Source organism: Corythoichthys intestinalis, chromosome 4 (genome assembly GCF_030265065.1).
Source record: "Corythoichthys intestinalis isolate RoL2023-P3 chromosome 4, ASM3026506v1, whole genome shotgun sequence".
NCBI classification, from domain to species: Eukaryota; Metazoa; Chordata; class Actinopteri; order Syngnathiformes; family Syngnathidae; genus Corythoichthys; species Corythoichthys intestinalis.
Genome location: NC_080398.1, coordinates 6,581,716 through 6,653,804, shown reverse-complemented (window position 1 = coordinate 6,653,804; position 72,089 = coordinate 6,581,716). Strand labels below are relative to the sequence as shown.

At 39.4% G+C, this 72,089-nt stretch overlaps 2 protein-coding genes across 3 annotated transcripts; one reads left to right on the top strand and one right to left on the bottom strand.

Annotated features, from left to right (window-relative positions):
* Window positions 1-18,606: 18,606 nt before the first annotated feature.
* On the bottom strand, window positions 18,607-20,018 carry glrx3 (glutaredoxin 3). The gene has a single exon (XM_057834494.1). The coding sequence runs from the start codon at window positions 19,971-19,973 to the stop codon at window positions 19,005-19,007; it is 969 nt and encodes a 322-aa protein (XP_057690477.1). The 5' UTR covers window positions 19,974-20,018; the 3' UTR covers window positions 18,607-19,004.
* Window positions 20,019-22,694: 2,676 nt separating this feature from the next.
* LOC130914756 (large proline-rich protein BAG6-like) lies at window positions 22,695-67,761 on the top strand. 2 transcript variants are annotated; one of them, XM_057834231.1, is made up of 25 exons: window positions 22,695-22,925; window positions 25,377-25,464; window positions 25,544-25,661; window positions 27,800-28,014; window positions 28,080-28,151; window positions 28,214-28,336; window positions 28,475-28,680; window positions 32,225-32,357; window positions 34,226-34,426; window positions 35,731-35,824; window positions 36,144-36,191; window positions 40,108-40,454; window positions 40,969-41,041; window positions 43,290-43,549; window positions 49,616-49,892; window positions 53,526-53,695; window positions 53,767-53,820; window positions 53,903-54,011; window positions 58,016-58,140; window positions 58,212-58,346; window positions 60,624-60,680; window positions 60,750-60,950; window positions 63,320-63,427; window positions 63,494-63,640; window positions 67,073-67,761. In XM_057834231.1, exons 2-25 carry the CDS (start codon window positions 25,384-25,386, stop codon window positions 67,166-67,168), a joined length of 3,450 nt encoding a protein of 1,149 aa, XP_057690214.1. In that variant the 5' UTR covers window positions 22,695-22,925; window positions 25,377-25,383; the 3' UTR covers window positions 67,169-67,761. The 2 variants fall into 2 exon arrangements, with proteins under 2 accessions (XP_057690214.1, XP_057690213.1); XM_057834230.1 differs by having other exon boundaries at window positions 22,697-22,925; window positions 35,731-35,956; window positions 67,073-67,756.
* Window positions 67,762-72,089: the final 4,328 nt, after the last annotated feature.

Genomic DNA, 72,089 nt, shown 5'->3' with positions numbered 1-72,089 from the left:
TATATAATTTTCTATACCATAAACCATAACATGAAATAAACCTTTCAGTTAGCATTAAGGACAATACTAATAGCACTTATAGGCCCATTGTCAATGAAACATTATTATTCAGTAAGGCGACAGCACCCTCTGGTGTACAAAAAATAAAAATAAAAAAATTACAAACGGTGACGGCGCTTGAGGTGTTTATTCACGGCCGACGTGCAGCCAAGCTTGGCATTGAACAGACAGGACAGAAGAGTGTACCCTCCGTTGTTTCTTTGAAATAAGTCAATGTTTTGGACACTCTGGTGCGCTTTTTTTGGCTTTGTGCCGCTTTCCCCGCTTGCATACAGAGCATCCGACATTCTGAACTTTCCACGCATGTATTTTTTTTTTAACCCTTCATTAACCGTCGACGGGATGTTGTGCTCGTCGACGGATTTACGTCATCGATGACGTCGACTATGTCGACTAGTCGGGACAGCTCTACTTTATACAAATCAACAATCCTTTATCGCAGTTTTTCAGACAGCTCTTTTGACCAAGCGAGCCATGATGCACATCAGACAATGCTTCTCCTCAAGGCAATTTCTTACCAGGTGTGTGTTTTATAGTGGGCAGGGCAGCTTTCAGGCATGAAAATCTCTCACCTTTCGGCGAAATTCGCCGTTTTGAAGTCAAAAAGTGCGACCTAGGTGAATTGCTTCGATCCGAGGAGAAATTATTTTGGGGAGGGGGGGTCGGGAGATTTTATTTAATTATTATTATTATCATCATGTGATTAACTTAGTGCGTAAACTGAGCACTTCAGAAATCGGTCCTTTAAAAAAGTGACACTTGGACAGTCAGCAAATCCTTCTAGATGCTTCGCTGACGAGAACCAATCATTGGCCCAAACTGCGTTCCATTATTCCAATCGCGCGCACTCTTTACGTGTACATGGAGTGCTTGGAGAGCCTTTGGTTGCATTGCAAAGCTGCGAAAACAAAAAGTAGGCCTTATCAACACCGGGGCAGACCAGAGCGCAGCACACACACTTGCCGGTATTTACCTGCTGATTGAATTTGGTGAGTAATGGTTTCAATCGTTTTCATATTTTGCGATATAATAAAGTTACTGCCATTCGTTGCAGCTTGCGTTGAACACTGCCACAGCTAGCCAAATCTCCCGTGAAAAATAGCTCCCGTTAAATTGGCATCAAACTTGTGTATCTAGCGGTAATATAAACGAAAAAACGCACTGTTGAGTCAAATTAAGCGGCATGCTTTCGGATGGAGGGGGGCGCCTCGCATCGCTCCCGTCATCCACCTGAGACGCGTTATTTTTGGCTGGGACTTGAGCTGACGGCCGGTGTCGGCAAAACACCGGCCCAACGAGTGGTGGGAATGATTCTTGCTTCTTAAAGCTTTTCAGAAATACAGTTATCCCTCGTTTTTTGCGGTTAATGGGGACCAGAACCCACCGCAATAAGTGAAAACCGCGAAATAGCGCCCCCCATTTTTTATTTATTTATTTATTTTTTTTTTGCGTGTTCAATGTATTTATTCAGATTTTACATTGGAAAAAATGATACATATGTATGACATGTTTTTTCACTTTTTTTCCCCCAAAGTATCATCTATAAATGGTATTTAAGCACTTCAAAATGTAAGAATTATGATAAGTTTTAAACGTGTTACTGCCCCAACGAATTATTTTTATTAAATGCTTCACAGTGAGTCTACTCAAACCCTCTCAGGCTACTCACTTTGTTAAGCGATGATTGACACATGTGCAAACTTTTTCTATGATTAAATTTTTTTTTTTTTTTTTTTTGATAAGAGGTTGTTTTTTTTTTTAATATACAGTGGGGAGAACAAGTATTTGATACACTATCAAATACTTGTTCTCCCCACTGTATATATATTGTTTGAAGCAACTTATTTTTTGATTGAATAATAAAGACACAAATGTCCTAGCCAAAATGTGGCCCAAACGCAAAACAGCATTACTTCAGTGGAAGAAAAAAGTTGTTTCAATCAAGAAAAATAGTTTTCAAATGCTTTTTTTTTTTTTTTTTTTTTTTTTTTTTTTTTTTTTTTTGTGTCAAATTTATTTTTGCAATCAAAAACTTTTTTTTTTTATTGAAGTGACTTTTTTGGGATTAAGAATATATATTTTGATTGAAGCAACTTTGTTTTCTGATTGAATAATAAAGTCACAAATCTACCTCCATCGTTATTGAGAGAGAAATTAAGAAAGCTTTAAAAATAAAAGCCACCGGGGAGTCTGATTTTTTTAATGTTTTTTTTTTTTTTAAGATTTATATTTCATTCTGAGGAAACGAGATTGAGGGATTAAAAAAAGGAGTTGGATGAGGCTGCTAAAGGCAGTGAATACCTCATCAGCTGGGTGAATAGCACACTTGGTAAGAATAAGTTTGCAAGGATAGTCGGGTATAAAATACAATTTAAACACAATTACAATGTTATTTTTCTATAAGAGTTTATGTCATTGCTTTATAATTATTAGATGCTAGCGTTGTTAAGTATGGATAATAATGAAATAATAGTTTTGAGAAAACTGCTGTTGGTGGCTCAGTGACCATCTGATGTGGTTTGTTCTCAGATGAACAACTTGAGGAAGGAGGTTTTGATGCAGAGGTTGAAGGAAGAAAAGAGGCAGACTGACTAACAGCCAGAAAGTGTTGATGACAGTGTTGATTTCTATTCACTGTTGCCACCTCCCAATTAAAGTATGTCACAGTCGCAGTAAATTATTATCTAAAGCTGGTTAAAGTTATGTTGTTTTAAAGTGTATTAAATACTTCTTCATGTGCCTCTTTTGATCTACGAGCACCCGCCCCTCCACCGGTCTCTGCACGGCCCTGCTGAAACACAGTGTGGGTCGACAGAGCTCAATATTTTGTTGTTTGTACAGTGTCCCGGAACATATTTCCTCACCACCCTTCTCACCTTTTTAACCCCTGACCCATTTTCATGGCTGAGCTTTAAACCACACATCAGTGATTGGACACACACCTGACTCAAAATTGCTTGGTAAACATTGGTTTCAATTAGGGCTGTCAAATTTATCGCGTTGACGGGCGGTAATTAATTTTTTTAATTAATCAAGTTAAAATATTTGACGTAATTTACGCACATGCCCCGCTCAAACAGATTAAAATGACAGCAGTGTAATGTCCGCGTGTTTTTTGGTGTTTGGCGCCCTCTGCTGGCGCTTGGGTACAAATTATATTATGGGTTTCAGCGCAATGCGTGAGTATGGTGTAATCATTGACATCAACAATGGCGAACTACTAGTTTATTTTTTGATTGAAAATTTTACAAATTTTAATAAAACGAAAACATTAAGAGGGGTTTTAATATAAAATTTCTATAACTTGTACTAACATTTATCTTTTAAGAACTACAAGTCTTTCTAGCCAAGAATCGCTTTAAGAGAATGTTAATAATGTTAATGCCATCTTGTTGATTTATTGTTATAATAAACAAATACAGTACTTATTTACCATATGTTGAATGTATATATCCGTCTTGTGTCTTATCTTTCCATTCCAACAATAATTTACAGAAAAATAAGGCATGTTTTATCGATGGTTTGAATTGTGATTAATTACGATTAATTAATTTTTAAGCTGTAATTAACTCGATTAAAAATTTTAATCGCTTGACAGCCCTAATATACTATATATTGTAGTGTGTGTATACAGTGGGGAGAACAAGTATTTGATACACTGCCAATGGGAAAACCCATTGGCAGTGTATCAAATACTTGTTCTGCCCACTGTATATATATATATATATATATACAGTGCCTTGCAAAAGTATTCGGCCCCCTTGAACCTTGCAACCTTTCGCCACATTTCAGGCTTCAAACATAAAGATATAAAATTTTAATTTTTTGTCAAGAATCAACAACAAGTGGGACACAATCGTGAAGTGGAACAAAATTCATTGGATAATTTAAACTTTTTTAAAAAATAAAAAACTTAAAAGTGGGGCGTGCAATATTATTCGGCCCCCTTGCGTTAATACTTTGTAGCGCCACCTTTTGCTCCAATTACAGCTGCAAGTCGCTTGGGGTATGTTTCTATCAGTTTTGCACATCGAGAGACTGACATTCTTGCCCATTCTTCCTTGCAAAACAGCTCGAGCTCAGTGAGGTTGGATGGAGAGTGTCTTCAGCTCTTTCCACAGATTCTCCATTGGATTCAGGTCTGGACTTTGACTTGGCCATTCTAACACCTGGATACGTTTATTTTTGAACCATTCCATTGTAGATTTGGCTTTATGTTTTGGATCATTGTCCTGTTGGAAGATAAATCTCCATCCCAGTCTCAGGTCTTGTGCAGATACCAACAGGTTTTCTTCCAGAATGTTCCTGTATTTGGCTGCATCCATCTTCCTGTCAATTTTAACCATCTTCCCTGTCCCTGCTGAAGAAAAGCAGGCCCAAACCATGATGCTGCCACCACCATGTTTGACAGTGGGGATGGTGTGTTCAGGGTGATGAGCTGTGTTGCTTTTACGCCAAACATATCATTTTGCATTGTGGCCAAAAAGTTCAATTTTGGTTTCATCTGACCAGAGCACCTTCTTCCACATGTTTGGTGTGTCTCCCAGGTGGCTTGTGGCAAACTTTAAACGAGACTTTTTATGGATATCTTTGAGAAATGGCTTTCTTCTTGCCACTCTTCCATAAAGGCCAGATTTGTGCAGTGTATGACTGATTGTTGTCCTATGGACAGACTCTCCCACCTCAGCTGTAGATCTCTGCAGTTCATCCAGAGTGATCATGGGCCTCTTGGCTGCATCTCTGATCAGTTTTCTCCTTGTTTGAGAAGAAAGTTTGGAAGGACGGCCGGGTCTTGGTAGATTTGCAGTGGTCTGATGCGCCTTCCATTTCAATATGATGGCTTGCACAGTGCTCCTTGAGATGTTTAAAGCTTGGGAAATCTTTTTGTATCCAAATCCGGTTTTAAACTTCTCCACAACAGTATCTCGGACCTGCCTGGTGTGTTCCTTGGTTTTCATAATGCTCTCTGCACTTTAAACAGATCCCTGAGACTATCACAGAGCAGGTGCATTTATACGGAGACTTGATTACACACAGGTGGATTCTATTCATCATCATCGGTCATTTAGGACAACATTGGATCATTCAGAGATCCTCACTGAACTTCTGGAGTGAGTTTGCTGCACTGAAAGTAAAGGGGCCGAATAATATTGCACGCCCCACTTTTCAGTTTTTTATTTGTTAAAAAAGTTTAAATTATCCAATAAATGTTGTTCCACTTCACAATTGTGTCCCACTTGTTGTTGATTCTTGACAAAAAAATTAAATTTCATATCTTTATGTTTGAAGCCTGAAATGTGGCGAAAGGTTGCAAGATTCAAGGGGGCCGAATACTTTTGCAAGGCACTGTATATATATATATATATATTAGGGCTGTCTAAATTATCGCGTTAACGGGCGGTAATTATTTTTTAAAATTAATCACGTTAAAATATTTGACGCAATTAACGCACATGCCCCGCTCAAGCAGATTAAAATGACAGCACAGTGCAATGCCAACTTGTTACCTGTGTTTTTTGGAGTTTTGTCGCCCTCTGCTGGCGCTTGGGTGCGACTGATTTTATGGGCTTCAGCACCCATGAGCATTGTGTAATCATTGACATCAACAATGGCGGGCTACTAGTTTATTTTTTTGATTGAAAATTTTACAAATTTTAATCAAACGAAAACATTAAGAGGGGTTTTAATATAAAATTTCTGTAACTTGTACTAACATTTATCTTTTAAGAACTACAAGTCTTTCTATCCAAGAATCGCTTTAAGAGAATGTTAATAATGTTAATGCCATCTTGTTGATTTATTGTTATAATAAACAAATACTGTACTTATGTACTGTATGTTGAATGTATATATCCGTGTCGTGTATCTTTCCATTCCAACAATAATTCAAAGAAAAATATGGCATATTTTAGAGACAGTTTGAATTGCGATTAATTACAATTAATTAATTTTTAAGCTGTAATTAACTTGTTTAAAATTTTTAATCGTTTGACAGCTCTAGTTTCAATTGCTCTCCTTAGGCAGAGGGTTCACTTACGTATTTTTCCCCCTTCTGTCATTGTTTGCATACTATCCTCATTAAGATATGAAAATATACAAATGTTTGGGTGATTTTAGTTCAAGCAGACACTGTTTTTTCATCTGTGTGGTTTTGACAAAGATCAGACCACATTTGATTGGTGATTTTATGCAGAAATGTGAGAAATTCCAAAAGGTTCAGATACTTTTTCATACCACTGTACCAAATTCATGTATGGTTGAAATCAAATGTATCCGCCGCCTCAGCGAGGTGGAGAAAATTCCTTGATCAACTTTTAAAATCAAGTTACATGAATTATTCGAGTAATTGTTTCAACTCTCGTCCTAATATTCCGTCGTAATTAACGGCGCTAGGCGTACAATCGATTTGGACTGGAAGCGATGATTCGTCAGCAGCAAAAGAGTTAATTGTGATGAAAATTTCAAAAGGAAGTGAGTCAAGTTTCACACCGCCGCTTTATGTAAATGTCAGCAACTTTCTCTTAACTCATCTGTGTCACGCAAAAAAAAAAGTTGACATCCTGTTACGCAGGTGCTTTCCCTGCTCGTGGGAAAAAAAAGATGCAACCTGTCGGTTCCTTTTTTTATTTTATTCTATTTTATTATTCATTCATTTTCCAAGCCGCTCATCCTAACTAGGGACAAGAGAAATTATTTTAAATATTTTTTACAGCTACAAATCAAGTCAGAAACCTTGGCGTAATTATTGACTCAGACCTAAAATTTGATAGCCATCTAAAGTCCGTCACTAAATCCGCTTATTAGGCTCGAGCGTTTACGTCGCAGCAGCACGGGATCGTGCGAGATTTGCGACAACGCAGCCATTGCGGAAGCACGTCTGCATCACGGGACATTTAAACTTAACGGCAAATACAATTCAACTACGAGTGCCAAAGATGGAAAGATGCAGGGAAAACTTGCCAGTTCGATACAGAGACAAACTTGTTACCACGGCGAAGGACAGATATGTGAGCAATTTTAAGGATGTGAACAATGTTGACCCTCACGAGCAAGCCGAACACAAATGGAATAAAGATGTCGACAAGCTTCCACCACTACGCGAAATGGACATCATGCTGTATATAGTGTTTGGTGTAAGTTACTATACTCATCAGCAATTCCGAAACTACAAATCGCTACAAAGCTACGAACAGTTTTGCTGCGGATGGGTGCAGGATCTACACATTATGACCATAGCAAACGGCAACACCATCTTTCTAGCCAGAGGCGTCGCATCCCATTAGGCAAACCAGGCAATTGCCTAGGGCCCCCAGCCAACAGGGCCCCCCAGAGGGCCTACAGATTTAGCACACGCAGCTTTACTGCACTGTCGCAGCGACAAGTGCGACAATGCCAGTGAAAGCCTTGTGTCTGAGTTCCCTGAAGGGGCCCCTTCACTCGCTCTACACCCCCCCCCCCCCCCCCCCCCCTTCACGTGACTCAGAGTGAGAGTGAGTGGCTATTTGGCTTTTTTTAAATTGGCGTATATCCAAAATGAAGGGAAGTTATCCTTCTGGAAGCGACAAAATGAATGAAAAAAAAGCAGAAGAGGAGAAAAGGAAGCAAGACAGCGGTGAGTGTACTATGTTAATGTAGTTTTATGCTCTAATGTAGTAGAAGCTGGGCACTTTGAGTGCCCTAAAAAGCACTCTATGAGACCGAGGCGTTATTAACTTATTATACATTTATTAAATATACTATTGCTCCAAGTCCAATTGTCCCCCTTACTTGCACACGCTCGAAGGGCCCCATGTTGCTTGTTGCCTGGGGCCCCTAGCTACGCCTCTGTTTCTAGCAAAGGTAGGCAATGTGTGTTTACATTAGTCTGTGACCACGGATGTACAAATTTTTTGTTGCAGAAAATGTAGCCTGTGTACAAATTCTTTGCCACTCTCTCACGTCAAAATATTACAGCTTTTTCATTTAGCAACGACAGGAATTATGTCTTATGAAGACAATGCATATGTATGCATGCTAGTTGTTTAGCTGTAGCTATAGCTAACAACAGACCGATTTTGGGCGTAAAGTTACCGAAATTTGCGTAAACAAACGAAATTAAATTACCGGAGTGGAAGTGCATAGAGCAAACTCTTTGTGTAACTGGAGAATCAAACGTTATGTCCTTCCTTCTGATCGAGGCCAACCATGCCATTCTTCGACGTTTGGTAAGTTCAGATATGACCTTTCCCTCGCCTTTTCTCCATGTAGGGATCCGGAAGAAACTCAATGGTGTTCCGTCGAGCTGTACATTCTCCTTTCTATTCGATCGGTTGTTGCAATTCTTTACCGCACAATAATTTCCAACCATTTTTAAAGAGCGACCTGTGTTGCAATGCCTCACTGTTTATGTTTCTCGCTTCCAAAACGGCAATAGCGGCGGAAACCTCGCAAGTGCCACGTCATACGCTCGAGCCTAATTACCACCTAAAAAATATAACCAGAATTAAGGGGCTTCTGACTCAACAAGACATGGAAAAACTTATGCATGCATTCATTTTCAGCAGATTGGACTATTGCAGTACTTCAAATAGTGGGGCGCGCCCCCCTGGGGGGGCGCAGAGCGATGCCGGGGGGGCGCATGTGACCTCGGGGAACATGCTTTTTTTTTTTTTTTTTTTTTTATGCCATACTGGAATAAAGTGTACTTGTACATCCACTCAGTGGGTGGCAGTGGCGCTCTCATTTTCAGAGTGCGCGCAGTATTTTTGAACTAAGGAAGAGCACTCAGCACACAGAAAACAGACATGAAGAGCAGTGCTCCGCCGCCGTTTTCGAAAGCCGTTTTCCGACCGGACTCACTCACGCAGCGACTTGTGACGACGCAGTGTCTTGTCCGGTTCTCACGTCGCCACCCGAGAAGTGCCATTTTCGGCTTGGGTTCGTCACGACGACCGCCCTCACCTACGGTTCTACCTCGGCCGCCGAGAATGCGCTTTTTTCGTGCCGTTTGCCTTTTAGCATTGACTTTTAATACAGTGGCTGATGAGGAAAGACCACTGTTTACTGTGTCTAAAAATTATTATAGCGGACAGCCGGAAGACAAATCAATTAAGACGCCACTTAAAGACATTAGACCCCAATCTCCTTGATAAGCCGCTTGATTGTTTTTCAGCGAAAACGTGCCGAATATTGCCAACAGTCGTCCTGCTTTGTCAGTGTTATATCAGTAAACCAGTGAGCATTGTTAGCATACTCATTGCAAAATAACTCCACACCATTGCAAAGGAGGTGTGAGCAGCAAAAATATAACCTGTCCTTCTGTCCAAGGACACTTTTTTTCTTTTATTCAGTTTTGTTTTTTCAATCAATTTTTTTGGGCATATTGTCCTCATGAGTGAATGTTTCTAATCAATTTGAATTTGTTATTATTTACTGATTTTATTACATTTTATTTTTCTGTATCAAATGGTCAAAAATGTACGTCGAGTGTATTTTTACATTTTGGATGTGATTTTTTTTTAAATTCAGGCAAATTGATGCGCGTCAAGTCTTCTCTGTTACAAACAAAACAATGTTAATAAAGTTATACTTTATTATAAGTTGATCTATGTTACTTTTTTTCTTTATTAGAAAAAAAGGACACAATGTTAGGCAGATGCGTATTTATAATAGTAATTTTATAGACAAATGATACTATTTACAGTGGCGGCAGAGAGTTTAGGGGGGCGCGAAACATTTATGTCTTCCTTGGGGGGGCGTAACAGAAAATAATTGAGAAGCACTGGACTATTGCAACGGTATATTTACGGGTCTTGATAAAAAAATCAGTCAGGAAGCTGCAGCTAGTACAGAATGCTGCAGGTAGAGTCCTCAGAAATACAAGGAAGCTGGACCACATTACACCGGTTTTGAAATCGCTACACTGGCTTCCAGTGAGTCAAAGGATAGACTATAAAATACTACAAAACACTTAATGGCCTTGGACCAAAATACATGCTTGACTTGTTAGATTCCTATGAGACATCTAGACCCCTAAGGTCGTCTGGAACCGGTCTTCTGCATGTTCCAAGAACAAGAACCAAGCAGGGTGAGGCAGCATTCAGTCACCTCTGGAACAAGTTACCTGAACGTCTGAAGTATGCTCAAACTGTTAGCTCTTTTAAATCAGGGCTAAAAACGCTTTTGTTTAGCACTGCATATCCATAACTGGCTATATATTTCAATCTACCTGCTTTCTATTCCTCTTGTGCTTATCTCCATTGCTGATTTCAATTGTTATTATTAGTAGTAGTTTTTGTTTTATTTCTATTTTTGTTTTATTTTGATTTATTTATTTTTATTCTATTTGTGATTAAATGCGATCTTTTGTCTTGGTTTTTACGTTGTATTGATTTAAATGTGATTTTTATGATCTTCATGTGATGTAAAGCACTTTGAATTGCCTTGTGTTGAATTGTGCTATATAAATACATTTGCCTTGCCTTGCCTAAAGCAGTAGACCTCTCAGGAAGGCTCTGTTGTAGAGATCCTTCCTAGCGAACCTAAGTAACTTTTTATCTAAAATGCTCCTAAATCGGCAAAATCTTGAATTCAATCTATCTTTAAATGATGAAACAGTTTTAAAACTTAATAATACATTTTATTTATAACACACTTTAAATTTGAAAAAGCAAATTTCAAAGTGCACGTTACCATGTAATAAAATAAAAAGACTAAGAATAAAAGAGTAAAAGCAAAAATAGACAGAAACATAGATAAAATAAGATGGATAAAATTAGCCAGGGTAAGCTTTTTTTAAAAGGTAAGTTTTTAGTCCTTTTTTAAAGGCATCCACTGTCTGCGGGGCTCTGAGGTGGTCTGGGAGGGGGTTCCATAGACGTGGAGCAGCAGCTGCAAAGGCTCTGTCGCCCATAGCTGAGTCCCAGTGGCGCCTCCAGAAATTTTTCATAGGGGTGGCCAGATGGGGCCACTTAAAATCTTGGGGTGGCCAAAACTAAAAGCCATAATTAATTTTAGGTTTTCATTATATTATTGCAGTTAAAAGGTCAGGGGAAAACTATCAGAAAGACTTAAGGACACGGCTACTGATATACTTTGGTGTATTGTGTAATATTTGATGTTACTAATGATTTAATGTGCATAGTTCGTAACTATCCAGTCAACATTTTGAGTTCCACAACAGTTCTGTTTTATTGTGTTATCTATATATTAGGCATAAGGTGTACATTTAACTCGGGCTGTCAAACGATTCAAATTTTTAATCGAGTAAACACAGCTTAAAAGGTAATTAATCGTAATTAATTGCAATTCAAACCATCTCTAAAATGTGCCGTATTTTTTGTAAATTATTGTTGGAATGGAAAGACAAGACGGATATATACATTCAACATACTGTGTTTGTTTATTATAACAATAAATCCACAAGATGGCATTAACATTATTAATATTTTTTCTGTGAAAGGGATCCACGGATAGAACGACTTGTAATTTTTAAAGGATAAATGTGAGTTTGTATATTGTGACTAAATATTGCCATCTAGTGTATTTGTTGAGCTTTCAGTAAATGATACTGTATGCGACTTAACTGTTCTGCCCAAATGCATGATGGGAAGTGGTGCATGACTGTGTGTGGTGGCTGCAAATGCTATATCTTCTCTGCCTTGGGTACACTACAGGGTGCTTTGAAAAAGATCAACTCCTGTCATTCTTCCCCATGTCGCATCCCACAATATTTATAGTTGATGTGGGACAGATGACAAAGCTTTTGCCAATTAAAAGCACGGCCACAATGAATGCTTTTATCTACTCCACTCACTTGACGCTGCCTCTTATCTCCATATAGAAGTAAAACGACGCCTTTGTAGGCTGTTTGCGGCAATACGTGAATGAGTCGTACTGCGAATGCGTTGATTGCGATAAATATTTTCACGTGATTAATTAAGAATAATTAATTACCGCCCGTTAATGCGATAAATTTGACAGCCCTACATTTAACAAAAAATAAATGCATTCATTTGGGATGAAATGCATCACTGATGCTACAACAATCTAACGATATACTGGCAAGCGGGGTGGCCAACAAATTTATAGGGGTGGCCGTGGCCACCCCCTGGGGGCGCCACTGCTGAGTCCTAAGCGGGAGTAGACGGTGCAGTAGGCCTGACCGGGTTCTGGCTGAAGTATTTGGTGTGAGGAGTTCACTGAGGTAGGTGGGGGCTACACCGTGTAGACAGTGATGGGTGTGAAGGAGGATTTTGAATTCAATACGGAGGTGAACAGGGAGCCAGTGTAGGGTGTGAAGGATGGGGGTGATGTGCTCGTGTTTACTCACCCTCATCAGGACCCTTGCAGCGCTGTTTTATACGTACTGGAGCCTTTGTAGGCTCTTGCCAGGGATCCCGATGAGGAGTGCGTTACAGTAGTCCAACCTGGAGGAGATAAAGGCATGGACAAGTCTCTGCAACAGGACGGGAGAGAGATGGCCGGAGTTTGGCAAAATTGCGGAGGTGAAAGAAGGAGGTTTTGCAAATGTAATTCATATGATTGTTAAGTCAAACCTGACTCCCAAATTAATAACAGAAGAGGAGAAGGACAATTTGGGGCCGAGAAAGGAAACTGAGGAAATGGGGGCGGAATGGAGCTGGTGAGGAGTACCAATGTGAATGGCTTCTGTTTTGGAACTGTTTAGCTGCAGGAAGTTTTTACTCATCCAAGCCTTTTTCTCCTCTAGGCAGGAGTCAAGTTGAGAAGCAGAGGAGGAGGAGGGCGTGGAGGACGGAGTGACCTTGAAATATAGTTGTGCGTCGTCAGCATAACAATGGAATTGTATTCCATGCCTGCTGACGACACGACCGAGGGGTAGCATGTAAATAGTGAAGAGGGTTGGACATGTTGAAAGTAGACAGAAGGGAACTAATGCAATAACGTGAGTAATTTTAACAACTTTAACGGTTGATTCACAACTTTAAATGACTTCCAGACATAGCAAAGGTTACTATCTAGTTATCGCAATACCCTTGTGTCTAGTTAAGTGGAGGGTAAAGAATTGGGCTATGACTTGTTTTTTTGGGGGGAGGAAAAAAAAAACATGAAAATTATCACTAGTTACTAGAGGTGTACAATATTTCCGATTCTTAGATTATTCGCGATTCGGCCGTGGAAGATTCGAGAACGATTCACAAATATCCAAATTCCGATTATTGAACTATACCAGGTAAAGCGGAAGTAAAACACAGTCAGCGCAGTCTTTGGGACGCAATGAGGAACGGACCGAGAGTAAATATCATGTTCAACTCATGCCGCTAGATAAAAAAAAACAATCATACCTGACTACGGCCGACAGCCGCTACAAACAACGCCCAGTTGCTAGTTGCTACAAACATACGGCTACAGTAGATGTCATATATACAGTGTTGTTAATCTTACTGAAAAAAAAGTAATTAATCATAGTTACAAATTACTTCTCCCAAAAAGTAATTGCGTTAGTAACTCAATTACCTGAATGTAAGAGTAATTAGTTACTCGGCAAAGTAATTGGTGATAATTACTTTTTTTTTTTTTTTCCCTCAAAAAAAACAACAACAAAAAAAACATTGGCCACACTATGTGAAGTTTTTTGTGAAGGTTTTTGGTACAACTGGCCCGAACCCAATTCTTTACCCTTTACCCTGAATCAACTGTTAAAAGTTGTTAAACTTGCTCCCATTATTGCATTAGTTCCCTTCTCTCTACTTTCGACATATGACAATTTTAAAACTGTTTCATCATTTAAAGATGGATTCAAGTCAAGATTTTGCCGATTTAGTATTTTAGATAAAAAGTTACTTAGGTTCGCTAGGAAGGTTCTCTTCAACAGAGCCGTCCTAAAAAGTCTACTGCTTTAAGATGGCGGCTGTCTACTAACTCATTTAGTGCCATGTCTGTCATTTTGCATCTAGTTATATCTATGTACAGTACATGTGATATCTACCATGTCTACCATATCTACCATAACATGCGGGCGTAGTTTGTACTAGCTATCGGCTACAACATGTATTATTGGAGCTACCTAGCTCGGCGTCATAACTTTCTTGCCTCCTCCCTGCTCCTGCTCTGTTCTGTCGTCTCGGTGAGTCCATCTCCCTCAGACTTTTCGACCAATATAGTAACGCATAGTACCGCATGCCTTTCCGTCCTCAGTAACGGTAATGGCGTTGCCAAGATGAGAAAAGTAATTAATTAGATTACCCACTACTGAAAAAAATAACGCCGTTAGTGACACCGTTATATTGTAACGCCGTTATTAACAACACTGCATATATATGTAGAAGTAGATGCAAAATGACAGACGATGGCGGTGTTAGAACATGTATTATTGAACAGAGATGCAAAATGACGGACTTGCCTGCGTTAGTAAACAGCCGCGATCTTAAGGCAGTAGACTTCTTGTCAAGTTAAAAAATAGATCCTTAGGTAGACATTGTAAAATTACCCAAAAATAAGGAGAGAAGACACTCAGTTTTCTTGGCCAAGGAGAGCAAAATGTGACTCGTGAGTCACCAAAATTGATCTAAAGGAAAATAAATCCTCCTTGGTATTTTATTTGGGGGTTTGTCCTAAACAAAAATGGATGCCGCCCTAAGGGAGGGAAGAGCAAGCTGGAGACACCCATGTGGTTTTCGACTGGATATGTGTGTGCATGTAGGTGGAACTAAGTGAATACACGTGTGGAAGCAAGAGCTTATGTAAACAATCATGTAAACAGTCAATACAATCATATAAACAGTCAAAATAATCCAGACACTTCAGTAATGCAACGCTGCGGCTATGGACGATGTCCTCGGATGGAAAATTGTCCTCGAAGGTCTAGACGGAAGTCCAGACGCCAGGTGCTGAAGATGCCTCGGAAGGTCTAGTTACGCAATGATGCGGCCATGAAGCAAAACAGTTGTCATCCCGACCCTCTTTTACTCTTTGTAACACTTAAGCATTATACTACAACCTGGTATAGCAAGCAATAATCATTTACTGGTTATATAAGTAAGAAAAATATGGCAATATTTATTAATTATGGTATATATGAGCACAAGCAAATATTCAATCAATCAACCAAGCAAATATTTAATCAATCAAACCTCGATATTTACCTCAACACTTCTCTAGAAGGCTCTGTTGTAGCGAATCTAATTAACTTTTTATCTAAAATACTCCTAAATCGGCAAAATCTTGTCTTGAATCTATCTTTAAATGATGAAACAGTTTTAAAACTTTGACATGTCAAAAGTAGACTGAAGGGAAATTATGGAATAACGGGAGCAACTTTAACAACTGTAACGGTTGATTCACAACAATAAATGAATTGAATGTAGTTTAAAGCTGCTGATACAGAATGGGGACTGGAGTATTTTATTTACTGTTATTTTTGTATATTTGTTTACTGTTTATGTTGATACTGAAATAGTTTGGTTTCGCCTGAGAGGATTTTTGAACAATTTTGGAACTAATGTACAAAACATTTAAAAAAAAAAATTTTTTTTTTTTTAAAGGAGGGGGGTGCATCAATAATCGCTTTATAATCGAAAAGGAGCCTCTGAATCGTAATCAAATCTTTAGGTGCCTGAAGATTCCCAGCTCTACTAGTTACTTTGCCAAGTAACTAATTACTCTTACATTCACGTAACTGAGTTAGTAACGCAATTACTTTTTGGGAGAAGTCATTTGTAACTGTAATGAATTACTTTTTTAAAGTAAAATTTACAACACTGGTCGAGAGGCATCCGAACCAGATGCCAGAGCCAGCTCAACTGGTTCCTCTCAACTTTGAGGAGACACCGAGTCCCTCCCGGATGACCGAGCTTCTCACCTTATCTCTAAGGGAGAGCCTGGAGGAAACTCGTTTCAGCCGCTTGTTGTTTCGGTCACGACCTACAGCTCGTGACCATACAGTGCTGGCCAAAAGTATTGGCACCCCTGCAATTCTGTCAGATAATGCTCAATTTATTTCCAGAAATTGATTGCATTTACAAATGCTTTGGTAGTCATACCTTCATTAATTTTGCTTGCAATGAAAAAACCCCAAATGGGAAAAAAAAATTTAAATCATGATCATTTTACACAAAACTCCAAAAAATGGGCCGGACTAAAGTATTGGCACCCGTTGAAAAACCATGTGATCCTTCTCTAATTTGTGTAATTAACAGCACCTGTTACTTACCTGTGGCACATTACCAGTGGCAGACTTGGCAATTTTGGGTTCTCGGGCGAACATATCCAGGGGCCCTCTTCATGGGTCAGGGGTTAAAAAGGTGAGAAGGGTGTGGAGGAAATACGTTCCGGTACAGCCTATACGCAGACTATGCAGCTGCTTAGGGCCCCTGACCACTAGGGGGGCCCCAATTTTGCAATTGTTTAATTTATATTCTATTTTGTTTACTACAGTTTGCTTTATTTGACTTTTGTGAGTTTTGATACTTGATTACAAGCTTTAAAAAATAAAAGTCCTTCCTTCTTTATTTCCTCTTTTAGAAAAAGATTTGGCGCTATCTACTGTAAGTTCTGACAATCATTTGGGGTGAGAAGTTTGAAGTATGCAGTGCAACACAATCTGATTAATATACAAAATATGGACGTATGGGTTAGATTGCATGTATGGGTTTCACAGTACACTGTGACGAAATGGTGGGCCAAAAATATAGGCCCCTTTGCATTATTTTGCTTAGGGCCCCCAAATGGCCTGGGCCGGCCCTGCCGGTACACTAGGGCTGTCTTAAACGACAAATTTTCTCCTGATTAGTCAGCCGACTAGTTTTACGATTAGTCGACTAATCTAATAATTTTCTTTTTTTTAACTAATTTAGCAATGAATTTTTTGTTGATGCTTATTAATTCACAAACATATTTTGGAACACTTAAATTCTTTAGTAAAGTACAAATAATCATGTAAATAACAATAATGAATCACAGATAAACAATGAGGTTAAATGCTGATAGCATTTACTAGTGCAAAAGAATGGAAAGTAAACAGATTCAGAACAATGACTTTGTCTTTCCAACATTATTCTAAACAATTCTTAAAAAAAATTCTAGCATTATTATTATAGTATACAGTATATATAGTATATATTCTTAGTGTAGAATCTGTATTCTGTAGTATTTACTCAACATATTAGAATATTCTTGAAGCATGTGTGATTAACTCCGGAAATCGTTATTTATATGACGAACATGACATGCTTTTATTTTGAAATGTTCACCGGCGATACGTTCGCTAAACCGCTAACCGAAAGCTTTACACGCCGTAAAAAAACATTCTTCGTCATTGCTTGTCGTGTCACTAATAGACTTCTTTTTTTTTTTTTAGGGAGCAGGTGTGTTCAAATTTGTAGTGCAGCTCTCACACTCTCTCATACTGGTCACTGAAAGTTCCAACAAGGCACCACATGGTAAAGAACTCCCTGAGGATCTTATAAGACGTATTTTTGCGCTACATGAAGATGGCCAAGGCTAAAAGAAGATTGCCAACACCCTGAAACTGAGCTGCAGTACAGTGGCTAAGATCATCCAGCGTTTTAAAACAGCAGGGTCCACTCAGAACAGGCCTCGGGTTGGTCGTCCAAAGAAGCTGAGCGTCACTTCCAAATGTTTTCTTTTTGAGATTTTAAGCCAAAATCTCTAAATTTTCTTCCCCCAGAAAATTGAGATTTTAAGCTAAAAGCTCAATTTTCTGGGGGAAGAAACATTTTGAACAGGGCATTTAAAAAAAAAATTTTTTTTTAAAGCAAAATCCTAACTGGAGTGCACGTGAGAGCAGAATTACAGACGCCATGACTTTAATGAGGTATTATCACATACTTACCTTGTTTCGACCCAAAAAACTCCATGTAGCGTAAAGTGGTCGAGGTTTTCATTTTCATATATTTACCCTTTTAAACTTTTTTCCCCTCATTTTTTCTTTGGATCGATTATTTAACATCTAAAATATTGAGGAAAATGCAAAAGTAATGAAAAAAATACAATTAAGCGATAGTTATGAGGTAGATATCCGTGACTTTTTTACAAACGCCAAATTATTTCATTGTGACGTAATTTAAAAGTTTTTAAAATATGCAAGTGAATCATTTTTTAAAGTAGTTTTTTTAAATGATATATTAGACATCGATTATTGATTCTAAGCTAAAAATGACATTTTGAATAATAAATATAACAACTTATTTTTATGGCTGGGTTGAAACAAAAGCGGTTGCGTGACGTTTGTAAACGGGGGATTCCAGGGTAACAGGACAAATTAAAAACAGTTTGGGGGCTTCATGCGCCATGAATCTGCTATGGTAGCATTTAGACATATTGTTCTTTCAAACCCAACAGTTCTATTGGCTTAAAATACAGCAGTTTATTTTAAATAGGGGTGCAAGAGCAGAAACTGCTTATTCAGTCTTGTGTTTTCCACCATATTTATGTCTTAATTTTTATACTCATTCATCCAGCAGTTTTATTTAAAATAACATTTTAAAACCCTTTTTTTGAATCATTTATCTAGAAGAAATCCTACTAACCATACACACACGCAATTTCACCTCAAATTAATCACCCAAACAGTCATGTGTGAAGTATAACGTAACACCTTTTATTATGTATTCTCGCCACACAGTAGTAGTAAAACTGCTCCACCCGAGACATGAAAATGACTAAATAAGAAACTGAAAGCATCCACATTATGAGTTCAATCATCCTTCTGCTGTGGAGTTCATTACTCATAATCGTCCAAACCATTTGAACTGGTATGGCGGTTTCGTTCAAATGGATTGGACGTCTAGCGGCGTCAATAGCAGATGCTTTGATCGTTCAGGAAACAAGCTAGTTATGACTTAATTTGAATGTCAAAACATTGACTTCAATGGCAACGTCGCCCCTACCAACATGGCTGCCGAGGCCATGTTGACAGGGGGCGAGAAAACAAATTGGACGTCTCTCCCCGTCGATGTGGGGTCCTAGGAACCCTGCTCGAGTTTCTCTTGAAGTTCTCCGGACTCCTCCAGCTCCTTGACAATGTCCAAGCCGCCTATGAGATCCCCCTTGACGTACAGCTGAGGATAGGTGGGCCAGTTGGAGTAGGTCTTGAGCCCCTGCCGAACCTCCTCGTCCCCCAGGATGTCAAAGGTGTCGTAGTCCACCCCGGTGGCGTTCATGATCTCCACGATCTGCCGGCTCATGCCGCAGCGAACCTCCTCCTTGCTGCCCTTCATGAAGAGCATTACCGGGCTGCGGTTGATGAGCTCCTTGAGTCGCTGCTCCAGGGTGGGCGCTTTGGGCAAGACGTCGTCCAGCTCGCCCGACTCGAACATCTCCTTGACGATGTCCAGACCTCCTACGAGCTCGCCCTTGGAGTACAACTGCGGGTAGGTGGGCCAGTTGGAGTAGGTTTTCAAGCCTTGACGGACTTCTTCGTCTGACAGGATATCGAAGGTGCTGAAGGAAACGTTCCTCTCCCGGAGGAGGGCCACTATCTGCCGGCTGAAACCGCAGCGAGGCTCCTGCGCGCTGCCCTTCATGAAGAGCATGCAAGGCGCCGCGTTGATTAACTTCTTCAGACGATCGTTCAAGTCCAACGGGGCCGCTTCGGGTTCGGAGCCGGAACCGACCAGGCGTTGGACCTTCTTGGTCAGCTCCGGAGCGTGCGCGCCGTCCAGACGGTCCACTTGGGCGCCGCTTTTGAAGAGGACGAAAGTGGGCACCGAAGCGATGGCGTACTTCTCTGATACTTCCGGTACGGCTTCAGCCTCGAGCTTGACGAACGTCGCGTTAGCGTGCTGTTTAGCTAGCTCCGCCACGACTTCGTTCATTTGGGCGCATTGCGGAGCCCACGACGCCTGAAAGTGGACCACGGTGAGCCGCGAGCCGCTTTTGTTGAGGAAATCCTCAAATTCCGCTCGAGTTTTCGCCTCCACGATGTTAGCCATGTTGCTTACGAACACCGCTTCCGGTATTATTCTTCTTCTACGGTTATGACGATGATGCAACCGTGACGCAGTTTTCATCATCTTGGCGAAATAAAAAAATACCTTTTTTTGTCTTTGATTTTTGTTTAGAAAGGGTTTTCTCGGGCTTTTAAATCATTTGTTAGAGGCCAATAGGAGGAATATTAGTCATGTTAACCTGTATTTATGGCTAAATATTCGTAAATGCGAATTCTCTCATTTTGTTGGCTTTATAAAAGAAATGGCGCGAATTTTTTCAAGGCTTTAAAAACACTGTGCTCCAGATTTAACAGTTTTTTTGTTTTGTTTTTTTTTAAACCCCTGTACTTATATATTTCAAATTAAAAATATAGAATATAAACTATTAATTCAACCAGTCTACACGAGAGAAAACAAGCGTCTATAAAGAAGATATTTTACAATAACATGGAAATTACAGTTAAAGGTTTAGCCCCATAAACTACGAATGTGACGAAATGCTTGCGTTTGAGCAAAAAAGTTAACTTGAACAATTTCTGTCACCAAAAAATCAAGCGCATGAGAAATATTTTAAAGATGTTTTTTTTTTTTTTTTGGTATCAATTTCTTATACTTTTAAAGTAAAAAGCGTTTCATAGGCTAGTGAGGACGCAACAGTGACTTTATTTTGCTGAGTGATTTTTAACACAATTACAAAGATTTAAAAAAATTTTTAAACAAAATTGTACCACCATCCATCTATCCATTCATTATATATCAATTATCATTAATCCAGGGTCGAAAAAAAGGAAAATATGAATGAAATTACGAGTAAATCAATTCTTAGCTAGTTTCCGGTTTGTGCTTTACGTCACTTTACACGCAAGAAAATCAGTGTTGCCAGATTGGAAGGGTTCCCGCCCAATTGGGCTTTGCTCAAAGACACGGGGCGGGAGAATTTTTAAAAAATAAAATTTGGGATACTTTTGACAAAATTCGCAGTTTTGGAAGTAACTGTTTTGTTTAGTTTCAACAGTTAAAATCGATTGTCTAACACCTTGAAGTTAGGCTACATTGTTTTCTTTTACAGCAGCATCTTCTAATTGCATCTGGCAATTTAGCGCCTCACAGCGCAGGGAGCTGTGAACTGCATGTCATTTCTGATTTGAAGGATAAATACGACAAAATTTTTAAAATGGTGTAACATTAATATAAAGCAGTTGTTCTTAACCTAGAACCATATTTTTGTACGCTGATTGCATTTAGGCAAAGTGGCGTTTTAGTCCTCGATCTGATGGGGGGAGGAACTGGTTTGCTCAGTGGAAGGTTGACTCGTACTTGGTACAAGGGAATACAACAGACTAGCGCTGCAACGATTAATCGATTAACTCGAGTATTCGATTAGAAAAAAATATTCGAATTAAATTTTGTTGCATCGAGTATTCGTTTAATTAAAGTGGCATTGTAATGGTTTATTTTGAAAGTGTTCACATTTAGTTTATTGATTATGGTAGATACATTGCCCTCTGGTCTGCCTCATTTCACATTACACACAACCAACTGATCCCTGTTAAGACCAACATAAGCTAAGTTTTTGTTTGGGCTAATGTTTTTTAATGCATTCGTAATTTAGTGTATATGTATATTTAGCCGTTTTATGTGGGAATATGAGTCTGAACCATTTGTTAAGAGCATTGGGGGGGGAAAACTTTAGCATTTTATAGCATTTAAACTAGCGGACTTTTGCTATGTAAGTTAGCCAATTGTTCTTTTGTTGTACATAGATCCTCATTATCTATTTTTAATACCGTTTGAGGCTCAGCTCAGGTAGTTTAATTTTTCATGTTCTTTATCCGATTACTCGATTATTCGAACCAACTAGTCCATCGATTAATCGACTTCTACAATAATCGATAGCTGCAGCCCTACAACAGACTAATGGGCAGTGTGGTCTCAAATTTTGACCTGTTTATAAAACATGCTGTCAAAATGTAAGGAATTTTGAATGGGAGTTTGCAAAATTATTACCTTGCTAGCTTAGATATATTGGTTTTGAATTTGACAAAAAAAATTGCTTTATCTTCCAATTCCGAAGGGTTTGGTGAATAATTGTATATGCATAATGGTAAAAGATGAGATAATAATGATTAAAATTTATAGTAATAATTTTAAAAATGACAACAATAAAATGAGTGAGATGGACTTTTTAAAGTTAATATTTAGAATTATATTATTTATGACTCACGACTTTTTTAATTTTTCGTTTTTTTATTTTTTTTAAAATTTTGTTTAATTTTATTATTATTCTTTAAAAAAATATTTTTTAGATTTTAGTTATAACTGTTAAAATAATTGATTCCCCACTCCTGCAAAAAATGTTCCTTAAATTATTTCATAAATGTATTTTTTACATTTTTTGCATGTTTTTATTGCCCATCACAAAATACATGCGGGCAACACTGATACTATCAAGTGAGGGACGCACAAGTATTGGTCTCCGGGCCAAAATTGGCCCCTGTGCCGCACGTTTGAGACCACTGTACTATATGAACGTAATAAAAACATTTAACGGGGGGGGACATAATTCATGCATGAAAGGGTGCATCATTGTTTATTGCAATGAAATTAATACAATCGTTTTCACCTTTTCTGAAGAAGAACTCCATCCCCCACAATGCTCATCGGCCAAATAGCAATGATTCCTCTACAATGTCTTTCCAACTGCTGATTTATTTGTTTTCTGGTTCTAACATCGCAATATAGATTGAGTTGTATAAGTGAAGCATCTTGTTTTGAACAGGAGATTGTCATTTGGGCTGAACTAGGCGAGTTTTAGACTGTGATTAGGCTTTCCTATCTGGCAACCTTGCGGCAGATGCTAGCTAGCTCGAGACGCTAGCGGAAAGCCTTTGGAAATTGATGATAAGAAGCAGACGCTTGCGACAGATAAGTCAAACAGACAGAGTCATCATTAAGGTAATGCTGGGCTTTTCCCTCCTTTTAAAAGTACGCCACAGCCTTCGCGTTCATATTTTGACGTTTTAAAAATAACATTAGTTGTCGCGGTACATTTGTTTGGGGCACGGTTCCGTTAGCTTGGTTTGTTAGCCTCTCTGTTAGCACGAACGCCCGAGGAGGTGGTTTCGTCTGTTTTTTCGGCACAAGGAAAATAAATGTTTTGACGTAGCGGTCGAGCAGTATTCGTGTACATTTTATGAGCCGGGATTAACATTTTCGGCTAGTTACAGTCATCTATATCGTCTAATCTGGGAGAATTGCGCTAGTTAATAGCAGTTCCTAGTGTAGTGGCTTCGTCGGTGTTAGCGTTTTTATATTTAGTTCTAGTTCCCTTTTTTAAACGTCGATTTTCTTTCTTATTGGTTGAATTACTTATTTATAAAGCGGCATGGAAAATGAATGACTATTTTATATATTATTTATTCATGTAAAATAATAAATCCGTGACGTCACGAATAATGACCGGGGTGTTGTAGTGACGTAAAAATATGTTTACGCATAATTCACTGGGCGCGTGCGTGTAACAATGGTTATGAAATGTGAAATGAAGAAAACAATTTGGTTAACTGGAGGATGAGTTGTTAAACGCTCAAATTCATTGGAGCTACGTTTGGATAAATGCCATTAACGATTCGATGCGTTCAATCATCCAGTTGCTGTGAATTAAAATCAATTTGTCACTAGTCGACGTCTATTCAATTTGAAGTGGGAGGGTAAAATTGGGAGTACCCGGAGTGGTCCTAAAACAAATAGTTTGTGACTTAAAATCTATAGGAAGTGAGTAAGTGACCCATAAATGCCCCAAAACCAACAGGAAGTCACCTGGAAATGCTGCATAATCAACAGGAATTGGCCTTAAATGAATAGGAGGGGGCTAAGAATTTATATTAAAGGGACCGGAAATGCTCCAAAATTGACAGGAAGTGACCCGGAAGTGCCACAAAAGTCAAAGGAAATGATGGGAAATGCCTCAAAATGAACTCTTGGGCTGGTATTAGCTGCCACTCACGGTCATAGACGTCCAATCCGTTTAAGGGGTTGAAGGATGGCATCGATCCAACTACTCGTGATAAACACACAGCAGAAGAATAAAAATTGTTTACGGGTTCGCACCCCAACTTGACACTGTGCCGCCCAATGGCAGAATTTGAAAATACCAATGTATATCCCCAAGTTTAAAAAAATAGAAATTTTTAATGTTTAAAGTGCTTATGACAGCAAAAAGCATGTTTATTTCATATTTGACGTGGTATTTTATGCTCCTGAATGAAATGGCCCACTTGGATGTGTGTGGAAGTGATCGATTTATATATTATATTCAACTTTCTGAATCCCGCGCCATGAAAATAAATGACTTCCTGGATTGTGGAAGAATGCGAATGTGACGTCACCCGGGTCAGCGTCTCACAATACAGCATTGCTTTATAGCATGCAGATGGACTGTGGAATCAGCTGATTTTGCGGATTAATTCGTTTCTTTTTCGCATCATGCCAGCCAAATGTGCTGCAGGGTTTTGTTGCTGCACAAGGGAGAGGCATGTTAGCCTTATTGGGTTTCAAAAACCCCCAGCCCGAGATTGGAAACATTGTGTTTTGTATTATGTCAAATACTGGGATCACGCGTTTTAATACGGGGGTGGTTTGCATTTTCCGGCCGACAATGCTCCTTGTCCGCCGAGAATGCCACTCAGCCGACGACCGGCGGCTTGTCGCACCCCCCCCACCCCCTCGGTTCTCTTTGTGTGCCCTCCGCTAGAGCGCTATACTTGGCTTATGCTCGTGCGGTTATCCATATCGTCCAGACTTCCAACCCTCTCTGCCCTGTTCGTGTGCCCGGCAATAGACCCCTTTCCTCGGGTTGGGCTCGGGCAGCTACGCGTTCCTCCGACGCTGACCCGTTTGTCCTGCGGTCATTCTCCAGCTGCTTCCCCGGCAACGAGCACTCCTGCCCACAGCGGGGGAACAACGAGCTGTAACTTGCTCGCCGCCGAAGACGGTCAACAACCCCGCCGCCATGTGACATGATCCGGGGTAGTTTTGTGAGATTTTTGGTGTTCGAAAGGCGAGAATAAGACTTGGAAACGCCGTTGGCTAGCTGTCATGACCATACCATTTATTTAGCAAATGGGGGAAAAATACTAAGAAGAATATCCTGTAAAATATTGAAGTAGAGAAATTGAAACAAAGACATTTTTTAAAAAAACAACTAATTTCTCGTCATCTACGTTTTGCCAAATTGTTTTATATAGTCAAATCATCTCAAAATATAATTCTATTTGATTTTCTTTATGCTGTCACAGGCACTTTAACCTCTGCATGTTTCCATCTCTAGGTGGCACCAACAGTTCTTTACAGCAGTTACTGTTCTGAATAGGAGCCCACTAATGTTAACTCAATTTGATGTAACAGGAACACCATGGAAGAACAGAGTACGGACATAGAAGTGACGGTGAAAACGTTAGACTCTCAGAGCAGAACCTACACCGTCGGCGCTCAGGTGTGATGAAGGAACGCCAAAGTGGATTTTCAGTTTGTCCGTAGCTCAATCTGATGTTTTTTTTTGTTCCTTCCTGTAGTTGACGGTGAAAGAGTTCAAGGAGCACATTGCGTCTTCTGTGGGGATCCCTATTGACAAACAGAGGCTTATCTACCAGGGCCGAGTCTTGCAAGATGAAAGGACCTTGGCGGACTATAGTGAGTAATCCGTATTTTATGAAAACAACTCCAAGGTCTCAAAATGTACTCATCTTGATAAAGTGTCTTATAAAGGCATTGAATTTCATTTGGTTGGGTGTTTATTTATTTTTTGGGGGGTTGGTTGTGACATTTTTCCCAGAAGTGGTGTTACGTTCTGTTCTAAATGGTCTTTAAAAGTCTTACTGTTTGAATCTCAGGCTGCCATAAATCATTGACTCCTCGATTAGTAAATTAGTCGGAAACTTTTGACATATTATAAGTCTTAAATGGTCTCTATATTTATTTTTATATAAAAAGAAAAGGGGAGCAGTAAATATTCTTCAAAAAAATTGGAATTCTTTTAAACAATCCCAATTATAATTATTAGGGCTGTCAAACGATTACAATTTTTAATCCAGTTAATTACAGCTTAAAAATTAATTAATCTTAATTAATCGCAATTCAAACCATCTATAAAATATGCCATATTTTTCTGTAAATTATATATTCTGTAAAATGTTGGAATGGAAAGATAAGACACAAGATGGATATATACATTCAACATACGGTACATAAGGACTGTAGTGGGCATTTCACTCTACTGTCATTTAAATCTGTCTATGCTGTCCTCACTCCGAAGCGTCTACTTTTTCCAAAGCTAGACAGCTAGTGAACGACGCCTTAATAATTACACTTCTTCCTTTTTCATCTGATTTATTAATAAAATGGCCTCAAACCATTGTCCTCTTTAGACCGTGGTAAAACTACAAAATAAAAGTACACAAGCATTGCATTAGCAACAACGTTAGCTTAGCACGCTATACAGGTTCACTAAACATAAACAAAAAGCGTCTCATACAAAAAATATAACATTTCGCTTACTAACATAATATGAACATTCTTTACAACAACCATACTTACGGACAAATCTTGTCCAAGGATCATATAAGCACAACATTATCAGCCCGAGACGTCGTGCAGCCATAATGAACTGGCAAGAAAATAATAAACCATGTCGCAAAGCGACCACAAGAGTTCGCTGTTGGACAGCGCAAAAAGCCTTGCTGTAAAACTTTCAAAAGGCAGAATACTTTCTGAGCGGGACATGTGCGTTAATTGCGTCAAATATTTTAACGTGATTAATTTAAAAAATTAATTACCGCGCGTTAACGAGATAATTTTGACAGCCCTAATAATTATTAATTATTATTGATATTTTTTAAACTAGAAACTGCAATTTCTGGAGAAATTACTCTGGGGCTTTGCCGTGTGGGGATGCAGAGCTTAGCCCCGCCGAGGTTGGTTTGGGGACAATATCAGGTCTTTTCCTGTTGATTTTGGGACATTTGGGGGCGTGTCCTGGTCATAGCAGGTCATTTGGGGGGGCCTATCCTGGTCATAGCAGGTCATTTGGGGGGCGTGTCCTGGTCATAGCAGGTCATTTGGGGATGTGTCCTGGCCATAGCAGGTCATATCAGGTCATTTAAGGGGGCGTGTCCTGGTCATATAAGCTCATTTGGAGACATTTTTGGGGCGTGTCCTGGCCATAACAGGTCATTTGGGGGTGTCCTGGTCATAGCAGGTCATATCAGGACATTTGAGGGGCGTGTCCTGGTCATAGCAGGTCATTTGGGGGGCGGGGGGGGGGGGGGGCGTGTCCTGGTCGTATTAATTCATTTAGGGACATTTGGGGGGCGTGTCCTGGTTATATCAGGTCATTTGGGAGGCGTGTCCTGGTCATAACAGGTCATTTGGGGAGATTTGGGGGGGTTTCCTGGTCATATTAGGTCATTAGGGGACATTTGGGGAGCGTGTCCTGGTCATATCAGGTATTTTGGGGACATTTGGGGGAGTGTGTCCTGGTCATAGCGGGTCATTTGGGGGCATGTCCTTGTCATAGCAGGTCATATCAGGTCATTTGGGGGCGTGTCCTGGTCATATCAGATAATTTGAGGACATTTGGTGGGCGTGTCCTGGTCATAGCAGGTCATTTGGGGGCACGTCCTGGTCATATCAGATCACTTGGGAACATTTGGGGGGGCGTGTCCTGGTCATATCAGGTCATTTGGGGACATTTGGGAGTCGTGTCCTGGTCATGAAATTACAAAAACAAGCCACGCATAGACACATAGTCACATTTACTCCCGTTTTCCTAGACGTGGGTGGCAAGGTGATTCATCTGGTGGAACGCGCTCCCCCTCCGCCCTCCCAGCCCGGCTCCGGTTCCGGCGGAACCTCGGCCGACAGCGGCGGCTCGTCGTCGTCCCAAGACGGGCCCCAGGCGCCCCCGCACGACCGCAACGCTAACAGCTACGTCATGCTGGGCACCTTCAACCTTCCCGTCAACATCATGGACCCTCAACAAATACAGGTTTGGACAATTCATGCGAGTTTTGTCTTTGCGGCGCTCACGTTTCTTTTCCCTCCCGTGTTCAGATGTCAGTTCAGCAGATGGTTTCCGGCATGGGGGAAAACGCCAGGAACGCCAGAGTGACGACCAGCACCGGGGTAAGTCGCAACTCCCCGTTTTCCCGTACCAGGTAATATTCTCGTCCGTTCTTGTTTTACAGAGCAATGGGTCCGTGAACGTTCACATCGACATGGATCAGCCGGTGCAAAGCGAACCCAGGCTTAGGTTGGTGCTGGCTGAAAATATGCTGAGGGACATTAACGATCTTATTGAAAGGATGGAGGTGAGACGGGCCTGTCCCATTTTCTTTATCGTATTTTGAAATCAATTGGTTCCGGAGTGGCTTTCGTATGACGATTTTTTCATTTGATGAGTCCCGTTTTTTAGAATCAATGAACTACCGCGTATTTGTCAATATCAGGGTCGAACAGCCGACTCATCCGTCCAAACCCAAAGAGAGGCCCCCTCCGCCGCGGCCCCGCCGCCTCCCTCGTCTTCGTCCACCACCTCCACCCCGTCCCCCTCCACCCAACCCATGGACACCTCCCCTCCTCCGGACACGCCACCACCTCCGCCTTCCTCCAATACGGCGCCATCCGAGGGACCCGCGCCTCAACCCGGACCCCGGTGAGTCTCTCACCTGATAGTATCATCGTTCATAATCGGGATTGTTCAAGTTACTTTTGAAGTTATAGTTATTCTAAAAAAGTAACTAATTACTAGTGATTCAACTATGAAAGTAACTACCGTAATTTTTGCACGATAAGGCGCACCTGACTATAAGCAACGCCCCATCAAATGTTACACGAAAACGGCATTTGTTCATAGATAAGCCGCACCGGACTATAAGCCCCAGTTGTCCTCACTGTTTTATGGGATGTTTACACCAAAAGATATTGACCGGTAACACTTGACAGCGGCATCATAAGACTGTCATTAGACCAAACCACCATGTGCTCCATTTGGCCGTCACTGCTCCCTTGGGGGAGACAGTCAGCCTTTTCTGCCACCTGCTGTCAACACTTGTTGTCCAACATGCCTCCTAGCATGCATTGCAGCGCTGCAGATATAAATAACAATCAAATTCATGTTCTGTGCTAATTATTTATTCAGTTACTGTTCTAGTTGTTTCATTAACTCATTCACTCCAGCCATTTTCACCGGAGCAAGGCCCTTCACTCCCGGCCGTTTTACTGGATTTTGACTGATTTTGCTAGGCCCACAGAAAATTCTGTTCTATTGCTATATAAACATGGAACCCACCAAAAGAAAGATAAGAATCTTTTCTTTCAGCAGAAAAAAAAAATAAGTTCATATCTTTTTCCATTCTTTTGAAATCAGCAGTAGAACATAGCTTAGTTTGAGCAATTTTCCAATTTCTGAAGAAAAAAAACGGAGAAAACGAGCTTTTTGTAAACGCATACTTTTGAAACATTGACTTTAACACAGCTATTTTTTTGCTTTAGTTACATCCCAAACATGTTTTCCTTTTACAAAATATCATAAAGAACAAGACAAATAGAGCTTTTGATAGCAAAGTGACCATTTATTTACCCATAACTAACTGAGAGATGACGCTGTTGTCGCCACGTCAGTGGGTAAACTTTTCCCTCATCGTTGTCTGTCTCATAAAGATGGATTTTTTTGGAGTGTCTGCGGGGTCTGCTCGGCGAGCCCGCTGCACTGGTGGTCCCGGTCGTTCTGCTCGGTTGTCCAGCGCCTGGCATCACGGGCGTCCTCTCGGTTGTTCTGCTCGGTCGTCCGCCGCCTGGCATCATTCCGCCAGCGCTCTGACCGTGCGGCCCGGCCGTTTGTTGCTGTTGAATCGGGTTGCGGGTCTTACCAAATGCGCTTATGCCCTCCTGTGGCCAGTTTTATTTCTTTAAAATGAATTTTCAGCTTTGTACTTTGGAGCTCAGTTGAATCAGGACCCAGAGATGCGTCTTGTGGGAAAAAAAACGTAAAATACGTCTTTGGGACACTGAAACAATTAAAAATAGAACGCATTTATATGTTTTTGGGAGCAAATGAGTTAATTGCTAGTTATGGTATTTGGTAACACTTTATTGGACAGTGTCGCCTTAAGGCTGTTATTAGACAAACATAATTATGGCACGACACTGTCAGGAGTATTAATGAATGCTTATAACAAATGTCATTTAGTATCATCTGGCAAATTATCTCACTTTTGAATGGATGTAAAAGATCCAAGCTGGACATAAATGGAGTTAGTAACATAATTTGCCGGATGACACTTAATGACATCCGTCATAAGCATTCAGTAATGCCCATGATAGTGTCATGTCATAATTATGATGGTCTTATAATGCTGATGTCAAATAAAGTGTTGCCAAATGCCTTGACATGCAATGAATGAAACAACTGGAACAGTAACGAATAAATAATTAGCACAGAACATGAATTTCGATTGTTATTTACATTTGTAGCGCGGCAATGCATGCCTGTTAACCCAAATAAATCAACAAATAAGCTGCATTGGACTATAAGCCGCAGGATTCAAAATGAAGGAAAAAAGTAGCAGTTTATAGTCTGAAATTTTGCAGTAAATGGGTGGGAGGCTTGAGATTTTTTTTTTTTTAGCAAAACAAATGACATTTTATTATAAATTTGTGTCTGATGGGGGCCAACTTCACGGAGGTTTATAAAGGGCAGTAATAGTAGTAGTTGGGGTTGTGCTATGTATCCACTAGATGGAACTGTGCTAAAGGGAAAATCATGGCATGATGGCTAATATTGATCCAGATATAAGGCACATTGGCTTATAATATAGTAATAAAGGCAGCAATTACAGTGCCCTCCATAATTATTGGCACCCCTGGTTAAGATGTGTTTGTTAGCTTCGAACACATATATGTATATATATAAATATATATATATATATATTTTTTTTTTTTTCAAATAATATGGGACCTTAATGGAAAAAAAGAGAAAAATCCAACTTTCAATACAAGTGCATTTATTCAGTGGGGGAAAAAATCCCGCATAAAGAAATAATTATTTGACATCAAATAATGTGTGTCAAAATTATTAGCACCCCTGGTGTTAATACTTTGTACAACCCCCCTTTGCCAACAAAACAAGGTCTTGGGACTGAGATGGCCATGGAAGGAGCTTGATTTTGTGTCTGGTGAACCATTTCTGTGTAGATTTGGCCGTATGTTTAGGGTCATTGTCTTGCTGAAAGACCCAGTGACGACCCATCTTCAGCTTTCGGGCAGAGGGCAACAGATTTTGATTTAAAATGTCCTGGTATTTCAAAGCATTCATGATGCCATGCACCCTAACAAGGTTCCCTGGGCCTTTGGAAGCGAAACAGCCTCACAGCGTCACTGACCCACCCCCATACTTCACAGTGGGTATGAGGTGCTTTTCAGCCTGCACATCTTTGGTGGCACGCCAGACCCACTTAGAGTGTTTGGTTCCAAAAAGCTCCATCTGACCAAAGCACACGGTCCCAGGCTTCTACTTGGACCGTGTGCTTTGGTCAGACGAGACCAAGATTGAGCTTTTTTGGCAACAAACACTGTAAGTGGGTTTGGCGTGCCACGAAAGATGCGCATGCTAAAAAGCACCTCATACCCACTGTGAAGTATGGGGGTGGGTTAGTGATGCTGTGGAGCTGTTTCGCTTCCAAAGGCCCTGGGAACCTTGTTAGGGTGCATGGCATCATGAATGCTTTGAAATACCAGGACATTTGAAATCAAAACCTTGCCCTCTCCCCGAAAGCTGAAGATGGGTCGTCACTGGGTCTTTCAGCAAGACAATGACCCTAAACAAATGGCCAAATCTACACAGAAATGGTTCACCAGACACAAAATCAAGCTCCTCCCATGGCCATCTCAGTCCCCAGACCTTGTTTTGTTGGCAAAAGGGGGTTGTACAAAGTATTAACACCAGGGTAGCTAATAATTGTGACACACATTATTTGATGTCAAATAATTATTTCTTTATGTGGAATTTTTTTCCCCACTGAACAAATGCACTTGTATTGAAGGTTGGATTTTTCTTTTTTTTTCCCATTAAGGTCCCATATTATTTGAATTAAAAAATATATATTAGAAGCTAAAAAACACATCTTAACCAGGGGTGCCAATAATTATGGAGGGCACTGTACATTTCCGTTTATTGATTTTTTTTTTTCTTGGAAAAGGCACCCCAGCCCGGCCGAGCTGGCCGAGATGTTGTCAGAGTTGCGGCGGGTGGAGGAGCGACTGCAGCCCTTTGTTCAGAGAGCTCACACCATCCTGGAGACGGCTACCTCTGCCGAATACAACAATAACACGGTAAGATTTCTGCCCCCTTAAGTATCGATACTAAGATGTACATTTGTACCTTGAGATACGAAAGTTCGGTACATGAAAAATCCATATTACAAATAGCTCTTCGAAGCTTTTTTCACTTCATATTACAAAAAATTATTCCACATACGTAAGATAATACATACTAAGAGTGTGACAATATCTCGATACAGCGATATATCGCGATATTTTGCAACCCGATGGGTTATCGATATGCTCCCGCCAAGAATCGATACTTTTATTTAACATATTGGCCATACAATGGAGTATGGATGCTGTAAACACACTTTAGATTTTACACCAACAAGAAAGGAAGTAAGGTGAACAAGGACTTTGCTGTATGCAAGAATTGTCTAAGAAAAATAAGTTTCACTGGGAGCTGGTGACGTTGTGGACACGGGAGTTTGTGAGCTTCACTTTCATCACTTGAGGTAAGAAAGTTTTGCAATGTAATTGACTTTTTAATTTACATGTATTATTTTGATGACATTTCGTGTTGAATGATATAAAATAAACCAGGACCCTAAACTGGATGAAAATGAATATCGAACAAGCCCACATGAATTTACCGATTTATTTGAGAGCCAATTTCCATCTAGTTTACTACACAAACTGTTATTACTGTCATTTTGATACAATAAGCTATAAAAATGGTTTGAATAGGTTCCAAGATATATAAAGTGATGTGCATGATAATTAATGTAGCCTACATATTAAAAATAGGTAATTATTGATGTAGCCTACATATTAAAAATAGGTAATTATTGAATTTTTAATTTCTATACATTCAATTCATATTTTTTAAATTCAATACTTCCAACACAAAAAAAAAATCAGGATTTCAACTCAAACGCTATGAAGTAGCTAATATTTTTTGTTTTATTTTGTTGTTTTTAAGGTGAGGAAGACGGTGACTGAGCAAGTCTGACATCTTAAATGCTGAAGCAGATAGCGGAAGTGCTCAAACCAAGCAACCAATGTCATATACGAAGAAAAGACCCACCAATTTTATCATTGCCCCACTCCAAGCTCAACTGCTGACACCCACGGCACTTTTTCTATTTTTAAATATCTTTTTTTTTTTTTCCGTTTCAACAGTTGTATCGTAGAATGTCATGTATCCAATTTCTGACCAATATATCGATAATCGCTGTATCGTGATATAATCGTTATCGTGAGCCTTGTATCGCGAATCGTATCGTATCGTGAGGTGCCCTGAGGTTCCCACTCCTAATACATACTATAAAATATACAGATGGACGGATGGAAATTTTTCTGTTATCAAATCAAAAATCTAATTTTCACCGAGTCGGAAATTTTTCCGTCACCAAATCAGATTGTTTTGTTTTTTTTGTTGTTGTTTTTTTTTTAAGAAAAAATATAATGTTGTAGTGCTTGCAACAAATTAAGTGATTTCCATGTCAAACACAGTTCATTACACAAAAAATGATAAGGAAGCTGTTCTGTAACAAATCCATTTAGTAGTTTGAGGTACGATTGTGTTCACTTCGAAAGGGTCGGACATCGACTTGTGATTAAGTAATTGTTGGTAGGGAGCATCTTGGCTAGAGAATGAAACAAATGTTATCTGTTATCATTGGCTACCATTGACAGTGCTGGCAGATGTTCATTCACTGCAAACTCTTCCAGTTCTTGGATGTTGACGAGTGGCAAACTCTTTTCTAATGATAGCAGAAAGATGATTAGACACCACCTGATTAGATGTATTTCGTTGTCAATGGCACTGAAAGAGTTAGTATAATATTAGATTATCTTTTTTGCAGTATCAGTATTCAGTTGAACATTTTATTGACAGTGGGTTTTTTTTGTTTTGTTTTTGGTGACGTCGGCAGGAAAGGGAGGACGACCAGCAGACACTCGTCCTGACGTGGGAGTGCCTGCGTCTCCTCGGCAACGCCCTGGTGGCCCTGAGCGACCTGCGGCTCAACCTGTTGAGCCCTGTGCCACGCCATCTCCACGTTGTGCGGCCCATCTCCCACTACACCGTTCCCGTCACCATGCCCGGCGCCGTGCACCACCACATCCCCGTGCAAGTAAGTTGAAGAGTCAATGGTGCCGGGGAAGTCGACAAGTGCACAAAATTCTGTTGCTGGAAATTAGATGACACAGGTAGTCTCCGGTTTACGAATGAGTTCTGTTCCTGCGCTGGCGATGAAACCCGGATTTCCGCGTAAAACTGAATTAACCCTCAAAACAACCTTAAAATGATAAACTATCCTACAACATGTCCGAAATGACAATGTCAAATGTCCGTGTGGTTTGCTGACTTTATTCAGCTGCTCAGCAACTTCAACACTTGCCGAAGGAAACTAAAATAAAATGAAAGGAAATCAGTCTAATCTTAAATAACAGCAATTTAAATTTGCATTTACAAAGGGCTGCTGATACAGCAATAACCAATGATTAGCATGTATCAGTTAGCGTCCGCACATCATCAAAAACAATGACATCAACTCGCCCCAAGTATTTGACCACAATTCATAACGCACAATAAACAGTACAAAAGGGGTTATATGCAGCAGTCACCATCGGATGCTTCACAAGCAACAAATGAGCGCGCAGGCTGTCACCTCTGTCACTCGTCCGCTCTGTGTGTGGGGTGGGTGCGTCTGTACATGCGCTCGCTTACTGTTCTGTGCTTCCTGCGCCAAAATAAAAGCATGCATTACAAAACTGAAGTCAACATTTAAAAAAAAAAAAAAAAAAGACAAGACTTGGGCATCATAAAGTCGAAATCGCGAAGTCGTGACTACCTGTAATTCTATTTTTAAAAAGAAATATATACAGTACTGTGCAAAAGTGCCTAAAACTTTTGCACAGTACTTACAAACTTAAAAATAGCTTGACACAAATGGAAATTCAATTGAAACACGTGGGAAAAACACGTAGCTTTCAATTGATGTGCGTTGTCAAGCGTAATTACATTTTTAGGTAAGATCTAGAAGTTTTTTTGAGTGAAAGCAGTGAATTTTTTTTTTTCTAGTCACATCTGAGATGCAATTCTTGGCTGTTTTCAACAATGTACATCGAAAATAAAGACATTGATTGACTGAATATGGTTCAATATTGGATTAAATGTCTTTTTTTCTCATGTATATTTATAATTGCTCTTTACCTTTAAAAAAAAAAAAAAAAGTTTTACCCGATTACTCGATAGAATTTTCAATCAATTACTAAAATATTCGATAGCTGCAGCCCGACTTACAAGTTTGAGTTAACACGATAACGGACCATCCTATTTATCGTGACATTCCTTTTCGGACCTCTTTGACCTCATGACCCTAAAATTGCACACTTCTGTGTTGTATTTTTTTTGGTATCATTTTTCCCCACCCAGATGAACCTAGGCGCCACCGTGTCAGCTGCGGCACCCAACGGCACCGAGGGACAAGCCCCGCCCGCCCCGCCGGCCGGCCAATCGGAGCAGGCAGGTCAGAGCCAGAGCTCTCCCACACAGACTCCCCCGTCCAATACGCAGGCCGGCCAGGGACAGGCCGGCCCCCGCGTCATCAGGATCAGCCACCAGGCAGGCCCGGTGGTCATGATGCAGATGAACACGGACGGTGTGTTGTCCCCGCCCCGCCTCTGATGGAATGTTTCATAATCCTCTCCCGCATGGTGTTTAATTGGTCCCACGTTCATTTTAAAAAAAAAATTTATATCCCCCACAGAATCTTGTAATTGTTTTTATGTCATGTCATATGTACAAAAACGGGTTGCTGACTTTGTGATATTTGTCTATGTGTGTAGGTACAGGGCCGAACCCGGCGGCTGCTCACCAGGTGCCAGGACAACCAGGTAAAAAAATGTCCGCACCATAATCCTGGAAAGGGCGCTCGGCAAATGTTCATTTGCTGCCAACCCTCCACTTCAAATGGATTGAAAGTCTGAGTAAATAGCTGACATTGATTAAACAATCTTTTTAAAGAAATAAGTAGTGTTGCACCGATACCATTTTTTTGGCCCGATACCGATACAGATACCTGGCTGTGCAGTATCTGCCGATACCGATACCATTCCGATACCACTGTTTGCAAAAATAAATAAAAAATAAATATATATATATATATGTATAAGGGATGCAACGATACAGTTAAGTCACGGTTCGGTACGATTTTCGATACAATTCAATACATTTAATGCTCTGAAACAGAAAATACAACTGTTGTTATTATTTTATTTATTTATTTTTTGCTAACAAGCAAAAATAACAGTGCCATCATATAAACAAGCATTTTAATGCATAATATTTATGTGCCCACTTCTTACTGATCTGAAGAAATTTTGTATATAAGTGCTGAGTACAATCTTTACTGTTTGTAAAGTGGGGCACACTGTTGATTGGTGCAGCTCTCTTAGCAGCTATATTTACCATATAAGTAAAACATCCTATTTTGTGGTCCGAGTCCATCTGTAACATGTGCTGAATTAACAGTATTTGCAGCATTATCTATAGTCACTGGTATGGATTGATTTGGCCTGCTTAACTTCCATTCAGTCATGGCGGTTTCTAATTCATCAATGGACAATATGGCGTCGCTCTGGGCTCACGCAGCTAATGGCATGGGATCTAACGTAGCACATCTAGGTTGCTATTTGATGATATCTAGTGTGTGCGCGCGAGAGTTAGCATGGGATCTACCATAGGACATCTAGGTTGCTATCTGATGATATCTAGTGTGCGCGCTGCGCCGCTTGAGTGTTTTCTGGCCACAGAAGTCACTTCTGCTCATTACTGCACAACACCAGCATATGAGAATCGACTTTCATAAACAGGACGTGTTTGAAGTACGGCGCTCTTAATTTGCCACTCATTGTTCATCATGAAACCATGAGTTTGCTTAGTCTCTCATGGTCTTAACCTTTCTGATCCCATCATCACTCCAGCAGCGGGCGTTAGCTTACGCATGCTAATCGTTTGTGAATGCCATGTTAGAAAAGCAGCGTAACATCTCGGATATGCGTTGTAGATAACATCTGGAATATTGAAGACGAAGATGATACTATCGTATTGTGAATTCGAGACAAATACATACAAATGTCATGCATAGAGATTTGGGAAGTTAGCTCACGTGGGAAAGACGGTTCATTTGCGCTCAAGTGACACCAGTAGATGGTATCGACGCTCTAAATGATGGTGCTCGTCGATACCGATACCACCAATTCGGGCCGGATTGGCGCCCCCTGCCGATACTGGTATCGGTATCGGTGCAACTTTAGAAATAAGCTAGTTATGACCTTATTTGAATGTCAATGCTTTGACTTGGATGGGGATGTTGCCTCTACCAACATGGCGGCCCTGTGGCCATTTTAGTAGGAACGATGAAAGCTTTTTTTCATGCTTCTGCTATCAATTCAAATTAGTTTATAGACGTCATTAGACGTCCAATCTATTTCAAGTGGGAGGGATGATTCACTGTCATCCCTCCTGGTTCAAATAGATTGGACGTGTAGCGCAGTCAGTGGCAGCAAATAAGTTAAGCAGTGCCTGTCTGACTTGGCCATGATTGCAATTACTATAACACTGAAGTGAGTATGCAGGAATTTAATCCATTTTATGTACTGCTCACCCTCACGAGGGTAGCGGGGTGCTGCAACCTGTCCCACCTAACTACTGGGAGAAGGTGGGGTACACTACACCCTGAACTGGTTCCCAGCCAATCACTGACAGTAATTTACTGTCTAAACAAAAAACATTTTCCTATATTTAAAAGAAAAAAACATATCGGTACAGTATCAGGATCCAAAATATGGCATCTGTGCTACACTAATATGTATATCTTCTGCTTTAAGCCAATGAGGATGGGGTGTTATTGCTCGTTGGCCATTTTGTGTCAGTGCGATTTGATAAATGTCATGATTGTCAATGGAGTGTTTTAAAATGTGCTTGAGTAATTTAAGTAAAAATACCGATTAAAAAAACATACAAACTCACGGTTCATTCATTATTTAATTAATAGAAGTTACGCATAAGAACATACTTAGTTACAGTAACGAGAGTAAATGGTAGGGCTGGAACATAGACTTCATAATGATATCGACAGGACACGGGGTCGATTAATTGGGGGCCTATCGCCATCAAAGCTGACCGAGTGGAAACACAGAGAGCTTTTTTCGTTGGAAATTCGTGTGAATAAATGCTTAAATCCCTGAGTCCTTTATAGATTTGTACGTAAAACATTCTTGATTCTTGGTTAAAAGCAAAAAAAAGGGCAGTTAGCATTTATCTTGCGTGAATATGTCAAATGTGCTGCTAGTCTTTAAGCCACTATGCTGCCGCCTTATCACAACAAAGAGCTTTTTACATTGAATTTTTGTGAAAAAATGCGCTAAATCCCTGAATTCTTTATAGATATGGACGTAAAACTGTCTCGATTGTTTGTTAAAAGCAAAAAAAAACAAAAAAAAAAACGGACAGTTAGCATTTATTTTACGTAAATATTGCGAATTATGGCGCCAATGCCGTAGCAGTTAATTTCCCCAACTGATTTTTTTCACAACGGTTCAAAATGCATGCATGGTACGAAAAATATAATTATTACCTTGAATCCTCGAACAAATCACTCCTGAGACAATCCTTCTTGTTTGTATACGATACAGCTTTCGCACTTTTTCAACCTAAATCCGGCGTTGGTTCGCTGTTTTTGTTCAATAACTGCGACCGACTTCGACCAACTAAAGCGAAGTGTAGGACGGCCCCTTACTTGAAGGCGTGGCGCAGTGTCTGGCGAATGTGACCCGTCAATATCATTATGAAGTTTATAGCTGGAACTAACGATTATGTTTATAATTGATTAAACGGACGATTAATTAAACAATTAATCTGATAAATGTCACTTTTTTTAATTACCTTCACAATTTAACTTGAAGTTGTTTTAGCCATGTTGTAATCAACAATGAAGACTAAATTGATTACTATTTCCTTCAAAAATGATATTTCATTACAGCTTCCTGACTTAACTGTAGTCTACAACTGTACTGTTTTAAGTACATAAAACTCGATCAAGTTTTCAATAAGGTTTTTAAGTATAATACTGATAAAACGTACTGATAAATGACATTTTTTTTCTTGTGGGCCTGGCGCTGATATAAATTGTGTCAATGACTCATTTATGTTGTTTAAACAAACTAAACGACAAACTCCATTAAAAAGGTAGACTGTAATGAATCCGTTTTCGTTTTCAAACAGTTGTTTCTAAATACAATCTAAATCAATTTCAAAGCACACTGTCTTGTATGACAATTTACAGTTTGAATGGGAGTTTGTATTGAAAGGAGAACTTTACTAATCTAACAATAACTCAAGTGCTAATATGCTCTTCCAAAACACAATATAAACGGACACATAAGACGTTGATTAGCATCATCGCAAACTAGCTTAGCCCTATTTGCTAAGTAGTTACGTCAGAATACAAACAATACAATTGGCTAGCAACACACACGACTCAAGACAATCTAACTCTTGTGTAAATATTATGGATTTGGCAACTAAATTTGAGTGTAGAAGTGAACTCTCTTGTTCTAATCACTTGCGCACGCAGCTTCACATGTCAAACAAACAAGGACCTAATTGGGAGTGCTCATAGTTGCCAGCAAAAATTGATTATCAAATTAATTGGCAACTAATTTATTAATTGATTAGTTGTTGCAGCCTTAGTAAATGTAATTTACTTTCCAGCTCAGGAATGACGTATACGTATACCTACCCTTTTAGGTGGTCTTCCCCCAGACTTCATGCGCAACCTGATGCAACAGATCACCCAGTATGCCACGGCGGTAGCGACCAGTGCCGCCACGGCGGCCGCCGCGAGTCAAGCGGTCCCGCCGCAGCCCACACCTCCCGGCTACGGCTCCACGGGCAACTCCTCCGCCACCACCACGGGTCCCAACACCCCCACCACCACCCCCACGGCGCCGCCTCCGCAGCCCCCCAACGCCGGCCCCCAGGCCAGAGTGGTGTTCACTCGGCCGCCCTTCGCCCCCAACATCCCCCTCCCGGCGTTCGGTACCCGGGGGACCACCATCAACGTGAGGGCGGCTGTGCCGGGCCAACAGGGTCAGGTAGGGGAAGAAGCTTTAGCTACTATCGACAAAGTTTCAACGTCATAGTCTTTTTATTTTAAACCTGTCCTGTTCAGCTGTTTGACATGGAGAATGGAAGTCTAAGTGTCCGGTTGGTCTGAACAGTTTTAATGTTTCACATTGAGAGTATGACATACTCCCATTGTGATCATTCAACATACCTCGTTTATTATGACAAAGCAGCGAACAGGAAGGGGGTAATGGGGGAACAGAAGAAAAGAAACACAAACAACAAGAAATACATTGAACGCCTACACTAACTATTAATATGTTGGTGCTATCATCAGCTAGATGTATTTCCGGTTGGGGGCCTGTTGACCAGGGATAGAAGGGGAGGGGGGTGGGGAAGTCTATAAGCTAAGTGACTGGGAGGGGTAGAGTGTGCGCAAATCAGCTCTGTGATCTAGAACCCAGTAATCGAGTGAATCTCTTGTTAGTGTAAGCCCGTTGGCAGCCGACCCTCAACGTCATAGTTTCTTTGTTTTGTCCACAGGCTTTTAACGCCGCCGCTCTCAACCAGATGATAAGTGCAGTGGTGGGGCAGCTCATAATGCCAGGACAAATGGGCAAGTACAGTGGATTCTTCCACGGAAGCTTTGTAGCTCCTTTACTGTCATTGACAGTGATGGATGTCCAATCCACTTGGACGCCCGGTTATCTTTGTGCATACAAAAGATTTTGTCAACCTTTTTTTTTTATTTTAAGAATTTCAATAATTAAATCTTTTTATAAGAAAAAAATATATATATCAGTGTTTCCCACAGGATTTTAGGAGACTGTGGTGGGAGGGTCTCTGACCCTCAGGGTAGTGTGTGTGTGTACATTTTCAAGCCTGGTGTATCTCTTTAGGGCATTTTGAGACCACTGAATGTAATATAAATTGCTGTATATAAACATAACAGGTTGGTATCATCCTTAAGAACACACAAAGGCATATCAGGAATATTTCAAATTTAATCTTGAATCAAAAAGCCATGACACAAAATCATTAATTCATTCACTCACTCCTTCAATCCATTGTTCATTCACTCACTACTGACACACTCTGCACACTGCCATTGAACATTTAATTTTTCCTGGCTTTGTGAAGAAAATTTCCATAGCTCTTCCAAAATTGAACGCATCAGGACTTGGTCCATTTATGGAGACTCTCAGGCAGGCAGCAAGGTGTTCTCCTTGCAGTCTGTTCCTGAGGTCTGATTTGACCTTGTACTCTCCTTTACTTGACAATTATGCACCATATACCCCTTTCCCACTGAAACTAGTGGGTAAAGGCGTGTTTTTCCAAGCTGATGCAACCCGCTAGCAATTGGCATTTGGCACCTTTCCCATTGACAAAAACAAAGCCACGTCTTTTTTTTTTTTTCCATCCGTCTAACCCCCAACCCCTCCTCATCCGTGCGTAAGGTTCGTGACGTCACCACGCCAAGATGCGCTTCAACAAGTTCGACCGAATTCATTCAGTTCAAGGAAGTTAACCATAGAAGCCTCCTTTCCGTTTGTGTTCTCTGTTTTCATGCTTTTTACTCCCCTCAAAATGGTCGAAATGCAGCAAAGGATCATCATTCTGCTTGTGCTGAGGCAACGTAGGCGACGTGAATTTTGGCTTGAAATTCAAAGGAGTCGTGTACGTCACAGAAGGAGGAGAAGAGCCTTTGTTTCATCGGTTGTATGTGGATCCGGGCTAGAGCACATGGTTTTTGTTTTTGTTATGACACATCACGTACTAGCCTACGTCACCACGTAGATTAGGGTGTTGACTGTTGACTCGGGGGCAAACGACCGCCACAGTCTCGTTCATTGGTGGGAAACACTGTATTATATATATTTAAAATTACCGTTCTTGGCTCAAAAAAGGATTTGGACCATTTTAAGGTCCACAATGTGTCTAACGAATTAATCAATGGTCACCAGTTGTTGTTGTTTTTTTTTTTTTATATGTATACTATAATTATACTATTTTATAAATAAGTATAATGAGAAATTTAATACAGTAACTTCTAAATGGTTTACTGTTTTTTTTTCCATTTTTAAATTTTGTAATAACAAAAAATGTATCAAGAAAAAAATTATTTTTACGTGTTTTTTAATTTTAAAAACTGTCACAATTAAAAATAGAATACTTACTATTAAGAGGCTCTCCAAAAAGTCATTAAATGATATGTTGACGATCACAATAGGTACTTTTTTTTTTTTTATAATTAAAAACCGTATTCGCACAATAAATGAATTAAAAATGGTGGGGAGGAAATCGCCTTTCTTGAATTAAATTTTTTTTTAACTAATAAAAATTAAAACAAAGCAAAAGACAATATTAATATTTTCATTTTAATCACTTAAAATGAGTAAAAGAGAGAAACTGCTTTTTTTTTTTTTTTTTAACTAAAGCAACACTGGGTAACCTTTCAGTTTTGGTCGATTTTCGCGACATCCGTGGACAAAAGCGGTAGTGTTTTCCCTACCCCACTCGTCAGCGCTAACGAGTTCGGTTGGGGAGGGGATACACAAATGTTATGAAAATATTTTATAAAGGTTGAAAAGTTACCTAGTGTTGCTTTAATAAAAATATTTCCAACATAAATCAATTAAAAATACAACATTTACTGTTCTCTTTTTTAGTATTTAAAATATAAAATATACAGAGAATATTTTCCATGTTTTCACCTTTTCAATTTTTGAATGAACTACCACCCTCCCACTTCAAATGGATTGGACGTCTACTAGTGATAAACTTGGTTGGAGGGCCAGTGTAAGATTACAGTATTATAACTATATTACCTCCCATATTTTTAAGTAAAGTTCTCTTGCCCACAGCTGGTCAAACAGCTAACACGTCGCCCTCCACGTCGTCCTCCACCTCCTCTTCCACCTCCTCGTCTTCGTCCTTCTCCGTGTCGAGCGCCGACGCTAACGCCGGCGTTCAAGCCGAGGGCAACCCGCCGCCGGAGACGTACGCCGAACTCCGTCAGATGGTGGGCTCGCTTCTGGGCGGCCAAGGGGGAGCGCCCTCCTTCGAGCTGGACCCCGCCAGCTTCCCCAGCCTCATGGAGGGAGTGGCCGACTTGATGCGGCAGGTTTGTGCGCGACCCTAATTTCCGCGGACGCAGACTCAGGCGATACTTTTGCAATCAAATATCTGATACGATATTTTGACAACCTTACATGTAGACCACCTTACCACTGTTTCTTGCTTAGTTAGCAATTTAAGATGGACGACAGATCGTGAAAGACAGGACAGATAGTTTCGTAACACTGAGATTAGCCTGAGCATAGACTTCATAACCTATTGACATGACACGGGAAACGGGGCCGATTCGTAGGGGGCTTATTTTCAAAAACTTCAATTTAAAATATTTTCAAAACCAAAGCTGCTCCCGACCTAAAACCAAAACAGGCACCTACCTCCATGAGCAGCGGCATAAAAAAATTCAAAGTCGTTCCCTTATAAAATCCCGATGAATTATTCTTTATATAAGTATAACACAACTTAAAATGGCTATAAAAGTCTCACATTTTACACACGATGCACAAAAATCTCCAAATGCAGAGATAATCACCTTTATTTTTAGCATCAATAGCAATATTTATTAGGGCTGCAGCTATCGAATATTTTAGTAATCAACTGAAAATTCTATCGAATAATCGTATAAAACATATTTTTAGGTGAAGCGCAATTATAAATATACATGAGAAAACAAGACCTTTCATCTAATCTTGAACCATTTTCAGTCAATCAATGTCTTTATTTTCGATGTATATTGTTGAAAACAGCCAACAATTTCAGATGTAACTAGAATCAAAAAAAAAAAGACTAATTCACCGCTTTCACTCCAAAAACTTTTAGATCTTATTAAAAAAAAAAAAAAAATTATATATATATATATATCTTACATAAAAATGCCGTTACGCTTGATAACACACATCACTTAAAAGTTAAGATTTTTTTCCCACGTGTTTCAATTGAATTTCTCTTTGTGTCAAGCCATTTTTAAGTTCTAGTTAAGTTTTAAGTTAGTCTAAACTGTAAGTCCTGATAGGATTTTGAGTTTTTGCAGTGTTCAAAATAAATGTATGATACAGGCTGTATTGGAACACATTAAGGACCAGTGCTTGGTGTTTTATCAAGAAATGACTACTGAGCTAAAATTGATAGCCTACAATTTTAAGTTTTTATTTTACACCCTCATCACTCCACAATGCTATGTTATGTTAAAGCCTGTATGTAAGACACGTTAGCCACGCATCGACAGTGGTCATAATTAATTGAAACCTAGCCCTCCGCAGGGCTAACGTTACGTGAGCTAGTAGCGACAGTAACACTAATCTTATTTATTAGCGCTTACCGCTCTTTATTAGCGCTTAGCACTCTACTGCTTTAAGATGGCGGCTGTTTACGAACGCTGCCCAGACGCGGCCGAGTCTGTCATTTCGCATCTAGTTCAACATACATGTGATCTCTATGAGACGCATCAGACGCTACCTGTACCAACGTAACATCATGCGGGCTAGTATTTAGCAACGTCGGCGTCGTTTGTGGCGGCTGTCGGCTGCAGTAAGTTTTTTTTATTTTCCTTCTTCCTCTCCGCACGTGACAGCGCGTTGTCCCGCATTAAAAGTAGTCCGAGCAAAACGTGATGCTTAGAGCTGTCAAAATAAACGATTACTCGAGGTGAATAAAATTACTCGGATCAGTTTTTAAACTCGAGTTACTCGAGTTGCTCGAGTATTCGTTTCAGCTCTAATATTTGCCAATGGGAAAACCCGATTTTCAATTGCAATTTCTGATGGGATTGAAAATTTGCAGAACACTGGGCACAGGAAGAGGGCAATAAACTGAGTATAGTGATCTCCCGGCGGGGGGTGGGGGTTGACATGCCGCTAGTCGTCGGCCGGTGGACATTCAGCCACAAAATTCAATCCATCTCCGTATTAAAACATGTGCCATGATCCCAGTATTTGACATATTACAAAATACGATTTTTACACACTTGCAGGTAAATCCAATCTAGGGTTGGTAATCTCTGGCATGAAGCCGATTCGATATGTATCTAGATACACAGGTTACGATTCGATTAAAAAACGGTATTTTTATGGCTGAACAATTCGATACGGTTCAATACAGAGTGAAAACTATACGATAGTAAACATTTGTTGTGTGTGTTCGTACAGTATTTTAAACATTAAAAAAAAAGACCGCATTTCTAATTGCAAAATTTAACAACATTTCATACCAATGTTATGTCTTATTTTTTTATGAAAAAAAATTTAAGGCTTACTATAATGACCGTCATTTTGTTGGATGGGATTGATAAAACTCCAGTGACAGACAACAATAAAGTGCAGTAATTCAATTACTGTATTTCCTGGTGTTTTGCACAGGAGGTAAGTAATTAAGTGCAAACTTTCAACGCAAACATCTTTCACATAAAAAATATTAATTGTATGCAGCAGCTCTAGAAAAAATTAAACATGCAATGTTATTATAAATAATAAATTATGCTTTACCACTGGTATAATTGGGGGAGTAAAAATACGGCATTTTAGACAGACAGGTCAATAATCATTACTTTAACCTTATACTAGGGTTGTTCTGATCATGTATTTTTGCTCCCGATCCGATCGTTTTAGTTTGAGTATCTGCCGATCCCGATATTTCCCGATCCGATTGCTTTTTTTTTTTTTTTTTTGGCTCCCGATTCAATTCCAATCATTCCCGATAATTTTTCCCGATCATATACATTTTGGCAATGCATTAAGAAAAAAATGAATAAAACTCGGACGAATATATACATTCAACTTACAGTACATAAGTACTGTATTTGTTTATTATGACAATAAATCCTCAAGATGGCGTTTACATTATTAACATTCTTTCTGTGAGAGGGATCCACGGATAGAAAGACTTGTAATTCTTAAAGGACAAATGTGACTTTGTATATTGTGACTGAATATTGCCATCTAGTGTATTTGTTGAGCTTTCAGTAAATGATACTGTAGCCATTTAACTGTTCTGCCCAAATGCGTGATGGGAAGTGCAACCATTACTGTGCGTAGTGGCACCAATGGATATATCTTCTCTGCGTTGGGAGGTAACATAGGGTGTTAAGAAAAAGATCAACTACTATCTTTCTTCCCCACATTGCTTCCCACGATATTTCTAATGGTGGAGAGACAGATTGTAAGGCTTTAGCCAATTAAAAGAAGGCTTCAAAGGCTGCCAAAATTCACTCTACTCATTTTACGCTGCCTTTTAGCTCTATTTATAGATAAACGGTACCATTCTAGATTGAACGCGACAATGCGTGAGTGAGTCGTGCAGCGCATGTGTTAATTGCGTCAAATATTTTAACGTGATTAATTTTTAAAAAATTCATTACCGCCGTTTACGCGATAATTTTGATAGCCCTACTTTAAGCAAAAACTAAACTCTGGATGAGTGTAAGACATTTTGTCTGTAACATTAAATGCAATTAGAAAACGATTCAATAAAAAAAAAAAAATATATATATATATATATATATATATATATATATATATATATATTAAAAAAAGGCATATCCGATATTTTATTGCCGATTCCGATACTTTGAAAATGACGCCGATCGATCAGGACATCTTTATATATAAGTTTTTGACCAAAATAGCAACTTCATTTTTTTTTTCAAAGTTTTCAACAGCTAATAAATAACTCAATTTAACTCGGAGACTTAATACTTCAGGAAAAACATGCAGAATCAATTATAAATAATATGTAAATAGATTATTAATAAATTCTACATACAATCACAACTTATTATAGAATAGAATAGCCCTTTATAATCATTATACACTATATACTGTTAGCGAATGAGGCTACCGGTTGCCTGACAGAGCTTTTCTGGTGAAAATTCTTGTGAATATATCCCCGAATTCATAGATATGGACGTAAAACAGTCTCGATTCTTGGTTAAAAGCAAAGAAACCGTGCAGTTAGCGTTTATTTTACGTATAATGTCGAAGTACAATGCTACTCTGTTAGCGAATGAGGCAAGGGGCCGCCTGGCGTATACATAGCTTTTCTGGTGAAAGTTCTTGTGAATAAATGCTTAAATCCCCAAATTCTTCATAGATATGGACGTAAAACAGTCTCGATTATTGGTAAAAGCAAAAGAAACCGTGCAGGAAGCATGTATTTTACGTAAATATGGCGAATGTGCGGCTCGTCTTTAAACCGCCTCCATGTGTAACCAAAGAAGAATTTTTTGCGGATAAATGCTTCAATCACTGAATTCTTTATAGACATGGAGATAAGACTGTCTCGATTCTTTGTTGAAAGAGCTAAAACCCAGGAAGTTACGCATCCATTTTACATATTTATGTCGAAGAAGGACACCAATGCCGTAGCGGTTCCCATTCTCCGATTGATTTTTTTCACGTTTCAAAATGCATGCATGGCACGAAAAATATAATTAGGGCCCGAGCACTAGGCGTGCGAAGGCCCTATTGTTTTGCAAAGGATTTTTTTTTTTTTTTTTTTTTTTTCAGGGCAAATGAAAACGGCCAATTTGGAGGCCTGAACATGCGCGAAAAGTCACCAAAATTTGCACATACGTGCGGAAAATTGTAAATTTCGATAATTTAACAACATTGCAAAAAAATGTAACAAAATGGCTCAGTGGCGCCCCCTTGAAATTTTAAAATTGGCCTATAACATTAGGGTTTGTCAGCGTAGAGCAATGAAATTTGGGGAGTCTATACCTTGTCTAAAACCGCTTCAAAAAAGCATTGGTACCCATATTCCAAACCCAACAGGAAATCGGTTATTTTGGACCGAATATGAAATTTTTATCGATTTACAGGGTGCACATTTGAGACCTTTTCGCCGAGGGAGTTAGTTGGATCATCTTCAAAATTGGTGAGACTGTTCAGGAGACATATGAGATCTTAAGTTTCTAAAATGGTGTGTTTTCATTCACGGGTCTGACCTGGGCGTGGTGCCAAAGTCGGCCATTTTTTCGGAAAAACACCGAATTCAGTAAATGGCTAATAATTCCTTGACACAACTTTCAATCTTTTTCATATCTGCCATGTACATGCGGTATCCCAGCCTGAACACGACTGCATTGAAATATTACCCATTAGGCCTAGCGCCCCCTAGTGAGAACAGGAAATGCCTTTTTTTACGAGACAGGTTCCTCCTCCAAGGGAAAAAAATCAGTTGACCTCAAACCTGCATCAGGGGAGCCTTAAGACCTGTGTGCAGGTGCCTGATGAAAAATACTGAGGTTTGGTTGAAGCAGAAGGGTCCAACAGGAGAAGTAAAAATGACTGAAGCCATTTCGTCTCACCACAAGTTTTGAACAGTCATAACTTCTACAACATATCTGCGCCAAACATATCGTGCTTGTTGAGTCATAGTCTGAAGGGTCCTGTAGGGGTCATTTGCATCAACCCTACAGCGCCAACTAGTGGCAATAGAAAGTCACTCATTTTTTAAAATATATGTCCAGTTCTTTTCAGGTTGGTCATTGTAGTTTCAAGACCTTTTAAAATACTTATTTTACGGCCCATGTCCACATGTCTCTGTCTGTTGCTGTGATGACCCTTTATTCGCTCCTTTTTTGTAGTCCTCTGTCCAATAGGGGTTTTTATCTCTTAGGTGTGTGAATGTAAAGAGGCAACTTTCGCGCATGTTAGGTTCTAATGAGATGATTAGAGAGGACGATCTGCCACCACCCTGACCTGCACACTGTCCGAGTTGCATGACGTCCGAGTTGCGCTAGATTGCGAGGGCCCGTTCAGTCCTGCTTGCAGGCCTAGTATTTACCTTGAATCCTCAAACAAATCACTCATGAGACAATCCTTCCTGTTTGTATGCGGTACAGCTTTCGTAGTTCTTCCAAAATCCAAGCTTAAACCCGGCTTTGACTTGACCGTGTGCCGCCTTCCACTATTACTATATGAAGATTCAAGCTCGGCCCTCTATGATAAGGCGTCGCGCAAAGAATGACTAAGTGTCACATCAATAGTAATGAAGTCTAAGGCCTGAGATATGCTAGCATCATCTGTAATGAGGTTGATTGATTTAAAAAAAAAAAAACACTTGGATATCAAAATGTTTGAGGCCGCTTGTAATTTCTTGTCTCCTTTCTCCTGTTCAGCAGTCCGTCAACGCGCTTAGGCAGCGGCGGGCAGCGGCGGCAGCTGCCGCCGCTGCTCCCGACGCGAGCCCCGATCCGTCCCCCGACCCGCCGGCGTCGGCTCCGGCGCCCCCCGACGGCGTCAACCAGGAGCCGTTCATCGACATCGTTCGCGGCGTCCTGACCAGCCTGATGGGGTCCTTGGGACAGGCGCAGAATGACACGGAGAGCATCGCGCAGTTCATGCAGAGGCTCTCGCAGAGATCCAACATCTTCATCAGTCCAGAAGAACCGTCAGGTACGTCGCGTGTTTTAAGTTTTGCCGTGATTAATCGACCAATGAATTTTAAAGTGATCCTCTAACTTAAATACATGTAGGCTCTAATAAACCACAATTGTTCTCTTGTATTAAAATATGTTGTTAGAAACACATAAAATGTTACATCAATGGCAATATTTTATAATATTTAGTCCATATTTTGACCGTTAGTTGGTGCCCTGGTTTGCGGGCTCGCAGTGATGACGTCATTGGGATCTTTCCAAATGTGTAGCGTGTTCAACAATTGCTTATTGCTGCCTAAATTCGCGAAGTAAAATGCCATGATGTGCTGCTTTTAGAGCTGAAACGAGTCCTCGAGGAACTCGAGTTTAAAAACTGATCCGAGTAATTTTATTCACTTCGAGTAATCGTTTATTTTGACAGCTCTGAGCATCACGTTTTGCTCGGACTACTTTTAATGCGGGACAACGCGCTGTCACGTGCGGAGAGGAAGAAGGAAAAAAAAAAAAAAACTTACTGCAGCCGACAGCCGCCACAAACGACGCCGACGTTGCTAAATACTAGCCCGCATGATGCTACGTTGGTACAGGTACCGTCTGATGCGTCTCATAGAGATCACATGTATGTTGAACTAGATGCGAAATGACAGACTCGACCGCGTCTGGGCAGCGTTAGTAAACAGCCGCCATCTTAAAGCAGTAGAGCGCTAAGCGCTAACAAAGAGCGCTAAGCGCTAACAAAGAGCGCTAAGCGTTACTGTCGCTACTAGCTCACGTAACGTTAGCCCTGCGGCGGGCTAGGTTTCAATTAATTATGACCACTGTCGATGCGTGGCTAACGTGTCTTACATACAGGCTTTAACATAACATAGCATTGTGGAGTGATGAGGGTGTAAAATAAAAACTTAAAATTGTAGGCTATCAATTTTAGCTCAGTAGTCATTTCTTGATAAAACACCAAGCACTGGTCCTTAATGTGTTCCAATACAGCCTGTATCATACATTTATTTTGAACACTGCAAAAACTCAAAATCCTATCAGGACTTACAGTTTAGACTAATTTAAAACTTAACTAGAACTTAAAAATGGCTTGACACAAAGAGAAATTCAATTGATTGGGAAAAAATCCTAACTTTTAAGTGATGTGTGTTATCAAGCGTAACGGCATATTTTGGTAAGATATATATATATATATATATATATATTTTTTTTTTTTTTTTTTTTTTTTTTTTAATAAGATCTAAAAGTTTTTTGGGTGAAAGCAGTGAATTACTCTTTTTTTTTTTTTTTTTTAATTCTAGTTACATCTGAGATGCAATTGTTGGCTGTTTTCAACAATATACATCGAAAATAAAGACATTGATTGACTGAAAATGGTTCAAGATTAGATGAAAGGTCTTGTTTTTTCATGTATATTTATAATTGCTCTTCACCTAAATATATATTTGTTTTATCCGATTACTCGATTAATCGATAGAATTTTCAGTCGATTACTCGATTACTAAAATATTCGATAGCTGCAGCCCTAGCTGCTTTTGGAGGCAATTTCCAGTCAAATGGACACAAGGGGAGTGAAGTGAGTGGTCAAGGTGGAATTATTATTTTTACTGAATAAATGTGCACAAGTGGAAGCTTCTCCCCCTTTTTGGTCCCTGTATGCACGCATCCTACCCACCACGCGTTACAACTAGCACTCGAACATTTTTCCTGGATCCTCAGTCAAGTAAGGGATCCTTCTATTTTCTGGATCTGACGGTCCCACCGCTTCTGCAAAATTGGTTTCGGATCTGTCCATTTTTTTGATTCGTCGGTCCCACAGCGGCTTTTCGGATCAGTCTATTTTGTGGAATCGACGGCCTAATCGCGGCTGCGACATTGCCATGGGATCGGTCTAATTCCTGGATCTTCGAGTGAGTAAAAAAACGCAGATTTGGATTACTATTGCTATCTTTTTTGTTGACTATTCTTCGTGGGAGTTTTCCCCAAATCATACTAAATAATTTAAGCACTATGGCATGCTACAGTGACGACAGTGACTCTGACGTGGACCTTACAACAATGTTGGGAGTTCGTCAGGGAACGCGTGTTTGCGTACTGCTGAGCTCCCGAATGAAAAGTGGTCAAGGTGGAAATATTATTTTTAATGAATAAATGTGCATAAGTGGAAGCTTCTCCCCTTTTTGGTACTTTTATACACGTATCCTAGCTACCATGCGTTACAATGTACAAGACATGGATTACACAAGGTGTGCTCTTTGGCTTGTACTGTAAGCACACGACAGCTGTGGATGCTAACAATCTCCATATTTATTTTGGGATAAGTTTGAAAACACAATATGCTTACCTTGAATATCTGCTAATAAAACCGGACAGCATACACTCTCACTTCCAAACAGGACTCTCTCGCATCACCAGTTTTGCCCAACTTTTGTCTTATCAGGTATTTGCTGCATGCATTTTTCCCTGAAGCTCGTCTTGTGAACGACCGACAGTGCTGTCCTGCTCTACACTTTTCAGATCTGGTTCAAATAGGAAGGGTAGAACTGACGATATGTTGGGAAAGCTAGCGAGTGACGCGCTGGGATTTCCGCAACGGGACCAGTGACGTCACGCACTGCGACGTAACAAGAATGGCGACCTATCACTTAAAATAATTTTACAAACTTTATTAAAACAAAAACGTTAAGATGGGTTTTAATATCAAATTATTATAACTCATACTAACATGTATCTTTTAAGAATTACTTGTCTTAAAAACAGAGGATCCCTTTAAGAGTTGATTAATTGTTTACTGGGAGTCCTCGGATTACGATGACATCGTCCTAATACGTTTGGAAATTACGACGCTTAGCAAGCTCTGCCTTCACTCCTCCCAGTCGAAATGGATTGGACGTTATGTGCTGTCAATGGCAGCCATTGAGTTAATAAGAAATATATTCATATTTATATTTCACTAGATTTTTTTTTTTTTTTTTAAGATAAAAGGGGGGTATTGAATATTGTAAAGGTTTATATATATATATATATATTTTTTTTTTAGATTAAAGAAAAAAAAGCTGGAAGAAAGTAGTTTCTCTATTTTTTTTTATTTAAACAAAAAAAGGAAAAAACTTCATTAAATATTTTTTAATTTGAAGAAAGGAAAGTTTTTTCAATGTTTTTTGAATTAGTTTTAATACTAAATAGATGGAGATTTTAATTTTATTGCATTAAAAAGAAAAGTGGGACAAAACATTTTCTCTTAATTACAGTATATTTCATTTTATTTCTTAAACAAAAACAATACTTGTATATCAATATTTTTTAATTGGAAGAAAGGTACTTTTAACTTTTTAAATTTTATAGCATTTTTTAATTTTATAAAATGTTTATTGTTTAAAAAATGGGAGAGGAAAAATCAAGCACTGTTCGTTAAGGTCTGTAGGAATTTTATTTAAATTTTATATCCGTGCAAAACATGACCTTTTTTTAATTTTGCGCTTTCCAAAAGTAAACAAAAGTAAAAACGGTATAGATATTTGCTTTTATTTTTTTAATTCTGGTTTTGTAGTACTTGCATTTTTCATGGAGGATCACATAAATGCAATAGTCAGCACTTTGGTGTGTTGCCCTCTCCCAACCTTGAGTTTGACACACACATCTTTCCACTCAGGGTTCTTCGGTGAGTTGCTGATGCTGGTGTGCCAGACTTTCACCATGTCGGACCTGGTGATGCTGCTTCATGCTAACCACCAGCCGCTGGGCCGCATCCAGCCCCGCCTGGCCCAGTTTTTCCGCCAGAGCTACCTCAACGGCAGGGAGCCCACCGACGAAAACATCGCAGTCAGTTTCCCCCCGCGGCGCTATTCACTCATATCTTGACTCGTGTAGAAACCCTCCGTTTTTCTCCACAGGCTGCCGCCGACACCATCGTCGGAGAACTGGAGGACGACATCACAGAGAGCTTCGTGAGTTCGCGTTCGCTAGCGTGGCACATTCTGGCACTCACCCGTTTTGTTGTTGTTTTTTTTTGTCTCTGCAAACCCACAGAGGGAGTCGGCGGTCAGCGTGCTGGACGGCGTGGACGCCACTCAGACCAACATGTCCTTCTTTAGGCAGCAACTAACTCAGATGGCCACGCACATTCTGCGCTGCACGGGTGAGCTTCCTTTGTCGTTGATGCTGCTAGATACTTGCAAAGAAAAGAAAAAAAAAAGTAGATGGATCATCAACCAAATTCATTTTTTTTTTAATTTAGAAAAAAAATAAAAATAAAAATAAATTTTTTTAAATCATTTTGACTAGAACGTAGACAAGGCTTCAGTTTAAAGGGATTTTTTTTTTTTTACAGTTTTAATTCCAACATTTTTTTTAATCAATCAATCAAATTTATTTATATAGCCCTTTACAAAACCCGAAAGGCCCTCAAAGTGCTTTACAACAAAACATGGCTCAAGATAAATAAAAGGCAGGAAAATATTATACAATGACATTTTTTAAAAAAATAAAATAAAACAAAGAGCGCATCGCAATAAAATTCCAGCAAGTAAAACAATAAAACCGATAAAATCGAAAAAACATTAAAAAAGCCCTTAAGCTAATAAAACCAGGCTATCCTAATCTTTGTAAAAGGCGAGTCTAAAAAGGTGTGTTTTTAGCCGAGACTTAAAAAGACCTACATCCGTGGTGGTGCAGATTTCGGGGGGAAGGCTGTTTCACAGCCTGGGGGCAGCAACCGCAAAGGATCGGTCTCCCCACTGTTTAAGTTTTGACCTTGGAACATCTAAAAGAAGCTGGCCGGTCGAGCGAAGAGTCCTGCCAGAGTTACGAAAAGTTAAAATTTCCGATAGATAAGATGGAGCCTGGCCATTAATAGAATTAAAAACAAACAGTAAAAGTTTGAAATCAATTCTAAAATGGACTGGAAGCCAGTGGAGTGATGATAGCACGGGGGTAATATGCTCACGTCTAGGTGTACCTGTTAAAAATCGAGCAGCAGCATTTTGAACAAGTTGCAGCCGAGAAATCGAGGACTTTGGTAGGCCAACATAAAGTGCATTGCAGTAGTCCAGCCTTGAACTTATAAAAGCGTGAATTGCTTTTTCAAGGTCGTGGCGACTAAGAAAAGGCTTCACTTTGGCTAAGAGACGAAGCTGGAAAAAAACTTGCTCTTACAACAGAACTAATCTGTTTTTCAAAGTTAAGCCTGCTATCGAATATCACTCCGAGATTTTTAACGTGTGTCTTAAAAATGTCAGCCGGAGCGCCAGAGTTGGGCTCAAGGGCTTTCATCATGGAAGGTGTGCCAAAAGTAATAAATTCAGTTTTGCTCTCACTAAGGTGTAAAAAGTTTTGTGCAAGCCAAAAAAAGTTGAATAAAAAAATACCATAGATATGAAACTATTGGCTATTTAAAAAAATCATGTAGAAATAAGCATTTTTGAAAAGAAAACTTTTTTTTCTCCTTTTTTTAATTGAAATATTTTATACAAAATGAAAATGATGATAATAAATAATAATTTATAATAAAATAAAGAAAATTATTTTTAAATAAAACAAATGAAAAATAAATCAAGCTTTTATGTATTTCACCAAAACAATACAAATGGACACCTAAGACACTGATAAGTATAATGGCTAATTAGCTTAGCGCTTCGTGCTAAGTAGTTATGTCAAAATTAGGGCTGTCAAACGATTAAAATTTTTAATCGAGTTAATTACAGCTTAAAAATTAATTAACCGTAATTAATCGCAATTCAAACCATCTATAAAATATGCCATATTTTTCTGTAAATTATTGTTGGAATGGAAAGATAAGACACAAGATGGATATATACATTCAACATACGGTACATAAGGACTATTTGTTTATTATAACAATAAATCAACAAGATGGCATTAACATTATTAACATTCTGTTAAAGCGATCCATGGATAGAAAGACTTGTAGTTCTTCAAAGAAAAATGTTAGTACAAGTTAGAGAAATTTCATATTAAAACCCATCTTAATGTTTTCATTTTAATAAAATTTGTAAAATTTTCAATCAAAAAAATAAACTAGTAGCCCGCCATTGTTGATGTCAATAATTACTTACACAATGCTCATGGATGCTGAAGCCTATAAAATCAGTCGCACCCAAGCGCCAGCAGAGGGCGGCAAAACTCAATAAAACACAACAAGTGAGCGTTTCACTGTGTACTGTCATTTAAATCTCTCTGAGCGGGGGATCTGCGTTAATTGCGTCAAATATTTTAACGTGATTAATTTAAAAAATTTATTAACGCCCGTTAACGCGATAATTTTGACAGCCCTAGTCAGAATACAAACAATACGACACAAAAGGCAATCTAACTCTCGGCACTTCGTAATAAAGTACCGTATTGGCCCGAATATAAGACGGCCTTGATTATAAGACGACCCCCTCTTTTTCAAGACTCAAGTTTGAAAAAAGACTTCTGAACACCAAATTAATTTTTATACAGAAAATAATTACAGTACATCCAAAACAAATTATTATAATATATTTGAGAGAAAAAGCATTTTATTTTGCCTCATTCAAATCTTAATATCTGAACATTTAAATCTGCCAACTAAAGTGCAATCACATTCATAAATGAATGGCTGCTAGTTTTTGAAATGTAAATAAACCAATCTATTCTGATAAAACAACTAAATTGCAATAACTGCATTAACCATCAAAGGGAAGTCTAACTGTAACTGTAGTCCTGAAACAAATCTGAATAAGGAAAAACATTGCAATGAAATAAGTAGGGTTGTTCCGATCATGTTTTTTTGCTCCTGATCCGATCCCGATCGTTTTAGTTTGAGTATCTGCCGATTTCGATATTTCCCGATCCGATGACTTTTTTTTTTTGCTCCCGATTCAATTCCAATCATTCCTGATAATTTTTCCCGATCATATACTCATATACATTTTAGCGATGCATTAAGAAAAAAATGAATAAAACTCGGACGTATATACATTCAACATAAAGTACATAAGTACTGTATTTGTTTTTTATGACAATAAATCCTCAAGATGGCATTTACATTATTAACATTCTTTCTGTGAGAGGGATCCACGGATAGAAAGACTTGTAATTCTTAAAGGATAAATGTGACTTTGTATATTGTGACTAAATATTGCCATCTAGTGTATTTGTTGAGCTTTCAGTAAATGATACTGTAGCCATTTAACGGTTCCGTCCAAATGCATGATGGGAAGTGCAACCATGACCGTGCGTAGTGGCACCAATGGATATATCTTCTCTGCGTTGGGAAGTAACATAGGGTGTCAAGAAAAAGATCAACCACTACTGTTCTTCCCCACATTGCTTCCCACGATATTTCTAATTATTGAGAGAGGGATTTTAAGGCTTTAGCCAATTAAAAAGAGGCGCCAAAGACTGCCAAAATTCTCTCTACTCATTTTACGCTGCCTGTTAGCTCTATATAGATAAAACGGCGCCATTATAGAATGAACGCGACAATGCGTGCGTGGGTCGTGCAGCACGTGCGTTAATTGCATTAAATATTTTAACGTGATTAATTAAAAAAAAAATAATTACCGCCGTTTACGCGATAAATTTGATAGCCCTACTTTAAGCCAAAACTAAAGACTCTGGATGAATATAAGACATTTTGTCTGTAACGTTAAATACAATTAGAAAACGATTTAATTAAAAAATATATCTTAAAAAAGGCATGTCCAATATTTTTTTGCTGATTCCGATACTTTGAAAATGACGTGATCGGACCCGATCGATCGGGACATCTTTCGAAATAATGCAAACTGGTTAAACTTGAGAGTAGCTGAGATCTGTCATGACAGAACATCGCTTCAATGATATCTGGCGGCATCTAGCGTCGTAAATGGGTATAATGTCTAGACCGCGAATATAAGACGACCCCCTCTTTTTCAGTCTTATTTCAATGCAAAAAACACCGTCTTATATTCGGGCCAATACGGTATTATTGATTTAGCAACCGGTAGCAGTAAACTCTCTCTCTCTCTTGCTCTAACCACTGGGGCACGCGCGCACAGCCTCACATTACACACAAACAAGGACCCAAACGGGACTTCTCATAGCTTGATGATCAAATTCGTTGGCAACTAATTTATTCATCGATTAGGTTTGATCTTTTTTGCGTTTGTCTCGCAGACGATTCCTTCGGCCCGCGTCTGCTTCACTTGTGCAACCAGGCTCTGTTCGAGTGTCTGGCTCTCAACCTGCACTGTCTGAGAGGAGACCAGCACGCTCTGACGGCCGTCATCAACCACCGAATCGTACGTCAGCTCCAGCCGCGGTCACTATTCCTTTGTACCGTTCCGCTCCGATATCCGGATTACCTTTCCAGCGGAGGATGTCGAGCGACATCAGCCCCAGCCTGCTCAACTGGATGATCAGCATGATGACCATGAGGCTGCAGTTCATCCTGGAGCACCTCCCCGTCAGCCACGAGCAGATTCAGAGTTACATCGTTTACACGCAGGTGAGCGCCTACTTTCATATATTTTGGATAGAATATAATTCGACGATGTATCGTGATACGAAACGCATGGAATTTGGGGGGAAAAAATGGATCTGCGATATACAGAGTGTCCATAAAGTCTCTTTGCCGTTTCAAAAATGTATTAAAAATGCAATTGATTAGATGTTTTATTCAAATTTATTATACTGTAAATTTGGGGTGCGCATTATACACGGGTGCGCCTTATATTCGGGAAATTACGGTAAATAAATATAGCGATGGCTTCCACACACATCCAAGCGGTCCATACCATTCAGGAGCATAAAATACCGCGTGTATTTTGAAATAAACATGCTTTTTCGTGTCACATGCACTTTAAGCGAAGGATTACTGATGCCATTGCCACAATTGATAAGGCTATGCTACAGCGAACATGGCAAGAAATCGAGTACAGTCTTGATGTGCTTCGTGCAACTAATGGTGCCTATGTAGAAGTGTATTAAAAGAGGTAAAAAAAAAAACTTCAATAAACGTTGAATACAATAGAATAAATCTGAATAAAATAGCTGATCAAATGCATTTTTAATAAATTTTGGAAATGGTAAAGAGACTATGGACACTCTGTAATGCCTCATTGCACTATTACAAATACTTCAGTCAAATTCAATGTTATTTTCGTCAACGAAATGGTTTTGTTTTAGTCATTGTTGACATTTTTTTATGACAATGACGAGCTAAAAACACGCTAGGTATGAGGTATCACCCTATATGGTTCACTTTTGACCTAAGCAGTGTGACCAAACTGTTTTTCTTGGTCACCAGCGTTTGGTACTTAAAGTTGACGATGATTGACAGGTTTATTTATAATATTATTGATTCAGCAATTAAACCTGAGTGTAGCAGTGAACTTATTCTCCAAATATAATCACTGGCGCGCGCAGCCTCACATTACACACACAATGCAAATGGGACTGCTCATAGCTCTGGCAAAAAAATGATCAAATTCATTGGAAACTAATTTATTAATCCATTTAACAATTAGTTGTTGCAGCCTTAAGATTCACAATGATGGAATCTGACCTTTCAGCCAGATAGCCAGAATCACGCCAGCCGAACCGCCAGAACCGCGCTAGCGCAATTCAAACGACGGTATACCTATGACCCGGCCAAAAGGCCAAACTCCACGCATTAACCTTAGTCTTAACCCTTTGTTCTTACTCATTTTAAATGCTGGCCAAACACAAGTTGACAATTTATACCAAGTCTGCACAGTGAAACCCAGGAGGCAAACTGGATCCAGGGCCACCGTATCACAAGTCAACCAAAGAATCCAGAGAAAAATGACGATTAGTTAAACATTCTGAGTTTTAAAGGCTGTGATGAGGCGGGCTGTGATCCGGAAGAAGGGTGTGTTTGGGCGTTGTTGAGGATTATTGTCTGTTGGGCAGGAGAATTTGGACGTTACGGTTGTCAGGACCATGATTTTTCCATCCTCAGTGCCACGTGAGTGCTGAGTGTTCACTTCTTGGTTGCGAGTTCCTTTGTATCAGATGTTCCTTGTGGCAAGACTAGACGTCCCACCATTTGTTCTGGACTGTCCAGAAGAGCTGATCGGGGGATTTGGTGGTACAGACGTGGGCTTGTAGATGTCTTGCCTATCACCTGCTTGTCAGCGTCAGTCTTGCTCAGTCAGCTACAAGATGCGCACGTCTGGCTTCCGTGGTCAGAAGGCATCCTGTATCTGTTTTGCCCTTATCTGCCCATTGTCTTGGTGCTGTAAATTGTAATCATTTAAAGTTCACCTGTTTATTATATCAAATATATTCTGCGGAAGAGGAACTATTGTAACGTGTTTGAAACTTTTTGATCAGAAAAAAAAAAAAAAGCCTTTTTTTCCCGTATCTGATTGGGACTCCGTATCAGCAGATTCTCAAAATCAGTTGACTCCGACTTGGGTGAAAAAAAATATGCGATCGAGATATCCTTAGATAAAATGGATAAAACTATTTTAATATGTCTCCCACGATAGTCAACGATTGCCCACGACACGCCTAGCGGGCTAGAATATACCTGGAATCGTGTCGCCTGACTTTGGCATTTGTGTGAATCGATCAAAGCGTGTGGGCTGGTTTTTAAAAATGGGAATTTGAGCATATTCAGGCAGCTTTTTGAAAGCGACACCAGCGTTACACCGAATTAGTGTTAATCCACAGGTCACGCACACTCTTGTGTTTATATCCAGTTACGTCGGCCATCTTAAATGCTCATGAATAACGGATGACGTTTTTGCTTTCACAGAGGGATCAGTCCACCGCCACCGACGCGCAGGAAGCAGAACGCGCCCAAAGCGCGACGGTAAACCACCCGCGTCCGCCCCCTTTTGACTCGGGTCACCCCGACGTGAAACTCGAAATTCGATCGCAGATGAGCGACACCCTCTCGCCGGCCGCCGCCACCACGGCCGAAGAGGCCATGTCGGCGTCGTCGGCGCGGGAGACCAGAGCGCCGCCCGCCGACCTGGGAGGGGCCGCGCCGGTGGGAGGCGACAAAGCGGCGGCGGGGGCCGAGGGCGCCGCCGGAGACTCGGCGGGAGAGACGGAAGCGTGGACGGCCGCCGTTCCGCCGGTGAGGCTTTTTGCTTGACGAGTAAAATGGAAATATTGTGTCAGGGCGGCCATGTTGGTAGGGCCGTCAGTGACAGCCACTCCGAGTAAATAGTTGACATTGATCAAATAATCTTTTAAGATATAAGCTAGTTATGACTTCATTTTAATGACAGTGCGGTGCCCCAGGGCGGCCATGTTGGTAGGGGCGATGAAAGTTTTTTTTTTTTTTTTTTTTCATGCTTCTGCCGTGAATCGAAATGAGTTAATCGCTAATAGATGCCCAATACATTTGAAGCGGGAGTGTGGCAGCGCTGCCAACCCTCCTGCTACAGATGGATTGGGCATCTGTGCCGTCAATGGCAGGCAGTGTATGGGTTGGGGAGTTGTTTTCAACAGTGGGTAATGAGTTGCAATTTTGTTAACAAATAAGTTTTTTAGGGGGATTAAAAAACAAAACTAAGTGTGGATTTTCATCATTTCTAATTAATTTCATTTTGATTAAAAAAAAAAAAATATATATATATATATATATATATATATATATATATATATATATATTAGGGCTGTCAAAATGATCGCGTTAACGCACGGTAATTGTTTTTTAATTAATCACGTTAAAATATTTGACGCAATTAACGCACATGTCCCGCTTTGCGACATGGTTTATTGTTTTCTTGCCAGTTCAATATGGCTGCACAATGTCTCGGGCTGACGCCTACGTTGTAATGTTTTGCTTATATGATCCTTGGACAAGATTTGTCCGTAAGTATGGTCGTTGTAAAGAATGTACATATTATGTTAGTAAGCGAAATGTTCTATTTTTTGTATGAGACGCTTTTTGTCTATGCTTAGTGAACCTGTATAGCGTGCTAAGCTAACGTTGTTGCTAATGCAATGCTTGTGTACTTTTTTTTTTTGTACTGTAGTTTTACGACGGTCTAAAGAGGATAATGGTATGAGGCTATTTTATTAATAAATCAGATGAAAAAGGAAGAAGTCTGATTATTAAGGCGTCGTTCCCTAGCTGTCTAGCTTTGGAAAACACTTCGGAGTGAGGACAGCATAGACAAGATTTAAATGACAGTAGAGTGAAATGCCCACTACAGCCCTTATGTACCGTATGTTGAATGTATATATCCATCTTGTGTCTTTTCTTTCCCTTCCAACAATTTATTTTACAGAATATATATATATATAATTTACAGAAAAATATGGCATATTTTCTAGATGGTTTGAATTGCGATTAATTACGATTAATTAATTTTTAAGCTGTAATTAACTCGATTAAAAATTTGAATCGCTTGACAGCCCTAATATATATATATATTCAGTGGACGTCAATCATCATTAATGGTAGCTTTGAATTAGTAATGGATTTTTTTTTTGTTGAGTAAGGATTTTTTTTTTGTGTTTTCTTGCATTTTCCAATTTATTATGATCATCGCATTTATATTGCCGTTAATATGAGGCAATGAGATGATGCTTACAGTTTATCATTTTTTTATTAGTTTTAATTATTTTTTTCACACATGATGTCTTGAATGTATAGTTGCCATTGCCAACTGATGAGTTTGATTTTTTTAATGAGGATTGTTATATTTAATGTTTCAAATAAAAATGTCATAAGTATGTCTTAGGCATTTTTTGCTGTAATTTTTTTTAGGTAAAATATTTTTTTTGACACTTAAAAATTAAATTTGATTGTCGCACTTAACCCAGGAGTGCCCATTACATCGATTGCAACGCTAATGTGGGTAGATTTTTTTTTTTTTTTTTTTTTTAATGAAATGTCCATAGCTAATTATGTTGTGTGAGCAACATATGAGATTGTTGCACGTATTTACAATTCTCACAGCAAATGGATCACATGTAATCCACAAACTGTAGCTGTAAACTTGATTACAAATGCATACATGCAAACCTATATTATCTGAAACAACTTAAAGCCAAACAAGAGCGCAGCTGTCCTTTATCCATGTCAGACGTCTGAATCTGCTGCTCAGTCATACAAGGAGACAGTCCAGCCAGACCCAATGCAACAAAATACAATACTTTTGGACCTTTTGGATAGTTATTTTGGGGTACTTCAAGTGGTAATTTCGATTTACGCAGAAATGAATTTTACGTCGCCAGTGTAGGAACGAAACCGGTTTGTAACTAGGGGACTACCTGTATATATTTTGCACCCCTGGTCAAAGGTTTTAAGAGAAAGAGTCTCCAATATTTTGACTGCAGGTGTCTGTTGTGGTTGTTTGTAAAAAAAAAAAAAAAAAAAAAGAATGTTCATTTTGTTGAAAGCTCTCATTGATGTTAGATTGGAAGAAGTCAATTAAAAAGAAAAATGAAAATGTATACTTTTTCAATTTCAAATTGTGTATTTCTGCTCAGGAGTGGGTTCCCATCATTCGCTGCGACATGATGACACAGAGGAAGATGAAGGCGCAGCCGCCGCTGTCGGACGCCTACTTGCACGGCATGCCGGCCAAGCGTCGCAAGGTGAGTTCGGGGCGAGTCGGCGCGACGTCCGAGCGCTCTCTCACCGCCGATGTCCGCTTTCGTCAGACGGGCCCGGGCGGCGGGAGCCTGGCGTCGCTGTCTGACGCGGTGAGCCAAGCGGCCCGGACGGCCGGCGTCAGGCCCGTCACTTCCGCCGAGCGCCTGCAGGAGGAGCTGGACGCGCCCCGTCTCAGGGAAGCCTACTCGGAGCAGGTCAAATTTAATTGCATATTCCATGTATTGGTGTGTAAAAGCTTAATTTTTATTGATACATTTGACGCTTATTTAAAAAAAAAAAAAACTACAATGCCCCCAAATTGATGTACAATGAATTAGTTGTCCAATAGACCCTACTCACGTGACGTCACAGCCACGCCCCCGCGCCATGTTGTCCGTATACTCGTCTTGTTAATGCATTAGCGCTTCGTAAATTCCTCCTATTATGGCGTGTTTTTCTGCTCGTTAACATTAATAATCAAAATGGTGAAGTCGTGTGTGGCGGTCGGTTGCAAAAACAGAGAAGATAGACGGAGAGACTTGAAGTTTTACCGTATTCCGAGAGACCCGGAGAGGAGAGCGAGATTGACTGCTGCAATTCGACGAGAAAACTGGGCTCCAAACGACTACCACAGATTATGTAGTAGTCATTTCATATCTGGTAAGATGCATTTAATATATATTTAGAGGGTTTTGGGCTGACAACCACAATCAGTGTTGTTAATAATGGCGTTACAATATAACGGCGTTATTTTTTTCAGTAGTGGGTAATCTAATTAATTACTTTTCTCATCTTGGCAACGCCATTACCGTTACTGAGGACGGAAAGGCATGCGTTACTATATTGGTCGAAAAGTCTGAGGGAGACGGACTCACCGAGACGACAGAGCAGAGCAGGCAAGAAAGTTGTGACGCCGAGCAAACGCAATGCTAGGTAGCTCCAATAATACATGCCGATAGCCTACAAACTACGCCTGCATGTTATGGTAGATATCGTAGACATGGTAGATATCACATGTACTGTACATAGATATAACTAGATGCAAAATGACAGACATGGCACTAATTGAGTTAGTAGACAGCCGCCATCTTAAAGCAGTAGACTTTTTAGGACGGCTCTGTTGTAGAGAACCTAAGTAACTTTTTATCTAAAATACTTCTAAATCGGCAAAATCTTGACTTGAATCTATCTTTAAATGATGAAACATTTTTAAAACTTTCATATGTCGAAAGTAGAGAGAAGGAAACTAATGCAATAATGGGAGCAATTTTAACCACTTTTAACAGTTGATTCAGGGTAAAGGGTATATTAGGGTAAAGAATTGGGCTCGGGCCAATTGTACCAAAAACCTTCCCAAAAAACTTCACATAGTGTGGCCAATGTTTTTTTTTGTTTTGTTTTTTTTTTTAATTCACCTTCCGTACTTGTGTGTCCATTTGGCCGAGCGCGTTAGCGGCTACGACACAGTCACGTGACAGAGACATTTCAGAGCCGCGCGCGTTCCGGCTTGAATATGAATAGAGAGTTCACAGAGAGCAGCAGAGCTACAGCGGCTGGACACAGCAATTCGAGCTAACAAGACTCTTAACATTGCATACCGCTTCAACATATTCAATAGTATTTAGTTTTCATTCATTTGAAATTAATATTCCGTCCGAACAAGCTTAACAGAGAATCCACACAGTGCCATCACACATCAAGCAGATGAATATGTAACTTTTTCTCCGCAGTGACAAAAACAGCTGACTGTGGCCACAGTAGGTAAGGCTCCATATGGAACAATGAAATTAACAGTTCACCTGCTGTGGCCTGAACGGAGTCTTACACCTTCCTCCTGGTGCGCATGGACTTGAATTGCGTGCCCGCTTGTGCAGTCCCTGTTTTTTCACCTCTTTTATCAACACCATCATCGTTTCGGGCTTTTTGAAGAAACTTCGGACACTCGGTTGCCTTGACATTTTTCCCAGTAAGGCCAACGACGTCATGCATCAAGAGAGACAATCGCTAATTAATATGCTCACTCGCCACCCTGTGGTCTGGGGTGTGGATTGCAACCTGTAGAGCTGGGAATCTTTGGGCACCTAACGATTCGATTACGATTCAGAGGCTTCGATTCGATTATAAAACGATTATTGATGCACCCCCCTCCTTTTTTTCTTTTTTTAATGTTTTGTACATTAGTTCCAAAATTGTTCAAAAATACTCTCAGGCTAAACCACACTACTATTTCAGTATCAAGTTAACATATAGCAGTAAACAAATATACAAAAATAACATTAAATAAAAAACTCCAGTTCCCATTCTGTATCAGCAGCTTTAAACTACATTCAATTAATTTAATGTTGTGAATCAACCGTTAAATTTGTTAAAATTGCTCCCGTTATTCCATAATTTCCCTTTTGTCTACTTTCGACATGTGAAAGTTTTAAAACTATTTTAAAGATAGATTCAAGTCAATATTTTACCGATTTAGGAGTATTTTTAATAAAAAAGTTAATTAGGTTTGCTTGGAAGGTTCGCTACAACAGCCTTGCAGGGAAGTGTACTGCTTTAAGATGGCGGCCGTTTACTAACGCCCGCATCTAGCTTTTTGTAGCTGTGCTGCTAACACTACCAAATCTATACTGCATCTAGTCCTATATAAATGATATCCACCGTAACATTATATGGATGTACTTTGTAGCAGCTTTTCGGCAGCAGTCAGGTATGTTGTTGTGTTTTTTTATCTCGTTGCATGAGTTGAGCTAGAGCCGTGAGTTGAGCATTGGCATTACCCGAGCGGCCGGGTAATGAGAAGCATGATGTTTAGCTACTCTCGCTCCGTTCCGTCCCGAAGACCGCGCGGCGCGCTGAGTGTCGTGTACTTCCGCTTTACTTCGCATATTTCAATCATTGGAATTTGGATGTTTGTGAATCGTTCTCAAATCTTCCACGGCCGAATCGCGAATAATCTAAGAATCGGAAATTTTGCACACCTCTAGCAACCTGTCAAAATGACAGATGGACTTCAGTTTTTTCTGTCACCGTTTTAAAAAATCGGTCAACGACGGAAAATATTCGGTTAACGCGACCCCTGAGTGTCAGTAATATTTTTTTCGTTTGCAAATGCTGTTAACCAGCGATTTTTCATGTTTGAAGTGTCACCTTTTGACCGCAACTTTGCGTTCACGAGACGACTGCCAGTGTTTTATGGCAGGCTAAAGTAGGTTGCCTTTTTCCCCCCCATTCACCTCAGTGTAGCAGTGCTAACGTTACAGTGTTAAATATAGATGCGTTTTCTTATTTTGTATGTCTGAACTTTAATTCTACAGCGTGTTGATTAAGAGAAAGGAACTGGAGTCTCATATGCCATCAGCACGCACGCAGCGATAAAAGGCAGCCCTCATTTTTATTTGCCGTGCGATAAATGGACTCATTGGACGCATGTATTTTTTTAACCCTTCATTAACCGTCGACAACGTCGACTATGTCAACTGGTTGGGACAACTCTAGTCCAAAACCAAAGTGCAACAAAAAAAAAGACAAAATGTTCACATGACCCTTTGAATTTTTGTATGCATTACATTCTCTTTTAAAATTCTTATTGATCAAATTTTTATGGCTACATTTCAATTTTATTTATTTATTTTTTTTGTCTGTGGGCTCAGGTGAAGTCCGACATCAAGAAACGAGTGCGGGACGACGCCGACTTCAACGCTCAGCAGTTCCCGGACGCGCACAGAGCCTTCCTATCCGACTCGTAGTACCGCCCCCTTCCCTTTTTTTTTTTTCTCCAGTGCTAACAGCAGGATGCTACTAGTGCCTATTTATTATTGTCGCGCTTCTCTTCTGCTCCCCCACCTCAATGTTTTCATTTGTTTCGATGCTCACGTTTTCTTTTTTAGCCATTTTGAAAATCCGTCTTCCGTGCTCCCGTGTACAGTAAAACCTTGATTTTAAATAACCAAATGCTCCGTTATTACAATTTGACGGCAGATGAGACAAGAAAAAATTAGGTGCATCGTTTGAAATGTTTTGAGATTGTCCACCAGAGGGCGCAAATGTTGTGCTATGATCATGTGTCAAAGTGGATGGAATGAACGTGGACTTTAGTGTACAGTCATGCTTAATAAAAGGTTTCAAAACTTTGCAGTAGTTTTTTGTTTGTTTGTAAGATTCCATCAATAATTCTGATGTGATAGCTAAAAATGAGACATTTTCTCATTGATCGTGTAGTAGGTCATGTGACTCATGTATGCAGAATCATACCGAACATTGCATTTGACCCGCGATGTCGAGAAAAAATATATCAGCTGCAACTACTATTCATCAGAGGATAGGGTGTGCTTGAGCTTGTTTTAAAACACATGGTAAGATTATTTTTTTTACCTTGGCATGAGAATGAAATGCCTTAGAATGAGACGAGTATGGCAATGAGTAACATTGAAACTGCTTACGATTTTTTTTTTCCCGGGTACATCTATATGAACAATTATATTGTACTATAACCTATTACCGTAATTTTCAGACTATAAGCCGATACTTTCCCTCATTTTGAATAAAATGTTGATATGGCGAAAAACACAAAGACTGAAAAAGCAGTTTCTGCTCTTGCACTCTTTAAAAGAAACCGCTGTATTTCAAGCCAAAACAACTGTTGTTTGATAGAACAATATGTCTATATGCTGCCATAGCAGATTCATGGCACATTAAGCCGCTGAACAATTTTCATTTTGTCCATTTTACCCTGGAAACCCCCATTTACAGGGGTTGCGCAACCATTTGTTTCAACCCAGCCATAAAATGAAGATAATTATTAAGGCTGTCAAAATTATCGCGTTAACGGGCGTTAATTTTTAAAATTAATCACGTTAAAATATTTGACGCAATTAACGCACTCGCCCAGCTCAGATAGATTTAAATGACAGTAGAGTGAAAGGCCCAATTGTTGTGTTTTGCGGAGTTTTTCTGCCCTCTGCTGGCGCTTGGGTGCGACTGATTTGATGGGTTTCAGCACCATGAGCATTGGGTAATTATTGACGTCAACAATGGTAAGCTACTGGTTTATTTTTTGATTGAAAATTTTACAAATTTTATTAAAATGAAAACATTAAGAGGGGTTTTAATATAAAATTTGTATAACTTGTACTAACTGAAAATTTTACAAATTTTATTAAAACGAAAACATTAAGAGGGGTTTTAATATAAAATTTGTATAACTTGTACTAACATTTACCTTTTAAGAACTACAAGTCTTTCTATCCATGGATCGCTTTAACAGAATGTTAATAATGTTAATGCCATCTTGTTGATTTATTGTTATAATAAACAAATACAGTACTTATGTACCGTATGTTGAATGTATATATCCATCTTGTGTTTTATCATTCCATTCCAACAATAATTTACAGAAAAATATGGCATATTTTAGAGATGGTTTGAATTGCGATTAATTACAATTAACTTTTAAGCTGTAATTAACGATTAAAATTTTTAATTGTTTGACAGCCCTAGTAATTATATGTATTATCAATTGATTCTATTATACATTCAAAATGTGTCATTTTTAAGTTAAAAAAAAAAAGACTTTAAAAAAATTATTCACTCATATTTTAAACTTTTAAATTACGTCACAATGAAAAAAATTGTAAATAAGTCACGGATATCTCATACCTATCGCTTAATTGTAGATTTTTTTGTTACCGTCACATTTCCCCCAATATTTTAGATAATCGATCCAAAAAAAGAACATTTAAAAAAAAAAATAATTAAAAGGGTAAATACATGAAAATCTCGACCGCTCCTCGATGTCTGCGATTTCTGCATTGCCTGTTACCCTTGTTATATGATCATGTTTCACCCACAAAATCCCCCCAAAAATCCGGCTGTGGCCCTTCACACCTGTGTCTTGACACTCAGTGATACATGGAGTTTTTGGATCGAAACAAGGTAAGAACGCAATAATATAAAGTCATGGCATCTTTATTTCTACTCTTTCATGCTCTCACCTCCAGATAGGGTTTCGCTTTTCAAAAATATATACTTTTTAAATGCCCTCGTGTTCAAAATTTTTCTTCCGCCAGAAAATCGAAATTTTAAGCTTTCCAATGATGTATCACACATGCACATAGGACAATTTTGAGTTTGGCCAAATTGGGCGTCTCTGAGCAGAACTTCAAGTCAGCTGAGTGAAAATGCAGTTTCTACTCTTGCACTCCTCTTTAAAAGAAACTGCTGTATTTTAAGCCATAACTTGTGTTTGATAGAACAATATGTTTATATGCTGCCATAGCAGATTCATGGCGCATTAAGCCCCCCGAACTATTTTTAATATGTCCGTTTTACCTTGAAAACCCCCGTTTACAGACATTGCGCAACCGCTTTTGTTTTAACCCAGCCATAAAACAAAGGTAATTTATTATTCAAGTTGTCCGTTTTTAGCTTAGAATCATTAATTGATTAATTAATTTCGTTTAAAAAAATTATTCACTCGCATATTTGAAACTTTTAAATTGTCACAATGGGAAAAAAATGGCGTCTAAAAAAGTCATGGATACTGTATCTATCTCATAACTATCGCCTCATTGTATTTTTTTTTTTTTTACTGTCGCATTTTCCCCAATATATTAGATGATAATCGATCCAAACAAAGAAAAATTGGGAAAAAAAGTTTTGAAAGCTTAAATATATGAAAAAGGAAATCTCGATCAATCCTTAAAGTCTGATTTCTGCACCGTGTCCCTTGTTATATGACCGTGTTTCAACCATAAAATCCCCCAAAAATTCAGCTGTGGCCATTCACAGCTGTGTTTTGACACTGTGATACCTCTTTTTGATCCAAAAAAATCGATGTAGCATGTATAATAATAATAATAATCTCATTAAAATCATGGCGTCTTTAATTATGCTCTCGCGTGCTCTCACCTCTAGTTAGGGTTTTGCTTTTTTTTTTTAAATGCCTTTCTGTTCAAACTTTTTCTTCCCCCAGAAAATTGAGATTTTAAGCTTTCCAATGATGATTAGCCAACTTTCAAAATTGTCCGATATGCATGTGTGATACATCATTGGAAAGCTTAAAATCTCAATTTTCTGGGGGAAGAAAAATTTTGAGCAGGAGGGCATTTAAAAAAAAAAAAAAATGTAAACAGCAAAACCCCATCTGGAGGTGAGAGCACGCGAGAACAGAATTACAGACGCCATGACTTTAACGAGATATTATCGCATACTTATCTTGTTTTGATCCAAAAACTCCACTTAGTATGTATCACTGAGTGTCAAGACACAGCTGTGAATGGCCACAGCTGGATTTTTGGGGGATTTTATGGGTGAAACATGGTCATATAACAAAGGTCGCGATGCAGAAATCGCAGACAATAAGGAGTGGTCCAGATTTTCTTTTTCATATATGTACCCTTTTAAACGTTTTTTTAAAACTTTTTTTTGTTTGGATCAATTATTTATCATCTAACATGTCGGAGAAAATGCGACAGTTACAAAAAAAATACAGTTACGCGATAGTTGTGAGGTAGATATCCGTGACTTTTTTACAGACGCCATTTTTTCATTGTGACATAATTTGTTTAAAAGTTTAAAATATGTGAGTGAATTTTTTTTTTTTTTTTTTTAACCGAAATGAGACATCAATGAATGATTCTAAGCTAAAAACGACAGACATTTTAAATAATAAATATAATTAATTACCTTCGTTTTTAGGCTGTGTTGAAACAAAAGCGGTTGCGCAGTCTTTAAACGGGGGTTTTCAGGGTAAAACGGACAAATTAAAAATAGTTCGGAGGCTTCATGTGCCATGAATCTGCTATGGCAGCATATAGACATATTGTTCTATCAAACACAAGTTATTTTGGCTTAAAATACAGCAGTTTCTTTTAAAGAGGGGTGCAAGAGCAAAAAATGCTGTTTCAGTCTTGTTTGCGTTTTCCGCCATATATATATATATATATATATATATACTCTGTACCTACTTTTCCGCAGCGTAAAGGATTACTCGAGCTTGCTTGTTTTAAAACACATGGTAAGATTTTTATCTTGGCATGAGAGGATGAAATGCCTTAAAATGAACTCATTGCCATAGATGATACAGGTTGTCTACAATATGTGCTCCTGTGTCAATGTTCTTTCGAAGTGGTTGGAAACTTTAATTGGTGTTCAAACGAAAACTTACGGTAAGTATTCATTGACGGAAACGAGACAAAGGCACATTTTGAAATGACTAAAATATGACTCATATTTTTGCCCAAAAGGTTAAAAGGGATGCCAAACACAACACTGTTATGTGAATTTACGGTATTTTCCAATTTTGGCGACATGAGGTCAACAACTACAACAACAAAAAGGGATTGGACGTCTATCACAGTCAATGAGTTTAAAAAAAAACTTCTTTTGTACGCGCCAGCTGCGCACCAAACGGGTCAAACCACCTGCTCGCCATCCTGTTATTGTTCCTGTTATTGCGTCACCTGGCAACTGCCGACGCCCATGCGAGCTTCACGCAGGACTTTGGCTTTTAACGCGTCCACGCCCGCATTTCAACATACATAAAAAGGCATTGCGAAAAGTACATGAATATTGAAAAAAACTATAAATCATAAATGTAAATTTAAAATATTTTGCAGCCCCATAACATCAAGAACTGAGGGAATTTTGTTTTCTTCAGGCAGTCACCTT

Coding starts and splice junctions, on each gene's coding strand:
- glrx3 (XM_057834494.1), bottom strand. CDS start 19,973: ATGGCTAACATCGTGGAGGCGAAAACTCGAGCGGAATTTGAGGATTTC.
- LOC130914756 (XM_057834230.1), top strand. CDS start 25,384: ATGGAAGAACAGAGTACGGACATAGAAGTGACGGTGAAAACGTTAGAC. Junction 54,012..58,015: donor GCACATTCTGCGCTGCACGG/GTGAGCTTCCTT, acceptor TTTGTCTCGCAG/ACGATTCCTTCGGCCCGCGT. Junction 60,681..60,749: donor AACGCGCCCAAAGCGCGACG/GTAAACCACCCG, acceptor ATTCGATCGCAG/ATGAGCGACACCCTCTCGCC.